Below are 72,089 nucleotides of genomic sequence, written 5' to 3'. Positions count from 1 at the left end.
AGTTGGTTGTCCCCGAGGACTCTCCTCTCAAAGATGAAAACCGACTTCTGCTGTCATTCCCTCCCGCTTCAAGCCAATCTAAGGCTAAGGCTGGGGGGGAATAAAAAGAAGAAGATGAAGAGGAAGACGAAGATGAAGAGGCCGAGGTGGAAACTGATGCTGAAGTTCCTGCTGGGGCCAATTTCTCAACTTTGAATGAGCAAGTCCTAGACTTGACTCAAGATGAGGAGAACGAAGTTTCAAAAGGTGCCTCCCCCAAGAAGACTACATCCGAGGTGCCTATCGTCGAGAAGAGCCTCGATCAGACTTTACAAGAGATCGACGCCGAGCTCGAGGATGAAAAGGCTACCCAGAAGATTTCCCAGTTGTCTTCTGGGGCCGAGACATAGCCTGCCACCGACGCCGAGTAGTCTGACTATAAGCTTTTTATTTGTATTTAGTACTTTTTACATTCTGAACAATGTTTTAGTTTTCATATTTGTATAAAATATTAACTCTCATTCAAATAACAAATGAAACATTAATTCAGTTTCCCATTCAAATACTTGTAATAAATATAAAATAACTAACATATAAAATAATAACTCCCATTGAAATAACAAATGAAGCATTAATTCAATTTCTCATTCAATTAATATCCAACTCCCATTCAAATACCTGTAATAAAACTAAGATATAAAATAATAACTCCCATTCAAATAACAAATGTAGCATTAATTCAGTTTCTCATTCAATTAATATCCAATCATCATTACCCACAAAATAACATATCCAAAATCCAAGAATCATGTTTTAACATTAACCACAAACTAACATATATCCAAAAATCATGTTTTAGCATAGAAGCTGTAGTCATCACCGGTCTACATGCCTGCATCAAAACATAAACTGTAATCAGATTCATCAAAATAAACACAAATTGAAGAATTTACACCCAATACAAATGAACTTGATATAGATTGCAATTTGGTACAACAGTTATTAAAGCGCAAGTCAAGCCAATCTTAAAGCTTCCATTAATCTTGTCTTGGTTTCTCACGCTCTTTGTCTTCACATATTTCTTCCTGATTCATAATTATTCTGAAAATACATCTTCAAAGAAGGGATGTATCCTCCAACTGATATATTTTATAAAAAAAAATTTGGTAGATAAAGATATCATCAAATTCAGCACTCTTAAGTTTCTGGCTGATTATAATATCCATACAAATACCATAATTTAACATTTCCTTGAAGTTCTGCAAGATTGAAATCCTCTCAAGCTTTTAGATTGAAGCACCTGGGTTCAACTAATTGTACCCACATAAGCTTCCCATATGAGCACTCTTTTTACACACAAGTTTTTCAAGGAAGTTGTCATCTTAAAGCAGCCATTCAGATACTATGGTACTGCCCTATAGTTTGCATAAATCTAAAACTACTAGTAATTTCTCAACTAATTGTACCCACATAATTTATCTAGTTCTTTATAGCATTGAGTATGTTTTCCACCTAGGAAAATTTAGTATATAATTATCTAGCAAATTGAGGACTACATAGATAAACTAAGATGCAATAAGTACCATGTTTGCTAACGTGTGTTGGACATTCTCACAACACTGTTTCTTTTTCCTAGACACTTTCCAAACACAGTGTAGGAGAAGAAGAATAAACCGTACTTGTGAAAGCCACTTGATACTTAAAAACAATGTATATGAACAAGTGTTATATAAATTCAAACACCCCCCCCCCCCCGGGTTCCCAAAAAAATATATATAAAAAAATTAATTTAACCATTATAGAGTTAAAGAATCCAAGATTTTCTTCTACTTTAAGTTATAGATCAACTCTCTCTCTCACAGTGTCCTGGAGAACAGTATTCAGTTTCAACTTTAAGCACAAAGAGATGAGAAAGCAAGAAGGACTAATTGTCATAATAAAATTTATAATTTAAGGCATAAAACTCTTATATTGACAGCATACCTCTTCACAACCTGATTCCATCATCACTTTAATAGATCTGGTCATAAGGGATAAAAATGACAAGTAATTTACATATAATTTAAGAAATGAGTAGTCCTACTATAATTAGAATATGCACCAAACACACAGATTTCCAAAATAAATGAAAAACTTAAAAAAAAAAAAAAAAGGACTATTAGAACATAACATTGAAAGATCTATTGTGCTCCCATGTCATCCCTAAAACAGTGCACTTGAACTTCTTTAATTTAACTAAGCATATATTCTTTAATAGAGTAGAATGGCAGAAAAAAGATTCATGCAGGTGCAGTTGACCCCACTTAATTAGTACACAAGGTTTAGTTTGGTTTGGTTAGTTCTGGATTTCCTGATTCTGTTCTTAGAATTCAATTTACTGTTTTAGAGCCATAAAATTACAGAAGTACTTGTATAACATCATTCTCAACTCAAAAAAGCATTTGCCTAACATGTCTTTAACATGTCTTTAAAGAAAAAGGGGGGTAAGGGGAAATCAGCCATAAAAATATTGAAGACTTACAGAAAAGGTAGTTAAAGACTAAATATACCAAGTACCTGCTTGTGTTTGACCAAAGTTGCCAAACCCAAAAGAACCTGTTGTCTGAGTAGGTTGATCAGACTGGAAAGGTGTTGAAGTGAGGGCTGAAGAAGAGAAAAAATTAAATCCATATTGACAAAAGAATATAGAGGTCTCAAAAACTAAAACACGAAGAAATCAGATTCTTAAGAACAAACAACAATAAGATGCCTATAAATTATAATGTAACAATATCAGACATGTTCAGGCAAGTGTCACTCTACAGCTTCATGTAAGAAGTTTCCTTTGCATGGAGATTAACAATTTTCATCTATGAAGTACACGGTACAATTTCTAAGAAATTTTTAAATAAAAATCAATGAAGATGAAAAGCCATTTTTCCCACATGGTGCATATTGGCATCTGTGGAGTGCAAAAATATGCGCTAAAACATTTTATAGATACTATACTTAGACACTACATTAGTTGGAAATACCAACATGTCCACATATCAAAACTTATCAATTTTCTGAATCCAATACATCATACGTCATGCCCATGCAGGCAACCTAGGTTCCAACTATCACCCCTAAAATATCAACTACTTATACATTGCCACACAGAGAACCTTAATTATGAGTTTTAAGAGTGACTTACAGTTGTTTGACCAAATCCTATAGGATTGCTTGTAGATAGCAGTGATGGAGTGTTTGAGAACAAGTTGCCAAACAAATTTGAGTGCAATTTTTACAGCTTGCAGTTGAGAGATCAAGTCTCAAAACTTCATTCTCAAATTTACCATCAGAAAACCATAAGGAGATATTTTTCTATTATCTAGAGGGGTTAATTATACGGACACCGTCTCAATTATCATTCAACATCACTTGACCCTCAACTGAAAAACCCTAAACTTGGATCCTTCAATCATAAAAATTGTATAAATGCCCCTTTTTTGGGCAGCACAAGTGATTTGATTTTATAGTGTTTTTTTTTTGGAGGGGGTCAATCGGGAAGAGAATATTACATTTTATAAATATCAAAACAGTTATGACAAATTGGACAATCAACTATCTAAGAAAGTCTAACAATACATACTTGCAAGCCCAACACCAACAACCACTACATCATAGGATTCTACAGGTTCAGTGGCAAAGAAAAAATAAAATTATTAGTGACTAACATCATACTAACTTATAATCAAGATAAACACGGGCACGAGTCATATCAAAAAGGCTCCTTAATTGTTGTCCTTCCCACAGCTTTGTTTAGGCTTCAAACTTATTGTACTTGTTTACTCAATCAATAGAAACATCATCAATTAGACAATTACCCTACATCTTAATGCATATAAGTCTACAACTAAAACATACTATTTTTCCTCCATTCTTTTTCCCCTTTGAAATAGCGAGGGGAAAAAAAAAATATACCTAACAAGTTCAACAATGCATATTCAATTAAGATATAGTTGCAACAAAGCCAAACAAATTTATTATATTATCAATATCCAGAGGGAGAAAATAGCTAAAGATATGAATCAAGAAAATGCCTTTCTTTTCTTGGCTATCTGCACAAGTAGTCAATAACAGGACCACCCATGTGTAGCAGCTTGAAAAAAAAGGAAACTCGGAGAACATAACAAGATGAAAGTTTATCAATTTACATGGGAACTACACCGAAATGATTATTAGGAGAGTTAGAAAGCAAGAAATGCCAAAATGAGATTCCAAAAAAAGGAAAAATAATGGACTAAAGAGAGACAAAGCAGATATGATATTACCATGTTAGCAGATCGGAGAGAGAGAGAGAGAGAACAAATATGATCTTAGAGAAAGCAGATCTGCATCTCTTCATCGTTGAGCTTCTACTCATTGTCACCAACGATCCACATCCAACGCCACCTGCTTGTCCCGTACATGATTAGAGACACTAACACCGCACTCGAAACCCTAGATAAATCGATTCACCATTGCTGCTGCTCAATCTGATGAAAGAGAAGAGCTTTCCACACAAGGACTAGAAATAAAGGAACAAAAACGAAAGGAGAAAACAAAACAAAAGCAAAAAAAAAGAAGCTGAAAATCAACTAAATCGAGAGAAAGCAATTCCAAATCGTTAGTTTTAGCCATGAAATTTTATAGATCTTGTGTGAATGTAGCAAATCTATATCAGAAAACCCTAACCTTGAGCCCTAAATCGATTTAGATCATAGGGATTCGAACAGTCACGGAGATATACGCTCAAATCATGAGCATAACAAGATTTTTCAGATCAAACGACTGAAGAATTGATGGAGATCGAAGATCCAACGCCTCGAAGATTCGATGCCTTGATTTCTCTCTCTTCTTGAAGTCACGCCTCTGTTCAATCTGAATAGAAGAATGTCATAGCCTTGAGTTGAGCCACTGTTTAAAAGAAATAACCAGGGCACAAAACGAGAGATGGTTTAGTTTAATTTTTTTGGAATTTGAAAAATCTGGACAGATTTCACTACGTTTTTGAAAAACGTCATAGAAAAAAATGTCACTATATGTCCTTTTTCTTGTAGTGTGTGTCATCAACACATCATCACAATTCTCATCTCACATACCATAACCAATTAGTCTCTTCAATATTACAAGTGACATATTTCAAATAAAAACCCCCCAATGTTTACAACTTTTCCACCATCCTACGGTTTTTAACAATTAGTCACACCACAACCTTGTTTATTCATGTATTAGCAAAATATTAATTTAACACCTCATTCTCGCATATCAAGTAAATTTTCCATTTTGTAAAACATTGATGAAACTCACTCTCATTCATCCTTTTAACATGAGAAAATATAGAATTTCAAAGACATTTTTCCATTTTACTAAAACCCCCAAATTTCTAGGGTTTTCTTTTTAAAAAAACAAGTTTTTCTCATCCCGTAAGAGAAGCCCCATCAAATCATCTTTCACAAGTTTAATAGAGGGAAAAACTCTCAAGAAGTTGTAAAATAGTTTAGATACAAACCCACATTCAAAAAAATTCTACATTTGGACAAAAACTATAATCAACGCAAAACTTCAAGAGCACTTTTAAAATCAACACCCAAATAGCACAACTAGTATATATAACTCAAGAAATCCCTACCTCAAGCTTGTTGATGAAAGTTCAAATGAAGCCCTTGCTTTGAAAGATAAGAGAGAGCTTTGATTTCTTCCACCCAGGTGAAGCCCCCACCTAGATCTTCAAGATTTGAGGGAAAATGTTGATGATCTTGCTCTAAGAATCACAAAAATCAAAGAGTTTTGGGTGATTGAGGTGTTTTCTAGAGAGAATGAGAAGAGAAATTAGGTTTAAAATGAGAGAAAAATGAGTTAGAGGTGATATATATTCGGACCAAAACATTATAAGAAAACAGGGTATGGACTGCCCAGTTGGCCACTCGTGGGCCTTCTCCACCGCTCGTGCGGCCACCTTGACCGCTCGTGCGGCCCACTTATCCGCTCGTGCGCCCTTAGACATTATGCAAATTCTGGGTGTCAAGCTTCACCGTTCGACCGGCCCTCCTCTGCACATGCGGCCTTGGGCCCCGCACGTGCGGCCCTGGTCCAGCCACCCAAGTTTTTAACTTCGCTTTCGGGCACCTCGGATTCACCGCGCACCCTCCGGAATGACCGAAATTCAACACCGAAGAAAATAAGAATTAGGAAACCATTTTCCAGACGCTTCAATCCAATGAAAATTAAAAGAAGATGAAGCGAAGAAAGGGAAAGAAAATGAGAAAAGGTACCGGTCGTCACAATTACCGGCGATCGAGATGATTCTATAAAGTCCCTCCCAATTTGAGCCAAACTTTCCCTCTCTGGGATCCTTCTTGTTGCCGACGAATTTTCTTAGGATAAGGTCCCCAACTTGAAACTCTCGTTGGTTGACCTTCTTATTGTCAACCCTAGCAAGCTGTTGCTGGTATGTCCCCAACTAAATGGCTGTTTTCTCCCTTCTTTCTTCCTATAGGTCTAGATCTCGGGCCAAAAATGCCTCATTAGTCCCATTCTCCGCTCCCTGGGTTCTAATCTCTGGGATGCCAACTTCTAATGGGATTACTACCTCTGTGCCATAAGCCATGGCAAATGGGGATTCTCCAGTTGATCTTATTGGCGTAGTCCGATATGGCAAAAGTACATTGGGCAATTCTTCCACCCACTTCCCCTTTGCTGCTTCCAAACTCTTCTTAATCTCATCTAAGATAGTTTTGTTAGATGCTTTTGCTTGACCATTGCTATGAGGGAAGCTTGGAGTAGAGTAGTAGTTCTTGATTTTGTACTTTGCACAGAAGCCCTTGATTAGCTTACTGTCAAACTGTGTATCATTGTCTGCTATTATTTCCCTTGGAATCCCAAACCTGATGATGATGTTCTTCCATATGAAGTTCTTTACATCAATGTCCTGAATCTTTGCAAGGGGTTCGGCTTCTACCCACTTGGTGAAGTAATCTGTTGCCACCAGTAGGAACTTCTTTTGTCCAGTCGCTTGAGGTAGTTGTCCAACAAGATCTATGCCCCACTGGGCAAATGGCCAAGGGCTGAACACTGGGTTTAAATCTGCTGCTGGTTAATGTATCAAAGATGCAAACCTCTAACATTTCTCACATTTTCTGACATAAGCTTCAGCATCTTTCTGCATATAGGGCCACCAGTACCCGTGAGTAATTGCCCTATGAGCAAGTGACCTGTCCCTTACGTGGCTTCCATATACTCCTTCATGTATTTCATACAAGAAGTCTTCAACTTGTGAAGGATGCACATATCTCAAAAGGGGACCAGTAAAAGACCTTCTGTAGATATGTCCTTCTGCTGTCAGTTTGAACCTTGCTGACTTCAATCTGGTTTTGTGTGCTTCTTTGTGATCATCTGGCAACTTTCCATCTCTAAGGAACACTATTATCACATCCATCTAACTTGGTCCTATCTCCACACACATTGCTTCATACTCTGTGTTCAGTGGTTCTATGCTTGGGCCTGATAAATTGTCAACCATTATTGTCCTTGCCTCTCTTGATTTCATTGCACTGGCCAGGTTTGCCTAGGCATCAGCATGGCTGTTGTCATCTCGGCTAACTTGCTATAGTTGGCAATCTTTGAATAAGGTTTCTAGTCTGACAACCACTTTTACATAGGTTATCATTTTTTCATCTTGGGCTACGTATTCGCCTGTTGTCTGGTTGACGATAAGCTGGGAGTCACTGAAGACCACCACCTCGTTGGCTTCACGTAATAACCCTCACCACTGATTTCTGATAACCCTATTGATCACTGCTAAACTGTGACTGATTATGATGAGTAATTGAATCGATTGAAACACTGAACTGACTAATTGAATGTACTAATTTAAATTCATGTCTATCTGTTTGACTGTTTAATTATCTGTTCATGTTTTATGTTGAAATTGCGAATCGAAAGCCTTATCGGCGGCCGAATCTGAAATTGATTAGTGTTTTATGATCATTAGAATTTATGTGATTTTATGGCATATTTAATTAAAAAGTGATTTGGTATGGTTAAATTAGATTAAATTGAGTTAAATTACATATATTGGCCTTAATCACCAAATTGCCATCCTAGTGGATTAATCTAGGACCCCCTTTGTTGATTCATTTATGTTAGACACAAAACATTTCCTCAGCCATTACCTTACACTCAAACCAACTATAGAGAGGGAGAGAGAGGGAGAAGAGAGGTTTTGGCTCCATCTTGTGAATTGCTTGGTGAACTTGAAGAAATTGTAGGAGATTGCAAGAATAGAACTTCCATACCTTAAATTGAAGACTTAGGTAAGGAATTCAACCTCTTAATTGTGTCTTTAAGTTGGTTCTTACATGGCTCATGTCATATTGAAGAGTTGAGTCTGGAATTGGTTCTATATGTTGAATTGTAGCATATATCATGCATGCATGTCTACGTTGTTGCATTTTGAGGTTGATTACATGGAATTTGGTACATGCAAGTTCATATTGTTGTTATAGTCCGTGCTTTCATCTTGTTTTTGGAAGTTGAGGCTCATTAGAGCATGTAATTGTCACGACCCAAACCCGGCCCTATGGGTTTAGTACCGTAACCGGCCAGTAATCCGAGATTACCGAAGGCCTGCTTAACAGTAATACAGTAAAACAGAGTACAGGGCCTGGCGGAAGCCAATACAGTAAATAAACAATGTCCAATGAGCCGTGACAGTCTGTATGCCAAAAAGATTTTTCATGCATTCATACATAAACAGTACAGAAAGCATTCCGTCTGTACAACACAGTACGGTCTATACAAAATTTACAATCACACAGTACAGGGACCTAATCCCTTGATAACAGTACGGTAACAGTCAGTCTATACAGAACAGTCAGACAGTATGGAGACAGGCGGGGGAAAAACAAACAAAACACCCCCAAGCCATAGCATGGCAACTCGGAACCTCGCAGTGAGGCACAAAGGCTGGCTTGACAAAACTGGAGTTACCCTGACGCTCCTAGCTCCGATCTGGTGCCTGTACACCTACATATATATATGAGCAGTGAGCTAAAGCCCAGTGAATAACATAATGCGTAAAGGGGTTTAGAATGAATGTCCTTACAGTAATGAAAGCAGTTCAATTCAACCAGTATTTCAGTTGTTCAGTACAATAAACAGTCATATGTGGTACATCCATTAGCATAACAGTAACAGTAGGTCTTAAAAGACCGAACAGTAATGATGGCCATCAGTCAGTAAACAGTAGTGGTTCCACGAGGGAACCGACAGAGAATTCTGTCGCAGTAACAGTAACAGTAAACAGTAGGTACTAAGGATGCCACAGTACAGTTCAGAAATAAAGGACATACATTCATTCAGTAAATAACACCAGTTCAGTAAACAGTTCAGTTCAGTATTCAAAAGATAATCAGTTGAACATATCTTTACACAATTGTTACTCACAGAGTTCTGGGCTACAGTATGCTAGAGCGTGTCTCCCCAGTTGCCAACCCTACACAGTTCACAGGTTGAACACACACTAAGCTACATAGTTGGGCAATATCATAACTTAATCTCTAATTTGCCTTGGTGTGTTCTACAACGATATCCTCATCTAAATGCCTTAAACTAGGCCTAAGAATGCCTAGGATGGGATGAGGATGCAAAAATGCACATTTAAAAGCATTTTCAGGATTTTCAGAAAAACAGAGTCCCGCTCGAGCTCAGGTTTCCCCGCTCGAGCGTACAGGCAAACAAAGGTACACGCTCGAGCGCAAACTTTCCCGCTCGAGCGTACTGTAAAAGTACTGGATGGGTGAAATCCCCGCTCGACGCCCGCTCGAGCTTGAGACATGACTCCGCTCGAGCGCCCAATACTCCGCTCGAGCGGACTGTAAAACAGTGCAAGATGCTGGAAGCTCGATTTTCCCGCTCGAGCGGCACTTCCCCCGCTCGAGCGGACGACTGAAATCTGGAAATCCCAGATTCGATCTCCAGGTCTAAAACCAAGCTCAAAAGCATCAAAACCGATCCTCTTGGGCCCATTTTCTGGAAGACACTTAAAAACACATAGGATATCATGTTTCAAAGCTCAATTTTTAAGAAATCAAAGCCCAAGGGTGTTTAATTCAAACCCAATTTCAAATCATTTTCAAGAACAATCTTCAAACATGACATGCATGATCTTAAATCATTTTCAAAGCTTTAATGCTGTTTCAAAAGAGCTCAAACCTTCAAAGATAGGATGAACTCATGGAGTATGACCAAAAGATGGACATGCATGTGAGGTATGATGAACCACAACCTCAAAACTTCAATATATGTACATGCATGCAACACTTAAGCTTCAATTCACCATTAATGACCCAAATCATGACTTAGCTCTACCATCTAACATGGACCATGCAACAATCAACTCAAAACATGGACAAGAAGACAATGGAGCTACCTTTAGTCTTGTAGTTCAAGAAGGGAGCTCAATATGCAATCACTTCAACAATTTCTTCAATTACCAAGCAATTCTACAAGCAAAATTGAGATGAAATCAACTCCTCAAGTCTCCCTCTCTCTAAGGTCGGCTAGGCACAATGAGAAATGGCTGATGAAATGTTCTTGGCTCAAGTATAATGAGCTCAAGGTATAGAGGTAGTGGCCCACTCAAGGTCAAAACGGTAACTAAGTCCAACTCTTTAATTAGCTTAATTTAATCTAATTTAATCATACCTAATCAGTTTTCAGATAATTATACTATAAAATCACATTAATTCTAAGGATCATTAAACATCAATCGATTTCGGATTCGGCCGCCGATAAGGCCTTCAATTAGCAGTCTAAACATATAAGCATGAACAGATAATCATACAGTCAAACAGATAGAATGCAATTCAAACAGATGTATTCATTTAATTCAGTTTAAAGTTCGGTCAGTCAGTTCAGTAATTTAATCAGTTCAATTATCAGTCAGTTATCAGTCCCGTTTAGCAGTAATCGGTAATCAATCAGTCATTAATCAGTAATCAGTATGAGGGTTGTTACAGTAATTGAAGCTTTGAATTGATTTAAACTCATGCATGTCATGTTTGAGTTATGTTCGTAAAAATTGGTTTGAAATGGGATTAAATTGAACTACCTTTGGGCTTTGATTTTACAAATTGATCTTTGAAACATGTTATATTATGGGTTTTGAAGTGTTTTCCAGAAAATTAGCCCAAAAGGATCGAATTTGGTACATTAAAACTTGGTTTTGAGCTTGAGGTTCGAATCTGGAATTTCCAGAATTTGGACTTCCGCTCGAGCGGGGTTATTGGCGCTCGAGCGGGAAAATCGTGTTCCTAGTACTTTCATCTGTTTTACAGTCCACTCGAACGGGGTATTGGACGCTCGAGTGAGGACTTCTTTCACACGCTCGAGCGGGTATCGAGCGCCCAATCGTGCGTGATTTTCACACATCCAGTACTTTTTCAGTACGCTCGAGTGGGAAAGTTTACGCTCGAGCGGAGTCTTTTGTTTGCATGTCCGCTCGAGCGGGGAATCCCACGCTCGAGCGAGACCCCTGTTTTATGAAAATTCTGAAAATGTTTTCTAAGTGCATCCTTGCATCCTCATTTCATTCTAGGCATTCTTAGACCTAGTTTAAGGCATCTTAATGAGGATATTATTATAGAACTACACCGAGTCAAGATAGGGATTAAGTTACTATTTTCTCAACTGTGTAGCTTAGTGTGTGTTCACTCTGTAATTGTATAGGGTTGGCATCCAGAGACACGCTCTAGCTTATCTGTAGCCCAGAACTCTATGAGTAACAATGTCGTAAAGATATGTTCGAAAATGAATATTTTCTGAATGATCAATTGAACTGTTTTCTGAACTGTTTACTGTTAACTGAATGAATGTTGTCCTCTATTCTGAACTGTATTGTGGCGTCCTTAGCAACTACCGTTACTGTTACTGCTACTGTTACAGAGATCTCTGTCGGTTCCCATGTTTGGAACCATTACTGATGGCCATCATTGACTGCTCGGTCTTTTAAGACCTACTGTTTACTGTACTACTATGCTAAGGGATGTACCACATATGACTGTTATGACTGAATGACTGATATACTTAATCAATTGACTATTTTCAATACTGAAATGACATTCATTCTTAACCTCTTTACGCATTATGTTATTCACTGGGCTTTAGCTCACTACTCATATATATATGTAGGTGTACAGGCACCAGACCGGAGCTAAGAGCGGGTTAGGCTCCCTTTTGTCAAAGCCAACCATTGTGCCTCACTGCGAGGTTCCGAGCCTGTCAAGCCAGGGCTTTGGGGGTGCTTTAGTTTTTCTCTTTTTGTATCTGTTATGTAACTACTGTTTAGACCGAATGTTTTTGTACTGTACTGTTTAATAGGGATTAAGTCCCTGTCCTGAATGTTTGTATACATTGTACATACTGTCTTGGTACTGATTGCATATATATATATATATATGAAAATTCTTTTTGCGTACAGACTGTCACAGCTCATTGGACATTGTCTATTTACTGTTTTGGCTTCCGCCATGCCCCTGTACTCTGTATTACTGTATTACTGTTAAGCAGGCCTTCGGCAATCTCGGATTACTGGCCGGTTACGGTACAAAACCCATAGAGGCGGGTTTGGGTCGTGACAGAGCGGTATCAGAGCGGTATCAGAGCGATACTTAACCACGAGTTATACCGCACACACGTGTCCAAATGAGCTATAGGGTGTCCTAGAAAAACAATTAGGGCATCACATGAGCATGAAAAGTGTGTGTGGACATGACATGAATATGTGTTAATGTGTTGAAACATATAACTGCTTATGTTTAAATGTTTAAAGTATGCAACTTTCCATGTTTATTATTACTATGTTGCATATAGTGAAATGGATAATGCAAGCATTGCTAATGAAACTGAATCCTCTGAGTCTAGAATGGCAAGGTTGGAGAGAATGGTGGAATTACTAACTCAGAGACTAGAGCAACAACAGAACCCACAGCCCCCACCTCCTCCAGTACAACCAGAGCCACTTGTTAATGATGATATCGTAGCTCTGACACAGAAATTTAGCAAGATGAAACCGCCATCCTTTCAGGGAGGCCTTGAACCCTTAAAGGCTGAAGCTTGGGTTCTTGAAATAGAAAAATTGTTTGAAGTGTTTCCGTGCTCTGAAGCACAAAAAGTGTTGCTAGCTACCTTCACCTTACAAGAGGAAGCTAGAAGGTGGTGGATGCTGGTCCGTGACACCAATACTGCTATGGATTGGGCTCAGATTAAGGGAGCCTTCTTCGAGAAATACTTTCCACAGTGTGTCAGGGACAGAAAAGTGACTGAGTTTGAACAACTGAAACAAGGTACCATGTCGGTAGCAGAGTATAAATCTAAATTTACAGAACTTTCCCGTTATGCACCACACATGGTTGATACAGATTACAAAAAGGCCATGAAGTTTGAAAGCGGCCTTAACGTTGAAATCCTTGATAGGATCAATGTTTCAAAACTATTGAAGTATGTGGATGTCCTTGACCGAGCCATTATAGCCGAAGCAAATATCGAAGCTTTGAAACAGATTGAAACACTCGCAATTGAGTGGCGCGGGAAGAAACGGGGTTTTAAATTCGAGAAAGACAGAAACAACCCACTGAACAAAAAGCAAAACTCGGGGTCAACAACCAATTCCGGTCAGGGAAGTGGTTCCATACCGCCCTGTTTTGAATGTGGTAAAAAACATAAGGGGGTTTGTTATAAATTATCTGGTGCTTGTTATAGGTGTACTTTCCTGATGGCCTTAATTTGATCTAGGCTCGCCTCAATGCCCCTTCTGGTAACCAAGTATCCCAGGAACGTTCCTGATCCAACTCCAAATGCGTACTTTGACGCATTGAGTCAGAGCCAAAATGTCCTCAGGATATCAAAGGTTGCTTTCAGGTCGGTCAAATGATCTTTAGGTTATTTGGTCTTCACGACCATGTCATCAATGTATACCTCCACTGTTTTGCCTATTAGATGTCTGAACATCTTAGTCACCAATCTCTGGTAAGTTGCTCCTACATTTTTCAACCTGAAAGAAATCACTTTGTAGCAATACAACCCTTTTGGGGTGATAAATACAGTCTTTTCCTCATCGGGGGATATATGGCTATCTGATGGTACCCCCTGTAGGTGTCCAGGAAGCTCATCCTTCTATATCCTGATGTGGCATCCACTAATTAGTTAATCTTGGGGAGTGGAAAACTGTCTTTGAGACAAGCCTTGTTCAAGCTGGTGAAGTCCATACAGACCCTCCACTTCTCATTCTTCTTCTTCACAACAACCGTGTTTGATAACCATGTTGGGTAGTTTACCTCTCGAATGGCTTTGGCCTCCAGAGGTTTATCCACTTCCTCTTCTACTGTTTCAACATGCATCAACGTAGGCCTCATTGCTCGTTGGATGACAGGTTTGGCCGACCTATCCACATTCAGTCTATGGCAAGTGACCTCGGGGTCAATGCCAAGCATCTCGTATGGTGTCTAAGCAAACACCTCAATGTTTGCTCTTAAGAATGCCTCTAATTCCTTTTCCTCTTCCTCGGCCAAGTCTGAGCCGAGAAGGGAGAAGCGCTCTTCATCTCCTTGCTGGACTAGGATCTTCTTCAGGGCTTCCTCACTTTTCTCGGCTGGTTCTTTGCCGACGTCCTGAAGGACCTCCATGTCCTCATCCTCAATCTCTACTATTTCTGCTTCTCGTATGTTGTAGGTGGATTTCATTGCTGCTATGGAGTAATTCTTTGCCTGCACCGGATCCCCTTTAACCTGCTCAATTCCGTGTTCTGTTGGAAACCGCAACAACTGGTTCAGTGTTGAAGGAACAACCCCCATTGTATGCAGCCATAGCCTTTCCAGGATAACATTGTAAGAGGATGGGGTGTCAATTATTGTGAACTCTGTGTTTATCTTCTTGGTGCCAGCCTGCACCTCTAAACTTATTGCTCCCAGGGTCCACGTTAACATTCCGTTGAACCCAACCATTGGACCATTGGACTACTCTAGATCATTTTGGTGAAAGCCAAGCTCCTTATAACATCTGATGTACATGATGTCACAAGAGCTGCCCTGGTCAATTAGAATGCGCTTTACCTGGCACTCTCCAACCTTGAGGGATATTACCAGGGCATCATTGTGTGGATGCTGCACCATCTCTAGGTTGTCTTCAGTGAAGGAGACGATTGGTCCCTGGCACTCGTCTGCCCTAGGTCTCTTCTATCGGACTTGATACATATGTTGTAAGTGTTTCACCTTCTAAGTTTCCCCACGTATCTCGTTCTCATTGACCTTCGAGTGAATCACATTGATCACTTGAGGTCCGCCTACTTGTGGTTGTGGTGCTAGTAGAGATGGCGCTGCTGGTGCTTGAGGCAGTCTCGCTTGTTCTTCCCTTGTCCTAGCCTCATCTACTAGGTCCCTTAAATGACCTTGTCTTACCAGGTCTTCCAGATGTGCCTTTAGGGCTCTTCACCCTTGAGTCAGATGTCCATCCTCATTGTGGAAGGCACAACGCTTCCCCAAACTTTTTCCCATGAATTCGTCAAGAATCTTCTCTGGTGCTCAATAATAGGGCTGATTCCAGATTCTTTGCAAGACTTTGTAAACCGGAATTCAGAATACGGTAGTGAATGCCTGTGTAGTCCTCAATCCTGTTTCTTGCTTGTTGTATCCAGTATTACCTCGACCTTGTTTCGGCGAGCCATTTCTCTTTTCTTGTTTCGACGCCTTTGTCCCTAGCGTGTCTTCCTCGGTTCTCGCATACTTCTCGATCCTGGCCATGAGTTCCTCCATACTTTTTGGTAGTGTCTTTGCCAGTGATTTTCAAAGCAGACAGTCATCATTCAGGCTATTCTTAAAAGACACGATCGCTACCTCTTGGTTGCACCCTGGTATTCGGTTAAACACCTCATAATACCTTTTGGAATATGCCCTGAGACTTTTATCCTCGCCAATTCTCAGAGCCATCAGGGAGTCCACCCTCAATGGCTGTAGTTTGTTTGTCACAAACCTGGTCACGAACATCTCGGCTAGGCCTTCCCAGCTTTTCACAGCTCCTTTCGGTAACTTGTGAAACCAGTCTGATGTGATTTCCCTAAAGGATGAGGGAAACACTTTGCAGAGCAACGGCTCGTTCCTGGTGTGCAACGCCATTGAGTTTAGGTACAAGCCCACGTGAAAGTTAAGGTCAGACTTTCCATCGTATATCTGGAATCTCGGCATGTAGAACCTTTTCGGGGCCTCAAATTTGTCCAATTCTACCGAAAACGGCGTTCTCGGCTTGACCGGAGAGGTCACCTCGACATCTTGTCGCTTCCTCTGGAGGTAATCTCTCAAATCCTCCTTGGTACGTCCAGGAGTTCGGCTGTTAACGGATTTTAGTCTTTTGGTGCGCTACTCCTAGTGTCGTTATGAGTCCTCTTGAACCTCCCTCTATTAGTCGTATCGAAACAGAGCTTCTTCTCTTGAACATGCCAATGTTCTTTGGTGTAAGCTTCTTTGGTACAATGTGTCTTCCGAGACTCTCCCTTCATCGACTCTCCTCGTCCGACCTCCCGTGAAGGCCGGTAAGAGTGTTCCTTGGTCCTGGTGTGTTGAAGGACTGCAGGAACTGTTTTCTGCTCCCCTTTCTAGGCATCATTCTTGGCCGCTGGAATCAGCGTGTCTTGTAACAGAAACAGTGGCTGCATGACGTTGTTGTGTATCATGAAATTAACAACCGATTGCAGGTCCGCCAATTTGTTCGCCATTCCCTTTATCTCTGCGTCCTTCCGCAGGCATCTATCTTTTCACACCTGGACATTGTTCTCGTTATAATACCCGCCTCGGTCTGCCTTCTTTGGTATGTCTCCCTCTTGGCCGACGTCTTTCTCTCTAGGATTCTTATCTTAAGTTTCTTTGTTATAGTTATCTTCCTCTACGTTAGGGTCAATGTGTTTACCACTTCTAGTAGAGATGTCGTCCCTAATTTTCTCTTTCTATCCGTCGTTGGCCATCTATTCTCCTTTCTTTTCCACCGACGGTGCCAAATTGTGGGTGCTGATTTCCGACCACACTGCCAAACAGGTACTCAGCTGGAGAACGCCGGTAGAATAGATGGCGCCCGAACGACCTGTTACAGAAAGATAAGACTCCGATGGTGGTTCGTCCACATGGGGGCACTCCGACGATCAAGTCAATACTTAATTATCTATTAAATATAGCAAACAATGCTTTAACTCACTAGTCAGAATACAAAAAAGCGTACCTTAGACCCACGATAATGCCTTACTTTTATAGTATGCACTAACCTGATCCCTATAGAAGCCTAACTTCAATGGACTCTGGCTCAATGCCTAGACTCTCAAACAGATAGAGATAAACTCCTTAAGAGTTCTATCCTTATCCGGGCTGAGGTCCTCCTCCATCTAGAACTCTTATAGCCTATCCACTCACCTCGGATTCCGGTATCTCTACAGATAACCTCGGCCTAGCCGAGATTGCCTCGGCACCATGACCAGGACACGTGGCACCTCGGCTGGCACTTCGGTGCCACCTTGGTCACGTGCTGTCACTCACAAAAATATGCCCCCACACTCGGTATATTAGTTTCCTAACGTTTTCTTTTTTTTTTTAATTTTTTGTTTTTATTTATTTATTTATTTTTATTTTTATTTGGAGATTGAAATAGTATATTATTTTTGTTTTCAAAGAAACCGATTTGACTCTAAATTTTTCAAAACAAGTTTTCATTTTCTTCTTACCTACCACTTCTAGCCAACACCACTCGCAAGTGTCGGCGAATGACTGATCACTGTTAACCACATTTTGGTGTCCTTTCGACCACCTCATGACTTCCAGCAACATCGACCACTTACTCTAGATACACCTCCAACCACCCTTTACCACCGGTCACCATATCTATCCGCACTTCACCGACAGTCAGTATCTCCGACAACTCATCAAATATATTTTTCTATTTTATTTTCATTCATTTTAGAACATTTTCGTACGCTAAACAAGTTTTTTGTGTTTGTTTCTTATAAAAATAAACAAAAATCTATTTCTTATTTTTTTATAAACAGAAATTAATTTTTTTGAGCATAAGTGACTTTTAAATAATTATCATATAAAATGATAGCTGTATTAGTTTGAAATAAAAATAATTTAAAAAAAATCACTCTGTTTGGTTTGAAATTTTTAAAAACAGTTTTATAAATTTTTAATTTGTATTTTTTAAAATATTTTAATCTTTTTTTTTTTCTTTTTAGATCCACTTAATCTTGATAAACTTAAAAAGTATAAAATTTGTACAAAAATATTTAAAAAATTCATTGAATACAACAAAATATAAAAATGTACTGAATTTTCGTAATTTTTTTATTAAAAAATATAAATATTATATTTTGTAAGTGTATCGAAAAAATAAAATAATTGCATAAAATATTTTAAAAATTCAATAAAAGTACAAAAAATATAAAAAAATAAAAAATTCAATTTTGAAAAAAAAAAAGTGTATAAAAAATATTTATATAACATTATTTTACTAAAAAAGAAAATTGGTAATATCACTTGCTTCCTCCTTGCTTTCTCTTGCATAGCGTTGATATATTGACAGGAACAACATGTCTTGTGTTAAATAAGGCAACAGTTGACACATCAGCAATAGTCATAGATAAGGTTGGGAAGATTCAATCCTTCTACCCATGTTTATAATTTTAGTTTGGAGGAGGGTTCTTTCAGTCCACCCATATTTTTTAATTTTAATTTTAATTTGGAAGAGGATCTATGTTTTTAATTTTAGTTTGGAAGGTGATCCTTTCAGTCCACCCATGTTTTTAATTTTAATTTGGAACAGAATACATGTTTTTAATTTTCGTTTGGAAGATGATTCTTTCAGTCCACCCATATTTTTAATTTTAGTTTGGAAAAAGATTCTTTCAATCCAAATTAATTCAATCCTTATAACCATGTTTTTAATTTTATTAGTTCGGAAGATGATCCTTTCAGTTCAAATTTTAGATTAAAGGATGTTATTTGAGCTTGTAAAATTCATCACAGGTTTTGTTTAATTGATTCAAATTGCTATTTTATCAGACATTTAGTATATTTTATTCACACAAAAAATTAGGTAGATTCAATAATTATAACTTATTCAATTTTTCACTAAAAAATATATAGCAATTGTGTTTTTAAAAACAAATCATATGTTTTTTAGCGACAAATATAATAAATTAAATAAGTTACAGTTATCGAATTAATCTAATTTTTTGTGTGAATAAAACATATAAACTGTCCGATAAAATAAATAATTTAAATTATTGAAATAAAATCTATAATAAATCCTACAAACCCAAACAACGTCCTCTAATTTGGACCCGAGGAAATCCTCTTTTCAGTTTTTTTGATCTAACCACGAACCCATTGGACTTGCTAAGTAACTAATTCAATTTTATTTACACATTTTTTAAATATGTGAATAATAAATATATTTTCATCAGCTAGAATAATATGAACAATTATTTTGAGTAGAGTCACTATATTTTTTTAGTATAAAATTCATATAATTGATTAAAATTCATACAAACTGTGAACAAATATTTTTTCAACAACCCAAAACAACCAGTCGTTTGTTGACAAATGGTCAACCTAGAAATGCACCAATCCAATTTTGTTCGCTTCTCTTGCCTGGGTTTCACTCACATTTCTGTTCCAGATGGGTTTCCCTCCGGTCATAATCAGACTAGGGAGATGTTGTGCCTGTTTGGCAAAATTTAAAAGCAGCTTATTTCAGTTTTTAACTTAATTTAAGTTATTTTGATGTATTTGGTTTAACTTATACCTTATAGCTTATAGCTTTTTGGAAGTCAGAAATCAGCTTATTCTTTGAGTGGGGCTGGAGATGCTTAATTTATAAGTCAGAAATCAGCTTATGTTCATAGTTATAAGCTATAAGCTGTTTAGGCATAAGCTATAAGCACTTTCCCACAACTCTACCAAACAAGGTCGTTTTTGGGTTTAATTGGCTTATTTTTAGATTTTAGCTTGATAATTTTTTTATTTATATTTTAAAATTTGTTAAGTATATCATTATTATAAAAAATTAAATTAATTGAAAATGACAATTACGAGTTCAAATTAGCTTTTGTATAAATCACTTATTTTTTCACCGTTCATTTTTACATAAAAAATTGATCCAAACACCTAATTGCTGTTATCCTATCAACTTAATCGCCATTGACTTTCGTTAACTAAAAAACAACCTTTTTCTCTAGTGAGTTATAATTATTATGTGAATGACATATATGAAGTATTTGACAAAATAAACATTTTAAATTATCAAATCTAAGACTCGTGATAATTCCCGTGAACCCGAACATCACCCTCTAATCGAGAGGGGGGAAATCCACCCCCAATTTGAAAATTGTGAGTATGGATTTAAAAAGTGACATTTTAATAGATTATTTTAGTAAATTTTTAGATTTTTACGTAAATATATATAAAAGAGTAAAAAAAAATGATGTGACAACTTATAATATTTTTTTTTTGACTTTTTAACTAAAATGTTTACTCCCCAATCAAATGATTTTTTAATTTTGGATAAATTATTCTGTCTTTCATTGAGATTTATAGAAAATATAATAAATTTTACAATTTTGATATAATTGCATTAAATTTGCTAAAATTTTTAATTCATATAACACTTAACTCATTTTCATCAACCATTCATTAGTCATATTGATAAAAAAAAATAATAATACTATCATTTCTTTTATACTGAAATTTATATTTTACTTTAGTTATTTTTAAATTGTCACACTATATTACTGAAAGGGTGATCAGTGTAATTATTTTAAAACTATAGGACATATTGTATTTTTTTTTTAAATTCAGGAGAAGTCAGTGTAATTTATGTTTTAATTTTTTGGTTAAAATATGAGATAAAAAAATTAATATATCTCGAAAAAATATTTTTGCATTTTACAAAAGAAAAAATACAAAAAATAGGGTACATGAAAATGAATTTTGATTTTTTTGTATGAATTGAAAACTTTTAAATTTTTTTCAATATGTTTTTAAATTTTTAGCTAAAATAGAATCTCCCAGACGGGACTTAAATTTTTGACTAATTTAGAAAAAGAAATTAGTAAAACTCAATTTGCTACAAGTTCAAGTCAAGGAATGAAGGGATTTGGATCAACAGTGTAAGAAGTGATTTGGAGAGAAAAATTGAAAAAATTTAACGTATATATATATATATATTTTTCATCTTTCATTTTCAATATATATATATATATATTTTCCTATTCATAATCTCACTTTAAATCTTCCATCCAAACACAATTCATAGATACATACACCAATTGTTTCCCGCCAAATTACCACCATAGTACAAATTAACCAAATCCCATCATAGATTGCAGAAAGAAGGGGGTTTGCGTAGCGAAGATTTCGAGAATATTATGTTGGAATTGGTTATAAAATTTTGGATAAAATCAGAATTTTTTCTTAAGTTTGGTCTATTTTTTAGGTGGGCCTCGAGTGTCGATTTACTCGGGTCAAAGTGGTTACGCGTTCTATGCCGCGTTGTGATTCACGTGGTATATTTGGTTGCTCAAAACCATTACCGAGTGAATGGGAAATTGAAGCCAAAGTGTGCTCTATGGAAATGGAGTTATGGTGGAAATTCCTTAAAGTTGTAAATTGGCTTGTCCCACATTGATTTGGTCGGAAGTTTTGAAAGGGTTTATAAGGCTTAGGGTGAGATACTTGGCTCAAGGGGTACCCAAGTGTTTTAGAGGGAGAGGTTATGGGCAAAATGAGCTAGACCCAATGGACCCAAAAAATCACCACACATGCGCACGCATCGCTGTCCGGTCGGGCGGGCTGGGCCTGGGCTTGGGCGCGGGTGCGTGGTGTGTGGTTGGGTTGGGCTTCTAATCTTTTTGGGCAAAAAACATTTGAATTTAATTTTATTTTTTATTAAAATAAAATCTAGAATTCAAATTAAACTGGTTTGGATTTATTGTTCATCCAAACAGAGCCCTTCCCGTTTTCAAACAGAATTAAACTGTTTTGGATTTATTGCTCATCCAAACAGAGCTCTTTCCGTTTCTATTTGTTTGAATAAACAGATTCAAATCTGTTTAAATTTGAATCTAACAGGTTTTATACCTGTTCAATTCAAAACCAAAAGCCACCTTTACATCTATAAATAGACTAGCCTCCCGTTTGGATTTTACTCAAATTTTTCGTACTCCATCCTCTGCAAATTATATTCTTCATCTTGCTGCATTTTATTTCCGAAAGAAAGAGTGTAAACACTTAGTGTGTTCGTAAGGCAAACAATTTGTAGTGTTGCTATTGTTTGTGGTAAGATCATTTCATCCTGGGAGATAGACGTCCAAATTCTGAAAGCACCGTGGAGAGGACGAATCTGTCTTAAGGACACAGTGTTAAACACTGGACTTGATCAGAAAAGTTATTCAAATAAATTAACCAAGTAAGTTGTTTAATTTTATTCTGTTTTTATTTGTTTATTTAATCAGATTTTAATTTTGTTTTTGTAACAAAATAAATCTGTGGTTTTATTTATTTATTTTTATCTCGAGTTTGATTTTTGTAATCAAACAAATTCTCTCATTTTCTCTATTTCTTTTATTCTTGTTGTTGTTTTGTACACAACAGAATTTAATCTTTTCAAATACAGTGAAGATTGTCCAACATATTACACAGATGGAATAGAATAGAAGATTGTTATTCAATTATTTTTATTTAACTATTTGGTTGTCAATATAAAATGGTGTAAAAATAAAATTACACAAATACAACGCGGGTGGGTGTAGTTTGAAATATGACATATTTGTAGATTGCGGGTTTAACAAGCACCCGCAAGAACCCGCCCGCACTTTCTTTTTTCTTTTTTATATATATATATTTTTATTTTTTTTTTCTTAACCATTGATTTTATTCCTATATCCCACCTAGATATTTTTGTCCAAAACAAAACGCCATTTATTCTTTGAACTTACTCTAGCATTACATTTGCTAATAATATTATATCAACTGAAATTGAATAAATACTGATCACATTATTATTGTTAAATAACTGAACTTGTCCCAAATGAAGTGTGATTTAGAATTTTAAATTCTTTAATGAATATGAAGTTCTAGTTTAGAATTTTGAAATATGTGCTTGTATTAGTTTATGATTTGATTTAAGATTTTGAATAATTTGTTTGCGTTACGAATTTATCTTGTTGTGTTTTTAATTTTATAAGTTTTAATTCATTAATTATTAATATTGGAACATTTTTGAAAATGGGGAGAAAATTACTCAAAATTAATATTTACAAAATGGAAAAAAAATAAGGCTCAACAATAAATTTTTAAAGAAAAAAATCCAATCCGCAAACCGTCTGCAATCGCCCGTACATTCGCGAATCCTATCCGCACAAATTGCAAACCACAATGCAAGCGGTTGCGGATTGTCTTTTTTCCAAACTGTATAAATACATGAAGATCCAAATCAATCCACAAGCCGTCCAATTCCGAATTACGAACACCCCTAATAACAATGGTAAACTCTAACGATAATAATAATGACCACAATAGTAGTAAAATAATAATAGCTACAATTAAATTTTGATAAGAAATCAATGGTCCTTGATGACAAAAACATCAATATATCAATGATTCAATTTTGGTCAATTACAGGTGATAATATAGCGTGTTTCAGATGGAACAGGTCGGACTAATCTACGCTTTCCAAACTGGTATCCGAGGTACCAAGCCCACAGAGGAAACTGCACAAGAGTTCAAAGGGGAACGGGGAATCCCCTAGCGAACCCTCCAACGAACAAGTTAAAAAGAGAGATGGAATGTAGAGATAGATTAGAGATAGAAAGCTTAATCTTCTCCTTGTCTTCGGCGTCTGCTTATATCCTCTGGTAATCATTTCGTTGTCCTTTCCGACCTGTCATCTTTGCCGAAAGTCTATGCTCTAGTTTGCCTTATGCATGGTGAGGCCGTTCTGTCTTGACGGGGAGGGGTTATCGCAATAAATGCTGTAAGGGGCTTTATTAGTAGCTGATGTGCAGTGCAATAACTTTGCAGGATCTTTGTCTGCTTATGTGGGTTATTCTTCTCTTGCCACATGTTTAGATGTCATTGGTTCTTAATGCCATGTTGAGTTCTAGCAACGTTGGGCTTTAGTGGTTGAATTATGTATTGGGCCCTAAATGGTGAGTTATAACCTTTATGGGTTTACCCATGTCAACAAGTACTAGTGGATTTTTTGGGTGATTATGCTAAGGTGGCAATGACGGGAGTACACATCCGCTATTTGTTTTTAGTATCCTTTCCACGTCCATTAATTCTAGAAAAATTTATTTATAAATCTTATTTTAAGAAATGATAATTTATTTAGTTTTAATTTTTTTTTTATAGATCAATTAGTCTCAAATTAATTTTGAAAAGGTAGATTTAATATATTATTTAAAAATTAAATTTACAATTATACCCTTTTATGTTTCTTTTTTTTTTTTCTTTTCTTTTGTGCTAGAAAGGTAATGTACACAATTTATGATAATTAAATTTTTGATGAATTTTTATATGAGTATTTTTTATTTAGAAAACATTTTAAAGGAGTACAAAAATCATTTAGTAAATTTTGGACAGATATATAATTTCAAACTGTAACACTCTCATATAACACTCAAACGTAACAATCCAAAGCAACACTCAAAAAAAAATTCTTAGTGTACTTTTTTTAAACGTAGCACTCCAAATTTTTTTTTAGTGTAACATTCTAATATAACACACAAAAAAACTCCTTGGTGTACATTTTTCCAAATGTAACACTCCAGTGTAACACTCCAAAAAAAGGATATGTGATTCTTCAAATCATTTCAAAATGAGTACAAAAATTCTTTAGCAAGTTTTAAGCAAATGTATAATTTCAAAGTGTGAGTGTTACGTTTAGAAAAATTACATTAAGGAATTTTTTAATATTTTTGTGTGTGTTACATTGAAATGTTACGTTTGGGATTACATTAATTGGAATGTTACGTTTAGAAAAAATACACGAAGGAGTTTTTTGTGTGTATTACATTGATTGGAGTGTTAAATTTGGGAAAAAAAAATACACTAAGGAGTTTTTTTTATGTGTTACATTGGAGTGTTATTGTAACAACTTTGATCCGTAATTAACCCATAATCCATGATTAAGAATGCTACCCCTTATTTGCTTCCGCTAGCCACTTATTTTGCTAACTTATTTTAGAGGCCTTCGGTAATCTTAAGATTACTAACCGGTTACGATGCTAAACCTATAGGGGCAGGTTTGAGTCATGATAGTTACGTTTAGAAAAAATACACTAATGAATTGTTTTTGGAATATTACATTGTTACGTTTGGAAAAAAATGCACCAAAGAATTTTTTAATGTTTTACATTAGATGTTACGATAGTGTTACATTAGAGTATTATATTATTAGAGTGTTACATTTTTTTCTCGTAATGTCGGATTTGTTCTAGGACGGAAAATCCAAAGCCTCTATAATGTAAATTGTCCAAATGTGTAATTTTATATTTAGAGAAATATCACGACCCAAACCCGCCCCTATGGGTTTAGCACCGTAACTGGCCAGTAATCGGTGATTACCGAAGGTCTGCTTAACAGTAATAACAGTAATATAGAGTACAGGGGCTGGCGAAAGCCAAAACAGTAATAAAAGATGTCCAATGAGCTGTGACAATCTGTATGCAAAAAAAGACTTTTCCGAACATATTCATATTCATAAGCAAAATAGTATATACATACATATATAATCATCCAGGACAGGGACCTAATCCCTATTAGAACAGTACAGTACAGGTAGAGTCAGTCTATACAAAAATAGAGACAGAAATGATGAATCTAAAACACCCCAAAAACCGTAGCTTGAAGGACTTGGAACCTCTTAGTGAGACATAATGGTTGGCTTGACAAAAAGGGAGTTAAACCCAACGCTCCTAGCTTCGATCCGGTGCCTGGACACCCACATATATATATAAACAGTGAGCTAAAGCTCAGTGAATAACATATGCGTAAAGAGGTTAAGAATGAATGTCCTTTCAGTATTTAAAACAGTCAGTTATAACAGTATATCAGTCATTCAGTCATAACAGTCATAACAGTCATATGTGGTACATCCCATAGCAAAACAGTACAGTAGGTCTTAACAGACCGAACAGTCAGTTGATGGCCATCATATCAGTAAACAGTAGTGGTTCCAATATGGGAACCGACAGAGATCTCTGTGACAGTAGCAGTACAGTACAGTAACAGTAAATTGCTATGGATGCCACGAATACAGTTCGCAAATAGGACAAGCATTCGTTCAATAAGAAATATCATTTCAAAAAGCAGTACAGTTGATCATTCAGAAAATATTCATGATTGAATATATCTTTACAATATTGTTACTCACAGAGTTCTGGGCTACAGATAGGCTAGTGAGCATCCTCGGATGCCAACCCTACACAGTTATAGGATGAACACACACTTTGGGAAATAATAACTTAGTCCCTATCTTGACTCGGTGTGGTTCTACATCAATATCCTCATTAAGATGTCTTAAACTAGGCCTAGGAATGCCTAGGATGAAATGAGGATGCAAAGTTATACTTTAAAACACTTTTTAAAATTTTCAGAAAACAGGGGTCTCGCTCGAGCGTGGATTTCTATGTTCGAGCGGACATGCAGACAAAAGATCTCCACTCGAGCGTAACTTTCCCCGCTCGAGCGGACTGCAAACTCAGGCAAAAGTACTGGATGTATGCAATTCACGCTCGATGGGCGCTCGACCTCCTCCTCGCTCGAGCGTGAGACACAAAGTCCTCGCTCGAGCGGACTGTAAACATATGAAAAGTATTGGATACACGCACTTCATGCTCAAGCGTTACTTTCCCCGCTCGAGCGGGATGCATGTACTCAGAGTGTACGCTCGAGCATGGAGTTCCCCGCTCGAGCGTAGATCCAAAATCTGGAATTTCCAAATTTGTCTCTAAGCACAAAACTCAACATTTAAAGCATCAAATTCGATCCTTTTGGGCTAATTTTCTGGAAAACACTTTAAAACTCATAATATGACATGTTTTAAAGATCAATTTGCAAAATCAAAGCTCAAAGGTGAGTCAATTAAACACAACTTCAAATAAACTTCAAGAACATAAAGTGTATGTAACATGCATGTGTTCAATTGAAATCAAAGCTTCCAATACGTAATCAAATGAGTCAAAACTTCCAAAAACATGATGAATTCGTGAACTATAATCAAGATATGGACATGCATGTAGCAATTTCCATGAAAACAACCTCAAGATGCTAGAACATGTAAATGCATACATGATTTAAGCTTCAATTCAACATTTTGAACCAATTCTAGATTCTAATCACCAAACTTCCATGAAACATGCAAGATACAACTTAAATACAAGTTCAAGAAGATGATTCTCCTACCTTAGGTCATCAATTTCAAGAATGAAAGCTCAAAATGCAATTTACTCTTCAATTTTTTTAATTCTCCAAGCAATTCTTTGATGAACTCAAGTTCTCTCCTAACTCTCTCTCTCTAGTTGGTTTTGGTCTCAAGAATGAACAAAATGATGCAACACATAAGCTCTAACAAGACTTAACAAAGTGGCCCACTTCTATGGCATTTTGGTAAATAAGCCAACTAATATAATTTAACATTATTTAATCCAATTTAATCATACCAAATCAAATTTCAATTAAACATACCATAAAATCACATAAATGATAATTAACATGAAACACTAATCAATTTCAGATTTGGCCGCCGATAAGACCTTCAATTCACAGTTCGACACTTAAAACATGAACAGATCAATTAATAGTCAAATAGATTAAAATGCGTTTAAATTAATATACTCAATCAATCAGTTCAGAATGGCAGTCAAATCAGTTACTTAACATGTTTAATCATAGATTAGCACTAATCAGTGGTGAAAGTTGTCACAAGAAATCCACTTTTATCCTTAGAAAATTAAATCCGAACATGTAAGTGACTACCTTTTTGTGTAATTTTCACTTTAATGGACCTTTGTTTCATAAGAAAAAATAGAAAACTAAATAGTTCACAAAATTACAATTTGAGATTATTGATACTTCACCCTTAATTATATCGGTTCATAACAATATTAGTATTAATATTTTTTTAAAGATTAATAATTCATCTACACAAATTTTCTTCCCGGAATGTGTTGCTAATTGGTAAGAAAAAGACTTTGACCGGTAAAAAATCATTTTCTTACCTGTCAAAACATATTCGAGGAGAATTTAGAGGAGAAAATTGTATAGATGCAGTATTACTGTTTTTTTAAATATTAATTTTTTGGATAAATTACCTTGGTAGTCTTAATTTAGCCCAATTGATTCAACAGTTAGCGTATTTGTTTAGAGACAAAAATTGTAAATCAATAAGTTAGTCTCGACACTCGGTGATAAATTTTGTTAAAAAATTCTAACGGGGTTATTAATTGGACGAAATTGACACAAAATCTAAAATTAAATGTCAAAATTGAGTCAATTAAAATTATAGAAATTAAAGTGGCACAAAATATAAAATATAATTTGTTCTTAATTTTTTTAATATAATAGTCAATATCTATAATAGGTTACAAACTCAATTACGAAATAAAAAATAAGATTTTAAAATAAAGATTCGATCTCTCTAATTTAATATTGGTAACCCTAATTATCTACCATTACCTCGATTAAACAATCTGCATAATTAAAAAGTTTTGAATATGAAGATGTAATACAAAAATTGTCAATGCTTGATTTTTAAGAATACCAAACTTCAAAATTATCGCAATCATTGATCTCTTGTCCAAGGAATGCATGATCTTTAAATTCAAAACTTTTTGAAAATCAAGCGTTCACAATGGTCATTGGTTGAGGAATAGATTTCATCTTCATATTAAATACTTTTTAATTAGGCTGACTATTCAATGGAGATAGTGATTAAGATGACTAGTTTTGTTTTTTCATAACTCGGTGTATTAGTTTCCTAACGCATTCGTTTTATTTTTTTATTTGTTTATTTGTTTATATTTTTTTTATGGAGATTGAAATAGTATATTATTTTTGTTTTTAAACCGAATTGATTCTCAATTTTTCAAAACAAGTTTTCATTTTCTTCTTACCCACCACTTCTAGCCACCAACTACACCACCTGGAGGCGTCGGCGAATGACTAATCACTGTTAACCACATTTTGGTGCCCTTCTGACCACCTCAACCACCAACTCTAGATATCACCTCCAGCCACCTCTTACCGCCGGTCACCACATCTGTCCGCACTTCACTGTCGGTCACTATGTCCAACAACTCATCAAATACATTTTTCTATTTTATTTTCATTTGTTTCAGAACATTTTCGTACGCTAAACAAGTTTTTTGTGTTTGTTTCTTATAAAAATAAACAAAAATCTATTTCCTATTTTTTTTTATAAACAGAATTTAATTTTTTTAAGTATAAGTGACTTTTAAATAATTATCATATAAAATGATAACTGTATTAGTTTGAAATAAAAATAATTTAAAAACAATCACTCTGTTTGGTTTGAAATTTTTAAAAACAGTTTTCTAAGTTTTTAATTTGTATTTTTTTGTATTTTTAAAAATATTTTAATCAATTTTTTTTTTCTTTTTAGATCTACTTAATCTTGATATACTTAAAAAGTATAAAATTTGTACAAAAATATTTTAAAAATTAATTGAATACAACAAAATACAAAAACGTACTGAATTTTCATTTTTTTTTTTGTATTTTTCGTATTTGATAATTTTTTTATTAAAAAATATAAATATTACATTTTGTACGTGTATCTAAAAAATAAAATAATTGTGTAAAATATTTTAAAAATTCAATAAAAATACAAAAAGTATAAAAAAAATAAAAAATTCAATTTTGAACCAAAAAAAAAAAACAGTGTATAAAAAATATTTATATAACATTATTTTACTAAAAAAGAAAATTGGTAATATCACTCGTTTCCTCCTTGCTTTCTCTTGCATAGCGTTGATATTGACAGGAACAACATGTCTTGTGTTAAATAAAGCAACGGTTGACACATCAGCAATGCACAGTCATAGATAAGGTTGGGAAGATTCACAATCCTTCTACCCATGTTTTTAATTTTAGTTTGTAGGAGGATTCTTTCAGTCCACCCATGTTTTTAATTTTAATTTGGAAGGGGATCCATGTTTTTAATTTTAGTTTGGAAGACGATCCATTCAGTCCACTCATGTTTTTAATTTTAATTTGAAAGAAGATTTATGTTTTTAATTTTCATTTGAAAGAGGATTTATGTTTTTAATTTTAGCTTGGAAGACGGTCCTTTCAGTCCACCCATGTTTTTAATTTTAATTTGGAGGATTTATGTTTTTAATTTAATTTGGAAGACGATCCTTGCAGTCCACTCATGTTTTTAATTTTAGTTTAGAAGAAGATTCTTTCGGTCCAAATTAATTCAATCCTTATACCCATGTTTTTAATTTTAGTTCGTAAGATGATTCTTTCAGTTTAGAGTTTAGATTAAAGAATGTTATTTGAGCTTGTAAAATTCATCGTAGGTTCTGTTTAATTGATCCAAATTATTATTTTATCTGACATTTCGTGTATTTTATTCATACAAAAAATAAGTCGATTCAATAATTAAAACTTATTCAATTTTTCACTAAAAAATAGATAACAATTGTGTTTTTAAAAACAAATCATATGTTTTTTTAGCGGCAAACATAATAAAATGAATAAGTTACAGTTATCACCTAATTTTTTGTGTGAATGAAATATATGAAATATCCGACTAAATAAACGATTTGAATTATCGAAATAGAATCCATAATAATTTCTACAAACCCAAACAACATCCTCTAATTTAGACCGGAGAAAATCCTCCTTTTTTTAGTTTTTTGATCTAACTAACCACCAACCCATTGGACTTGCTAAGTAACTAATTCAATTTTATTTTCACATTTTTTAATTATGTAAATAATTAATATATTTTCGCCAGCTAGAATGATAAGAACAATTATTTTGAGTAGAGTCTACTACGCTAAAACAGGGCATTAACGGCCGTTTTTTTAACGGCGGTAACGAAAATCGCCGTTAAAGGTACTATTAATGGCGGTAACGAAAATCGCCGTTAATACCGCCGTTAATTTATCATTAACGGCGGTTTCGTTACCGCCGTTAAAAAAACCGTCACTAAAGTGTCTTTAACGACGGTAATGAAACCCTCTATTAACGGCGGTAACAAAACCGCCACTAATGCCCCAATCATTACCGCCGTTGATGACGGCGGTCTTTGCCGGCAAAGCTCCAGCGAAACTTCGACGTGCTCCGGCAAAACTCCGGCGAGCTCCGACGAAACCATCTATAATAAAGTAAAAGTAATGTTTAAATATTTATTTAGGGAATATATTTTATGAAGAGTGGCTATGGCAGAGTGGTTGGTGTGGGTGGATGAGATGTCTTGGGTTCAAAACTTGGGGAGTGCAAGAAGAAAGAATTACTTTTTGAAAAAATCTGAACCTATTTACGGCGGTAAAAAATCGCCGTTTTTGGTCCTATATTACCGCCGTTTTTGGTCGACTTTTAACGACGGTAAAAAACCGCCGCTAAAGCCCAATTTTGGCGTAGTGGTCATTATATTTTTTTAAGTATAAAATTCATATAATTGAATTAATTATATTTTTTGTATTATTATTTTATTATTTTTTTGTTACAGGAAAATCCTTCCACTCTCCCGCAGGTCCAGGGCAGCGCCCATTGCAGAGATCACTAAGGTGTCCTATTGTCCGTTCCGAGTTAGGAGACTATAACCTGAGAACTTGTCTCGACCTCCCAAGACAAGGTGTCCTGTTGTCCGTTCCGAGTTAGGAGACTATAACCTGAGAACTTGCCTCGGCCTCCCAAGACAAGCTCCACTTAAGTCAGGACTCGAGCAGCGAGGGAGCATTGGGCCCACACCAAGTGTTGTGGTAACAACAACTTGAGGTTAACCTCCTAACCAACTACCCTACGCCCAAAAGATTGGCCCAAAAAATTTTGAACTTAAAACCTAAGATCTTAACCCTTAAGCCTTTATCAAGTTGCCAAACACCCTTATGTATTATTTATACACCTAAAAACTGTGAACATATTAGTTTTTTCAACTACCCAAACCAACCAGTCATTTGTTGACAAATGGTCAACCTAGAAATGCACCAATCCAATTTTGATCACTTCTCTTACCTGGGTTTCACTCACATTTCTGCTCTCTCCGGTCATAATCGGACTAGGAAGATGTTGTTGGCCTTGATTGGCTTATTTTTAGATCTTGTTTTGGTAATTTTTTATTTATATTTTAAATTTTATTGGGTATATTATTTTTATAACAAATTAAATCGGTCGAATAATTACAATTATGTATTCGAATCAGTTTTGTATGAACCGTTTATTTTTTTTCATAAAAAATTAATCCGAACACCTAGTTGTTATTATCCGATCAACTTAATTTTTTATAAAATTAATATACTCGACGAATTATAAAATATGAACAATTTAAATTATCAAAACAAATCCAATAAGTGAGCCAAAGAATATCTCTTCCTTCTAATTATAGACCGGAGAGATGTCCACCTCTTTCTCTTCCGGCTTGGAATGTTGGAACATCCAATCAAATGAAACACCACTACATATAAAAATTATATGTTGACGTAATTCATTTCAAAATTAAAATTACGATAAATTATACTAATTTATTTTTCACCTTTAAGAAAATACAATTAGTTTCATAATTTTATCATAATTATATAAGGTTCTCTTTACGTTTTAATTCATTTAATATTTAGCTTTTTTTTTCTTAATAATTAGTTAGTCAATAGATCAAAATTGATATTGCTATCTCTTTTATACTAAATTATATTTTTTTTGTTTATATTTTGTCTTCATAATATTTGCATTAGTTTTGATATGTTTAATCTTACTAAAAAATAAATTAATATAATTATATCAAAATTATAGAGCTACTTATAGAAATGTTTTGAAAAGATGGTTAAAATGTGACTTTTTTAACTTTTTTATGTAAAAAGTAATGTGATTCAAAGTAAGTTAAAAACTGACTTTTAATTTTTTATTCATTTTCCCAAATGGCCCATAATTGATTTTAAAACTCGTTTAATATTTGTATTATCAAATTATGTCAAATTCATATTTTTGTCAAAAAAAATTCTTAATCTTAAAATTTTAATTTCATATATAATTCAATTTATATTATTATATAACTACGAAAATTCTCAACCTTGAATGGTAGACAATTTCGAATGATCCAACTACTTTTAAACGACCTCGTTATGGAGAGCACACCACTGTATATAAATTTTGACAAACGTCTCAAAACAGTCTTCTTTTTGAGCTCATCTAAAAGAGCCTGGAAGCATATAAATGCTAGGGAGAGGCTCCCCCAGTTTATTGGGTGGATTTTTAGGGTCATGAGATCCTTTACGGATTTTATTTTAATAATTTCAACTGTGTAAGATTCATCAAGTATTTTATATCTGTAAAAATTACTTTGATTGGATATCAGTAACTCCTTGATCGGACCATATTTTTGTTAATAATTTATTTTTAAAATCATATTTACCATTAATAAAAATATATTTTGATCAAAGGACTACCGATATCTGATTAACGTGATTTGTTGCAAGCATAAAATATTCGATAAATTCTACACATTAAACGATTCGAATTATCAAAATAAAACCCATAATAAAATGATTTAAATTATCAAAATAAGACCCATAATAAATCTCATAAATTCAATAATCCATTCCAATTCACAGAATAGATTGGGGAAAAGTGTCTCCTTAAAACTGAATCAGTTTTATGATAAAGACGCCCTACCACCATCATGCTGACCCTCCATACTTATCTCTTAAAATTTTGAAAATTAGACACCTCTCTCTCTCTCTCCCTCTTCTATAAAAACCCATGTTGTTGGAGAAAAGAATTTGTTGTTTAGCTTTAAGGATCATCATCATATTGCTAATTAGGAAGCTCAATTTTTGGGACTCTTTGGTCTTCTCAATTTTTGCAGGTTAGCTCTTTCTCTTCTACTATTACTTTCCAGTTTGAATTTCTTATCTTCATATGTTTTTTTTTTTTTTTTGTTTAATTTAGAAACTGAATGAAACTATACTATAATTGCTAGATCAATTAAATAGAGAGCCTGTTTGGACTGAACCATATAGTTATGCTTATGGGCTCATTATGCTTTTACTTTTGATAATTTTAATTGTTATTTTTTGTAATTACATTGTAACCAATTGCACTATCTAGTTGGAAACTGACCAAATCCTCAATTACACTATTAAATTGGTGAATGCCTATGTTATAATTGGTTGTTAATTTTTTTTGTCAACATAATTAATTATTAATAAAATTGAATAAAATAACATGCTACGTTTCTTTTATAGATTTGTCATTATAATTATTTGAAACTTTCTTTTTGTCCTTTTTTTTCCACCCAATAATAAGACAATAAAATTGATAACCAGTCACGCATTGCTTATCATATCACATTAGCGAGCCTGTTTTAAATAGTCAAAAAAATTAAGTTACAAAAGTTCATTTCAAACAAAGGCTAACGTCCATTATTTTGTTTTATAATATCCTTACAAATTTTAACATATGAACTAACAAATCTAACATTTATTCATTTATTTGAATCACATAATGAGTAAAAAGGTTAACGTCTAACTTTTTCTGCATGTCTTTTAAATAGGGTTTGTTTAGGATGATGATTGATTTTTTGACTTTTTAATTATTTTAGTCTAGGGTTTAAAAGTTTTATTTGAGATAGATTTTTTTTTTATTTTTTTGACTTTTGTGAAAGAAAAGATAAAATGATTATGAGCGAGATGTGATGTTTTGTCTTATTAAGTTAAAAAACCTATTTTGTGTTTTTGTAACTAAAATAACCAAAAAAACCTTGTATGCCAAACAAAAGCTAAGTAAAAAAAAAAAAAAAATCATACAAAATAACTATAATTAGACAATTTAAATCATACGCGAAATTAGCGAGTTCAAATTAATTATTTTTTTACAAGGACATAAAATATGACATAATTTGATAAAATAAAAGAAAATGAGTGGTGTGGATTACTGTATGAGTGGAGTGGATCGTTTTAGGAGTTGTAGGGATCCAAAAAAAAGGTCTCTATCATTGTTGTAAAATAAAATATTAAATCCTTCAGATTACTATGGCATTTGTATGAAGTAAATTTATCTAAATTTAAGTGTTGTTCATAATTTATTTTTGTGATAATTTTTCAGCACGTTACACTTTTATTTTATTTTTTAAAACATAAATAAATCAAAAATAAAAATAAAATAACAAATCAATACATAGGCCTTGTTTGGTAAATGTTTTGTTGGTTAAAATTCACAAAAAGATAAAATAGGTTAAAATAATTAATAAGATAAAATGTCACATTAAATCTATAATTATTTAATTTTTTTTCATAAATATCACATCTAATTATAAAAAAATTAATTGTCTTCTTAAATATAAATATTTTAACTTATTAAAATAAAGATAAATTATAAATATACCCTTTGAAATTTGCTTAAAGTAGAAGTTGCCTCATGTGATTCGAAAAATTACAAATATTCTTTTCAAAAAATTTTTTTTAACAAAATTAACTAAAAAAATAAAATTCATAATTATTTTCTTATACAATAATAAAATTATTTAAATTATTAATTGAAATATATTTTTAACATTATTAAAAATTATTAATTGATTTTATGATTTATTAATAAAAATGACCCTTTGTTATGAAATTAAAAATCATAAAATGTGAAATGCAATTTTTAAAATTACAAAAATAATTTATATTTTAATCAAACTTTAAGAAATGTATTTGTAATTTACTTTTAAAATAACTTGGTATTAAAGGTCACGCTTAAAGCACCATACATGTTTGTTTCACCGGCATTTAATCTCAGCCGTCCAAATAGAATAAGATAGAGCATCATATGGTCCTGGGGTCATGAGTGGGTCCAGAGAGTGTGCATCCTATAGGAAGACTGGTGTCCACAGCACTGACTCTTTTAAAGATCCGACGGTACGGATGAAATGGAGTGTCGTGTTGTCACAATCTAAGTGACTTCGACAAGAGTGTATACGCTGTATATCGAAATGATAGCTTGCGATGCATGTTATTGAAATTTTGCTGTGTGTACTAGTTTTGGGAGCTGTGATATGGTGTGACTGATTACCATATACCCAATATAGCATCCTCATCAAAACCGTTCAGAGTCGTTGAAATCATTTTTACACCGTTTAGGATCCTCTCTCTCCTCGAGGGTGTATTTATTTGAGAACGTAGGCAAAAGATGGGCTGAGATGTTGCCACGTGGTGATATTGGGGTTTGGGAAATGGACCCCACTAATGATAAGTCTAATCTTGTCCAATCATCATAGTGATGTCTTGTCTTTATCTGTTTTCCCATCAAAGTTTCAAACTAAAACGTGTGAGATTATTTGGGGGTTATTTATCAGTTTAATTTCTTAAATTATGGAAAGGAGTGTGTAAATAAATCCAGCAATTATTGAGAAATATTATTTTATTTTTAAAATTATTAAAGTATATAAATAATTTTTTTAAAATTATTGGTGTATTATATTTTTATTCTTTTTATTAAAAACTAAAATGATACTTTTCAATAATTTAAAATATTTATTTTTATGTTTTTACAAGTTTAAAGAATAAAGTGATATTTCTCAATTTAAGAAAACAAATTCAATATATTCGATTTTAAGTTTTTAAAAATATTTTTATATTTTCATGTTTTTTTAATGAATTGGTAATAAAATATTTGTAAGAAAATTTAAAAATAATATATTACATAAAAATGTATTTTTGTTTTGTATTTAGTGAACCTTTTTTAAAACATTTATACATTTTCTACTTTTTAAATGTATTTGAATTAAGTAGATCTAAAAATAAATAAACAAATTGATTAAGATATTAAAATAATAATACATTTTAAAAAATGCAAATTAAATTAAGAACTCTATTTTTAAAAATTGCAAAACTAAATAGAGTAATTGCATTTAAAATTTTTACAGTATGTTATGTGACATATATATAAGATAAAAAGGGAGATCGAAACATGGATTCTTCTTAGGTAAATCTTATACTTTTGTCTCACATTTGCATATAATTCTATAAAGAAATTTTATATTCCTAACATAACTCGTCACAAAATTCATTGATTTATTTATTTACACATAAATTTTTTACGTCAATTGAAAACACTTGGTCTTTTATTTTTCATTCTCTTCTCCATTCACCCACCACCTTCGCCCACCATCACCACTAACCTTCAACAATGTCAGTTGAGTGCAAGCTCTAAATACCTTTCAATGATTGATCGATCACGACTTGTGACCTTCAGTGACACTATCCATTTATCCTGGATTAATGCTTGGGAGCACTAAGAGAGCACTAATGAGGTGGCTCTCCCTTTGATGTGATGATTGTCTCTTATATTTTTTTTTTCTTTTATTTTTTATATTTTTCAATTTATTAGAGCTATTAGTGATGGGATTTTTTAGTGGTCTCTATCATAGCTGTTTATCCTGACAGTCATCTTTGCCCATCCCATCATCGACCACCACATACGTCCACCCTCCCTCTACTAGTACGCACCACCTTTGACAACTCACCAAACAAGTTCTCTTTTTTCTTTTTTCTTTTTCTTTTTTACAAAAATAAATAAATAATTTTTTTATTTCCTTTTTTGTATTAAAAAATAATAAAACTGACAACCTTATTACACGTTTATTTTTTAATTATTTTTTTGGTGCAAACGATATCTTTTTGTTTGCCTGAAAATGTTAAATCTTTTTATCAGCAGCGAACTTGGGCTAATGAATAAGAGGCCCCCATGGTGTAGCTCGTGAGAGTGGAATCGAACCCCATCATCTCCTGGGCTTCCTCTTGGGCTATGCTCTATATAGGTTCACATCAGAAGTTTATATGAAACATATGAAACAAGTTTTGAAAGAGGGTAATATCGGCCCGTGGGCCGGGCTCATTGATTTCCATATGAATGCTAAAATTCTACAATTTAGAACCTATGATTCAACAACAATGGCTCGAGTTGAGTTCTATATAATTAAGTTTGAGACAAATCAAAAATTGATGTATAACTTATCATATCATTGTTAATAAATTATGAATTTTTTAGAGGTTTTAATATATTTTCCATATATTTTTCCCCTTTTTGTTCTGCTTCTATCTACTAATAAAAGTGTAGATAAATTATAGTCAACTACTCTAGAGTTTAATAAATTTATAATAAATTTCAAAATTTTAAAGATAATTACATTAATTTTTTAATAAGGACAAAATGTAAGCTTCTAATGGTCGAATTTATTGAATATCATATGCTAATGTTTTTTAGAAATGTTATAGACTATGAAAATATGTGTTGAATTTTATCTCGAAATGAGATATATGGTATAAATTTAAAATTAGTGAAATATAGATTCTATTTAGAATGATTGTAATTTATAAATATATTTTCCTGAATGCTTTTTTTTTGAGAATATAACATTATTAAGTATTTTTGTTGGAGAATAGAAATATACAAGTCTTATCTAAGGGTCATTTTCTTGCAAGTTTTGCTTTTCCTACTTTCATTGCTTTCAAAGGCACACGTGAAAAATAATGTTAAAGTTGTCTTAAAACTATGATTTTTGACAAATGAGATCTAGACAATGATTTGCCCATTGGTCGAGCTCCAAATGAGAAATTTCATTGTTTTTTTTATATTTTTAAATGGTCACTTTTTGACTATTTTAGCAAACCGTAATGATTAATTGTTTGATTTAGGTTTTATTTGCAAGTGTAAAAGGAAACAAAGTCATTGGATGTGGATAGGTTTTTTGGTTATTTTATTTTGGGGTTAAAAAGTTTGGTTTGTGACAATTTTTTTTTTTTTTAATTTTTGTAAGAGAAAAAAGAAATGATTATTGATTGAATGTGACATTTTATTTTATTTGGCTAAAATAACATATTTTGTCCTATATAATTATTTTGGCCTCAACTTTTATCCCAAACGAGGCCTAAAGAATTCATCTTGTTTGCCAAGTGTTTTTATATATTTTTTCTTTAATTTTAGTGATTTTTTTTAAAAAAATTATTACAAAAAAGTTCATTTTTATTTATTTTTAATTTAAATCATTTATCTATTTTCATTAAAGAAAATTGATAATTTTAGTGAAAGTATTTTTAATTTTTATTACAAAAAAGTTTATTTTTCTTGTCTTCCTAATCTATAAGAACCTAAAAGGTTAAAGACAAAATAATAATAATAATAATAATAATAATAATAATAATAATAATAATAATAATTCAAAACCCATATGAACTTTTCCACAAAAAAAAAAAAAAAAAAAATTAGATGGTAAAAAATAAAAAATAAAAAATACGAAATAAACTAGAAAATATTACCAAACTAGTCCAGTGGGTTTACCAAAATGACATTGGTTCAAAAAGATTTGTATTCATATTGCAGGTCATAGAACATAGAAAGAATTAGGGACAATTAAAAAATAAAAAATAAAATACCCAGGGTTTGCGTTCTATAACAAATTAAACCTAGAGTTTTCAATTTTATCAATTTAAGTCATAATATTTTTTATTTGTTTTCAATTTAAAGTATTTGCGTAGTTTTGTTAAATAATACTAATGAAAAAATATATATCTTGAAAAATTTAGAAATCCCCTAAATATTGATTTGTAATTATGTATCAATTTTAACCAGTAAATAACAATCTCAATCAAACAATCAAAACAAATCAATATAATGATTTTAATATGAAAAAATCACAATTGAAGCGCTTCCAATTATGATAAAAAAAAAATCACAGGTAAAAATCACAAAACAATCCACTAAGTGCTCATTTGGCTAAGATTTTGGGACTAAAAAAGCACAAAAAGACAAAATAAACAATATAAGTCAATAAGACAAAATACTACTTTTTATCTATAATCATTACATTTTTTCTCTCACAAAAGTCAAAAAAGTTTCAAAACAAAAACCAAACGAGGCTAAAAAAGTCTCAGGCTAAAAAAGTTGGCTATATTAGCCAATGCCAAACGACCCCTAAGAAGACATAAATCTCAATTACCTAGCGAATTCACGCTTGAATTGACCGACTCCTATGTGCCTTTTCCAACCCTGTCTTTCACCTCGGAATTATCTTATCCAACGTTGAATCTACAATGCCGATGTCGAATCCACGACGATGAGCCACTCCAGAATCCACCAAAACTTCAGGGCCAACTTCCACGGAATCCATCAAAGAACAACTCTCTTTTTTTTTAATAAACCAAACTAAACAAACCCTTTGATATAATCCACCCAATTCATGGTTAAACTCTTACAGATATCAAAGGAAACAAGCAAAGAAACTCCAGATAAAAACCCTAATACCAAAAGAGAAGATCTGAAAGCTATACCCTAAAATCAGACTGAAATACATGTTTATAGAAAGCAGGTCCGCGATCTCTGCTCGAGCGCAAGAATGGCCGTTCAAGCGGATCTACGTTCGAGCTCAAGAATGGCCGCTCTAGTTGAAAAAAACAACTCCCAATACTTTTGCAAAGGAGTGAAACTTCTAAAAGATCATGATCTCCACTTGAGCGCAAGAATGGCTGCTCGAGTGGAAAAACAATTTCGACTGTAATTTTACTTTTTGCTCCGGAGGCGCTGCCCCTCAACCACGCCTAGGCGCTGCCCCGAACTCACCAAAGGGCGCTGCCCCTTGGACTCTCGCGAGATGACCAAGCTGCTCGATCCCCGACATAGTCAGCGAAGTGGCAAACATGAAAGAATAGACATCACAAAGTTCTTTGCAACTTGCAAGGCACAATTCGAGTTAAATTCGCACATAAAACTCATCACCTCACTGAAATAAAAGAACGAAAAAAATTACAACTGAAAGGAGTTTAATCAAACATGATTGCCAAGAATAAAAACCTAACATATCTTAGTCATTAAATTCAATGTCTGTATGCATAAAATATCATTTTTCATTGAATTTAATGATTAAAATATTCATTTTCATCGATTTTACTTAACAGAAGTAGGAAAATGGTTTAGATCAAAAATAAATTAAAAATTTAGAGTGTAAATTAATAAAATAAAAAATTTAAATTTTATTTTGTTACAAAGACCACACCCTGAATTTTTTTATAATTTGTCCAAAAAATTATTAATAAATCATAACTTTTCATAAACATGGATATTGATTCCTATCAATTTTAATGCGATTTTGGTCTTTGCCTTTTTAAAAAAAAAGTTCAAATGTTCGAAATTGAATGTTTTATTCCATTTTACACCTTCTCATTAAAATATGAATTACACTGCTACAATTAGTTTTAATTTACTTAATAATTATATTTTATTGTAAAAACAAAGCATAAACAATCAGATTTAAAAAATAGGGCATAGTAATTTTTTTTTAATCACCTTAGGTTATATTTGATTCATAAATTTCGTAAGGGATTTGATAATGTAAAGGAAAAATGTAGATGAAAGTGAATAAAATATTATTATATTTCACACATATTTTTTCTTTTTGTTCTAAATCCTTTCATAAATTCATGAACTAAATTCATGAACTAAACACAACCTTAAAGCATAGAGAATATGTGAATTTTATATAGGATTTGATAATGTAAAGGAAAAATGTAGATGAAAGTGAATAAAATATTATTATATTTCACACATATTTTTTCTTTTTGTTCTAAATCCTTTCATAAATTCATGAACTAAATTCATGAACTAAACACAACCTTAAAGCATAGAGAATATGTGGATTAACATTACACAAAATTTCATAGTTCTTTTAATGAAATGTTAATACAATTAATTTTTGTTGGATTGTTTACCAAATAGATTTTTCATACTGTGAGATAAAAAAATGATAAATCTTATGACGTATTTTTTAAATCTGATTAATTATGCTTTTGTTTGTTAGAATTTCCTTGATTTTTACAATTAAAAGATGATTTTTAAATATATTAAAATTGGTTATAAAGTTTAAATTTATATTAGAATGAGAAAATGTAAAATTGGAATAGAACATGCCATTATAGATAATTGGAATTTTATGAAATGAGTTACAAAAAATAATTTTAATTGTCTGCGTTAAAATTTGGCAAGATTCAATAATACTTGGTAATTTAAGACAAAAAATAGTACTTAAAAGGGCATATTTGATTGGTAAGATTATAATATAAGATTGAAATTGTTAGTTTATGAATCCATAATCTTATGTTTGATTGCAAATTTTACTAATTGGATTATATGTATATCGGGACATTCAATCCGACGATATTGGGGAATTTTTAATATTAAAAAGGGTTGGGGATCATAATTCAAACATGAAAGGAAAAAATTAAAATGAATACATAATAAATATTGATTCCACTAATTTAATTGAATAAGTAATCCTATACTAATTTGTGATATTATTACTCATTTCACTATTAACTCCTTTAATCAAACAACCAAACAAGTTTGAGTTAACAGGCTTGCCCTTGTCTTTACGCAATTAATTTTTGGATAAATTATAAATACACCATCTAAAATTTAATTAAAATACGAATCGTCCTTTGTAGTTTTGGAAATTACATTCCACCCCTTGAGATTTATAATTTCATAACAAATCGTCATTTTATTAATAAATTATCAAGTCAATTAACAGTTTTTAATAATCTTAGAAATATGTTTCAATTAATAATTTATATAATTTTATTATTGTATAGGAGAGTAATTATGAATTTCATTCTTTAAGTTAAATTCCATTAAATAAAAAATTCTAATAAAGGAATATTTATAATTTTCTAAACCATAAGCGATAATTTATATTTTAAACAAATCTCAAGAAATGTATTTGTAACTTACCCTTATTTTTTTGGTTTGCTTGTTCTCTGCTCCTCTCCAAACAAGCCAAAAAATAAATAAAGTAGTATATCTTAACAATAAATTATCAATTAAACAACAATATAAAAAGACATTTAAACCCAACAAGTAATACCAAATGCCAATAATGAGAAAGGTTTTCCTTTCATTTTCCTAACAAAATGAAGTAATGATTTTTTAGGGAGAAATGATTTGGTCATATAACAAAGACTAACAGAAACAATAGTGAATAGATGTGATACGACAATGATAGAGGAAAGGGTTAGGAGAAGGGACATGCCTAAATAAACATGGACTAGTGTAATAAATAAAAATATAAATCTCTTTAATTTTACTGACCAAATTACCTTTAATACAGTCTATTGGAGAAGAAGAATTCAGGTAACTATAAGATTAAGGCTTGATTTAGTCGGAATTTTCAATCTTGTTAGTGGTTCAAGTCTTTCTATACTATGCGTGTAAATAAATTATTATTTTTTATATATTTTATGGAGTTTTCTCTCTAACTTTAAAATTTTATTTGTATCATTTGTGTTATATATAATCTTTAGTATTATTATTATTATTATGGGATAATTAGAAAAATCTCAAAATTTGAGCATCTTAACAAAATAAATTCTGAATTTTTAATTTTATCAATTTAAATTATAATCTTTTGATATGTTTTTAATTTAAACTATTCGTCTATTTATATTAAGTAAAATAGATGGAAAAAGAGTATTTTAGTTATTAAATTCAACATAGACATACATAAAATGTCTAAAATAATTTTTTAAATTATTTTACTTGATAAAAAATAGACAGATGGTTTAAATTGAAAATAAATCAAAAGTTTAGATTTTAAATTAATAAAATTTAAAATTTATTTTATTATAAGAGTTAAACTTTAAATTTTTTTTTTAATTGTCCCTTATTATTATCATTCATTAAATTTCATTTATAATATCATATATAAATCAATAAAAAATAATCCATGATTGAACTCCATCCAAAGAGGATATTTTATTGTAACCTAATTTTATGGGGGAAAATAACTATTTGAACCACTCGTCAATGAGTAGATCTTATCTTATCTAATAACACTCGCATGCACAAGTGGTAGCTAGTGGTTATTGTCATTTAGAATCGCAATTCAAATTTTCTTCCCCATTTAATTCTTAGAACTGTCAAATTTCGTACAATAAGTTTAGGAGTAGAGAAGTTGAACACAAAATCAAATAGAGAAAATAAATTTTAAAAAGTAACTTTTATTAATAAATCTTGTAAATGTGTATTCTGTATTTATGTTATGTGTTCCTAACATTGTTATTTGGCGTATGACTTCAATATAAGACTTTCTCATGCCAAAAAAAAAAAAAAGTTAACCGAAAAAACAAAAAAACAAAACAAAACAAACGAACGTAGAAAAACTATTGAGATTAACCTAGTAGCGACAATTGATGATTGTCCCTTTGTTATTCTCATCTCTCCTCTTATATATATAAAAATACAAAAATAAAAGGGCAAATTACATATACACCCCTCCAGGTTTGGTTAAATTACAGATACCCCTGAGGTTTCGGAAATTACATCCCGCCCCCTGAGGTTTGTATTTTCATAACAATTTACCCCCTGAGGTTTATATTTCATAACAAATTACCCCCTAATTTCTTATGCAAATATAACATTCAGGGGGGAATTCGTAATTTCTCAAACCTCAGGGGATATCTGTAATTTTGTCAAACCTGGAGAGGTGTATATGTAATTTGCCCAAAATAAAATAATTTTGTGCGCCTCTTGTGTACGCGTAGCGAATTTTTTTAAGGATTTCTTCAATTCTCATGATGTTGAAAAATAATGGAAAATTTTGTTAATAATTCATGTAATATTATTTAAAATCACATTGTACTTGAAAAAAGTAAGGTGTTTAATTAATAGTATTTAATTAATTTATTTTTTTAATTCAAAAGTACGTACCATTGATTTTTTTTTATTATTATTTAAGTTGTTCTGCCTATGTTTGGGAAGAAGGTTTTGTGGTTTTTTTTTTTTTTTTTGGCTAAAATAGTCAAAAAAATAAAATAGACTTTTTAGTTCAATAAAACAAAGCATCATATCCAATCCAAAATCATTATATCTTTTTTCTCACAAAAAAATTAAAAAAATCAAAAAAGCCAAAAGTCATTCCCAAATCAGGCTTTTTAACCCCACGTTAAAATAGTCAAAAAGTCAAAAAGCCAACCCACTTCCCAAACGAAGCCTCTAGAATACTACTAAGTTTTTTAAAATTGAAAATAAAATAAAAAAACTCACTAAAACGATATTTGTCAACCATAATAAACTGTTTTGACTTATTTGAGTCACATCGGACTAGTTTGGTTTGTATCTCAAGATACAAATTTTTAAAAATATTTTAAAATTTTGTTTGGTTCAAAATTTTTAATTTTTTTTTTTCAAAATCACTTTATATCTCCTACACATTAATCAATTACTTTTTCTCTTTCCTTCTCAATCACTTTTCCTAGGGCAAATTACAAACACCCCTCTCGAGGTTTGGTAAAAATATAGATTTCCCCCTGAGGTTTGAGAAATTATAAATTGTCCCCTGAGGGTCAAATTTTCATAACAAATTAGAAAAATTTAGGGGGAAATCTGTATGAAAATAAAAACCTCAGGGGGCAATTTGTTATGAAAATATAAACTTTAGGGGGCGGGATGTAATTTCTCAAACCTCATGGAAGAATTTGTATTTTCACCAAACCTCGAGGTGAGTGTTTGTAATTTGTCCTTTTCAAAATATACAACCAAACAAACTAAAAAAATTTATAAGTTTATCTTAAAACACAAATCAAACACACCCATTATTTCTCTATTTTTTGTACGTCTTTTTATAATAAGTAAAAAAATCAATTTATAAGTCATATCTAAAACAACATAGACACTATTAATTGATTGAAAATGTTAGACGTGTTAAAATTTTTATTATATATATATATATATATATATGTGTGTGTGGATCTCACACTTATACGAGTATTTAGTTGAAAATTTAATAATTTTTTTTTGTATTCCTAATAAAACAATTTCATGGAATTTATTTTATCATAAAAGAAAAAGAAAAAAAACAGGAAAGAAAAATAAAAGTTATGTCGCTTTTGCATAAGACGCGTGGAGAGGTGCCAACCACACCCAAAGTAAAACAAATTTCAACAAACTGGGAGTATTTGGGAAGTGACTATTTTAGAAGTTTTTTATTTTTTTGTTATTTTAATAAGTTATTTTAATTTTTATGTTTGAAAAGTTGGGTTGAATTTTTATTTGAGTTATTGTATTGAAAAATATATTTGAAATGATGTTTAGATTTTAAAAAAAAAGATGGCAATAGTGTCTCAATGATGGCAATTCTGTCCACGTCAATTTCTGATTTAAAAAAAAAAAAGACACAAACTCGACTACAGTACAATTTTTTAACTATTTGTTTAAAATGAGGCTAAAATAACCTTTTAGCCTCCTTCTCAAACACCGCTAGTGATTAGTTGATTTTAGATAGCGATAGTGTCTCAATGATATTGTAATTAATAGAAAAAATGATATTTAAAAATTGCTACTAAATAATGATTAACAAAAAAATAAAAAGATCAATAATGTTTGATAGTCTAAAATTCATAGTTCGAATGATTTAAGGGTTGGTTTGGGGTGTCCTAAAAAAGTGCACTTTTTGTCTTTTTACGAAAAGATGTGCAGAAAAGTAGAGAGGTGATGTGATGAAAAAAAGATAAAAAGATAAAAAGATGGATTATATAGGTTATGCCAAACAAAACTTAAATATGTAAAAATAACATTATTTTAAAAATAAAACAATGCCGTTTTAATATATTCAAATTATTTAAACTATATAAATTTAAACTATCAAATATTTTTCTAGAAAATTATAATAAATTGTGATCCATAAATGACACGGTCGCGTGGCACCTTCTAACAAACAATAATTTTTCCGCACCATCTTCCTCTCAGATTGCTTGCATCTTGTATTGCGTGCATCCTATGTACCCATTTCACATGGATCTTGTCTGCCCCTTTTCTCATGATTTTCTCTCTCTAACTCTAAAATTTTCTCTGTCTATTCGGTATCGTTGGATAACATTTACGTTTTTAATTTTTTGTTTATATTTATAAAAATTTTAAAAATTCAAATAAAAACTTGATTAGTAAAATTTTTGATTTATAAATCAGTGGTCTCAGTTTATAAATTTGGCCAAAAAATGAAAACACAAAAAATATGTTTCCGTTTGAGTTTTCAAATTTTTTTTTTACCACCCAACACTAGGTCACCATCCGCCACCATTTTCCACCACCGTCTTCCGCCACGATCACCCACCCCCCCACCACCACTTACCACCCACCACCACCCACTACCCGCCACCACCACTAGCCACCAGCAACGACCCACCTGCCACCCACTCGCCACCACCACTCACTCCTCGCCACTGCCACTACCATCACCTACCACCCACCTACCATCCACCCGCTACCACTCATCACCCGCCATTACCATCCACCGCTCGCCACTACTGCCCGCCACCTACTTGCCACCACTACTCACCAGCCACCTGCCACCACCAGCCACCTGTCGCCACCAGCCACCTGCCACCCACCCGCCAACAGCACCACCACCATCACCCACCACCCACCTACTATCATTACCCACCACCACCACCACCCACTCGCTACCACCTACGACCCGCCACCATCACCTACCACCACTACCACCACCACCTGTCACCTACCCGCCACCACTACTCGCCACCCACCCATCACCTGCCACCACCACCACCCACTCGCTACCACCTACGACCCGCCACCATCACCCACTACCACTACCACCACCACCTGTCACCTACCCGCCACCACTACTCGCCACCCACCCATCACCTGCCGCCACCACCACCCACTCGCTACCACCCGCCACCCACCACCCGCTACCGTCACCCACCCACCCACTCACCCAGGGATGGAACTAGGAGAAGACTATGGGGGCCCATGGCCCCCCTGTTTCTGTGAAAAATACTGTTTGTCATAACACTTTAAAAATATACATAACATTTTATACATAAAATGGCCCTCTAGTATAAGAAAATGCATATCTTATTATTTTCCCATCTTACCTTCTTTTTCTATTTTGCACTAAAAAAAAAATTCTTCATCCTATTAGAAATTGCTTCTATGGTATTTAATTTTTTTTTCTATGTATATATAATTTATATATCATATTGTGCATACATACGTGTTTGTGTATTTGGTGATTTTTTTTTTCCGGCCCCTCCAATAATAAAATCCTAGTTTCGTCCATGTGACCCACCCACCCGTCACCACCCACCACCACCTGCCATCCGCCACCCACTTGTCACCACCTGCCACCACCTGCCACCACCACCACCACCACCACCACTAATCGCTACCACCCACCACCCGCCACTGTCACCCACCCACCCACCCCCCATCCGCCACCACCTGACACCCGCTAGCACCACCACCCGTTTGCTACCACCCACCACCCGCCACTGTCACCCACCCACCCACCACTACTACCCGCCACCTACCCGCCGCCACTACCACCTACCGGCCACCACCCACCACTACCTGCCATCTGCCACCCACCTACCACCACCACCCACCACTCACCACCGCCACCGCCACCACCATCCACCACCCGCCACCGTCACCCACACACCCACCACCACCACTACCCACCCGCCACCACCAGCTACCTACCGCCCACCGTCACCACTTTTCACCACCGTCTTTTGCCACCACTTGTCATTTTTCACTCTTTTTTATATTTTTAATTTTTTTAAAAATATTTTGTCAATTACCAAACGCGTTTATAGTTTATGTTTTTCTAAAAATAAACAAAAACCAGTTTATAAAATTTTTGTAAATATAAACTGAAAACGTAAACTTTACCAAACACACCCTCCACAATTTGGTTTCCAAAAATTTTAAGTTTTATATATTTTTTATCTTTATAATTTTATCTAAATTTTATTTTAATTTTTATTATTTCAATTTAAATAATTTAATTCACACTTTTTAAGTTCAACACGACAAAAGTGTCGTATGAGATGAATCCCACCAAATTTGTAGTCAATAATGACATATGCCTGCCCTCAATTTCTTAAAATTTACATTTTAAGTTATAGTGTTTAAAATATTTTCAATTCAATTTAAATAGTTTAATTCATACTTTTTAAGTTCAACACAACGAAAGTGTCACCAAATTTGTAGTCAATAATGGCACATGCCTGTTCTCAATTTTTAAAAATTTACGTTTTAAGTTATAGTGTTGAAAATATTTTCAACTTTCCTTCTAAAAATAATACATACCATTTAAGATTTTCTCAATTTTTTTTTTTCAATAAATTTGTTACAATTAATTAAAAGGAAAATTTACCCATAAGTCCTAGTTTCTGAAAAGTTGAACCATTTAGTCCTAAAAGTTTTCTTATGCACTATTTAGTCCCATTTGCACATCAATCTAATGTTTGAAACATTAATCTGATGTTCGAAATCTAATGTTCGAAACATTAATCTGATGTTCAAAATCTAATGTTCGAAACATTAATCTGATGTTTGAAACATTGTAATGGGACCTTTCAGTCTATAAGAAAACTTTTAGGACTAAACAGTGTATAAGTTATTAATTTGAGATTTATCGGTGCATCCCCCTAATTAAAATCTCCTTTATTTCATAAAAATATTTAAGAAAACATTTTATTATTACTTTTTTTTATATCAATTAAAAATTTTAGAAATTTAACTGTTAAAGACAGTTTTTCAATATTTTCACTTTTCAAAAAACACTTTTCAGAAAATTTTACTTTCTTGTTTTCTGTATTTTTTTGTTTTTACTGAATTTTTTTACTTTTTAGACACACCTAACATAAATACATCTAAAAAGTAAAAAAAAATGTAAAAAAAATCTTTTAAAAATTCACTAAATACCAAAAATACAAAAAAAATATATAAGAATTCAGTACATTTTTTGTATTTTTATGTATTTAATAATTTTTTAAAATTTTTTTCACAAATTTTTTACTTTTTAGATACATCTAAGTAAAGGTGCATCTAAAAACGTAAAAAAAATATTTAAAATTTTAAAAATATTCACTAAAAACAAAAAAACACGAAAACTAAAAAAGTCAATTTTTAAAAAACTTAATTCAAAAAACTCAAACCAAACACATTTTAATCAAATTAACTTTTGTGTTTTAAGCCAACTTTATCCAACAATTTATCTTAGTATTTGTCTTCTCAATTAAAATATGAACTCCATCACAGATTTATATGAGAAAAATGTTTCTAAATCTGTAATATATTTTGTTTTCAATGACCATATTTTACATATTGTATTGAGTTTATCATCTCACTTATCATAATTATATGAGTAAAAACACCATAACCTTTAAAAAAAAATTCCCTCAAAATTTACTTAGAATTGAGTTGTAACGTGTAGGTTTAAAATTACTATGATGTAGGTCCCATTACAATTATTGTAATTCATAAACGTATTTTTTAAATATTTTTTCTTTATTTGTAATATTGCTATACATGAATGAAAGTCATTCATATCTAAATTAAGGAAAAATATCAAATTAGTTGCATTTTGAAAAATTATTACAGATTTATAATAAAATTTAATAATTAAAATCATAATTTTTTTAATATGTAGTTGTTTTGGGAAAGAACCACTTTGGTTTCGTTTTGACAAAAAAATAATAATAAATTATTACATCATTTTCCTTACTTTCTACATAGTTCTTTACAAAAAATCTAAACAAGGTAGGCTACATTTCACACACCTTTTCATTATCTTTTAAATCATTTTTCAGATTTATGAACCAAAAACAATCTAACTAAAATAGCAATCCATCTAAAAATTAAATAAATTAAAATAGCAAATTCCTCGTTGTTACTTGTAAAAAAAATTAACATCGTATTTGGTTCATCAATTTGGGAAAAAATTTAAAAAGAGAAAGGAAAAGTAAAAGATAAGTAAAATATATGTAAAATATAACTACATTTCACATACAATATCCAGATTAATTCACCCAGAACATTATGGGTAAGTGATTATATAGTGGAGATTAATTTATGTAGTATAAGATTTATGCATAGAATAAACTTAAATCAGAAGATAAAATTCTGAATAATTTATAGATTGATAAAAGTAGGTTCGTAATGTTATTATTTCAAGACGTTTTTCATTTTCTTTTAAAATCCCTTCCTTACTCATAAACCGAACACATAAAATGAAGGAAAATGAGTGAGAACACTAATTAGTGCTACCACTAATGATATGACAGTGGACCCCACCATGAATGATTTAATGTTTTGACCTTGGTGTTATATTTTTTTTGAAAAATGCTTGGGAGCACTAACAGTGGGTCCTATCATTAATGATGTGATGTTTTGGTCTTGGAGTTGTATTTTTTTTTAATTTTTTTTTTACTTTTTTAATGTATTAGTGCTATTAGTGGTGATATTTTTAGTGGGATGAATCATTGTTGATTTTTTTTTATTTTTTAATTGAGTGCCATGTCATTAGTGATTTTTTTAGAGCTCCAAAATTAATGGTCTCTATCATTGTTGTAAAATGAAAATGTAATATTACAAATCCACCTCTATCAAATCAAAAATTACACAAAACCTTCATCCTAGGCTATGATTTATTCTGAATCCCATATCACAAAAATTCAATAACAACCACACAAAGATGGGTGCCTAGAATTATTCAAAATAGAAACACACCATACAAATATAATGACAATCATAGAATTCGGAAAAATTAAGGGTGATTACCAAGAATTATTCAAAATGGAAACACATCACTGTTTTGTTGCCATGCAGAGTGCAGGAGTACCTGTAAACTCGGAAGAGTGGACGCTCTTTCTATCCCGTACTCAACTTCTTCTACTTATTATTTATAGTAAATAATTTACACTCTCTCTCTTCCTATACCAGACCATACCATACCAGAGCTACACGGAACAGTGAGATACAGAGACAGAGAAATGGAAAATGGAGGGAAGAAATTGAATAATGGAAGTAGCCAACAATTCGAAACGCCGACGAACATCACAATCAAAGGCATTCTGGGTCTGTTGATGGCCAACATCGATTCCAACGACGAGAGGCGAATTATTTCTCTGGGTATGGGAGACCCATCTGCCTACTCTTGCTTCCACACCACTGTTGTTGCTGAAGAAGCTGTGGTCGATTCTCTTCGCTCTGAGAAGTTCAATGGCTACTCTCCCACAGTCGGTCTTCCTCAAACCAGAACGTAATTTTTAACCATTTTTATAAATTATATTGCTTGTTCTATAATAATTTTTTTGTGAAATTCGTTGTTGTTTGTCTTAATTTTGAACTGGGTTTTGATGTTTTCGTAGTTTAGGAAACCTAATTTGGGTTTTTCCCTTCTTTCGTTCTCAACTTCATTTGGGGGCTGCATGCTCTGTTTTCTGATTATTTTTGTTTATGCAGGACTTCCTCAGACTAGAACCTACTTTAATTTGAAATTGTTGTTTGTTTTAGCCTTGAACTAGATTTTTACATGTTTGATGTTTTTATAGTTAGATTTGTAAGTGATTTACTAGAACTAATTTGGGTTTTGCCTTTCTCTCGCTCTTAGCTTCAATTGGGGATTGCACACTCTGTTTTTTGTTAGCTTTAGTTTTTAGATTGTCTTTGAATTTTGAATTTATAAAGAAATTTGTGGCAGAAAAATGAAAAAGAGATTGATAAAGTAGCAAATTTTGGGGTTTTTTTTTTGTTGTTTGTCAGTTAGTCTTGAACTTGATTTTTACATTTCTAATTTTTTGTAGTTGGATTTGAAAGTTATTTAGGAGTACTAATTTGGGTATTGCCTTCCTCTCGCTCTCAGCTTCAATTGGGGGTTCCATGCTCTGTTTTGTTGTTTACTTTAGTTTTTCTTCCGTGTTTAGATTCTGAACTTACAGAGAATGAAAAAGTGGCAAAAAAAGAAGCAATTTTTTTGTGCTTTTTTCTGTTCATTTTTCTTTCCCTCTATAAATACTTACTCAAATCTAAAATTCAAACACGCATTTCATTTTTTGTCCCTCCATAAATACCTACTCAAATCCAAAATCTAAACAATGGATTAATTTTCTGATTTTTTGACTAACCCAATAACAGTAGTAAACTGGTTTGTTTAGTATGTTCTTAATTGTGTCAAGGATTCTTTCTCCCCAAATTTCCTTGCATATTTGTTTCAAAATACTCACAACTGTTGAGTCATGAAAATCTCAAATTACGAGAACCTTGAGACATGATTCAGTTGTTGTGAGTATTTTGAGACAAGAGGGCAGCGGATCTTATGCCTTAATTGCTTTGAGTAGCAGTAGTTGTGAGTATTTTGAGACAGGAGATCTCGTGCCGTAATTGCTTAGTGTAGTAGTTGCTAGGATAAAAATACAGATTAGAATATATGCTATTCCCCTCTCTATAATACTTGCTGTTGAATTGCTAGACTGGGATTTCTTAATCTAGCCTTGTGATAGAAAGGGAAGGGAAGGTTTCCTCCATATGATAGAAAGGATTAAGGAGGGAAGTAGGGAAAGGAAAGGAGAGAGCTCTTTCCTCCTTCACCCAAAAAAATCAATCTGCTGAAATGTGGTTCGTGAGGAAAGAGACAGAAGATGTTTGAAATTTTGGGCTTGTTCTGTATTACTGTTGGAAAATTTTGTATTGTGACTGAATTTTTTCTTACAATAAACCTTGTTAAGCTTTTCATTTCTGCTCTCTCATGGTGGCTTTCTTCATTAATTATACTTAACATAAGACTCTTCTAGACTCAGACCTTGATATATTCTTCATGCATCATAACATATCTTTCACATAATTCTAGAGTCCTTAGATATTTAGTAAATTTCAAATTACTTCTTTTCTATAGAAGAAGCTGACTTGGGTATTAAAATACATGAAACTAGCTTGCATTCATTAACAAGTTGTTTGGAATGGTGGAATTGGTATTTGAAAATGGGATTTTTTTATGTTCATTTTGTTTGTTTTTTCTTTAAACAGTGCAATTGCCGAATATTTGTCACGTGATCTCCCTTACAAGTTATCACCCGACGATGCTTTTGTCACATCTGGTTGCACTCAAGCTATTGATGTAGCATTGTCAATGTTAGCTCGCCCGGGAGTGAATATTTTGCTTCCAAGGCCAGGGTTCCCAATCTACGAACTTTGTGCTGCTTTTAGACATCTTGAAGTTCGGCATTTTGATCTTCTTCCCGAAAAGGGTTGGGAAGTTGATCTTGATGCTGTCGAAGCTCTTGCAGACCATAACACTGCTGCAATGGTAATCATAAATCCTGGGAATCCATGTGGCAATGTCTATACTTATCAACATTTGAAGAAGGTATTCTTCACTTCATAATTGGTTTTATGGTTACAATAAGCATTGGGTTTTCTATTAACTGATTTATTGCAATTAGATTGCTGAAACTGCTAAAAGGCTGAAAATTCCTGTAATTGCTGATGAAGTTTATGGCCACCTTGCTTTTGGGGCTAATCCTTTTGTGCCGATGGGAGTTTTTGGTTCAGTTGTTCCAGTTCTCACGCTTGGCTCTTTATCAAAGCGATGGATAGTCCCCGGTTGGCGACTTGGTTGGTTTGTGATAAATGATCCAAATGACATCTTCAGAAACCCAAAGGTTTGCTCTGTGTACTTTCTCTTCTGATAATGTTGGTTACCATTCTCGGTATTGAATTATGTTGTCGATCAATGTGTTGAAAGTAAATGCAAGATGATTTGTTTTAATAATTATCATTCAGACATGGATTTGTTTTCATTGTATTTGGTTTTTTATGGTGTACTCACTTTAAACATTTTTATTTCATGCGGGCACAAATTTATTTTTTTATTAACCAAACATTAAAGTTCTTGTGGATGATGTCATGGCTAAAAAAAAGTTGATTTTTGTCACCAAATTTACTTGCCCCAATGCTAATGATTTATTTTTCCTTTAAACAGATTGTTGAGCGGCTTAAGAAGTATTTTGATATTCTTGGGGGTCCTTCGACATTTATACAGGTTAGTACCTTATTCCTTTATACAGTTTAGTACCTTATTCCTTGGGTGCTTGTTTTGAAACATTGAAGTCAGGATTTGTTCTGTTTTCTTAAATGAAATAATTTATGCATTTGGTTGATGCATTTCCCAGATTGGTCAAGTTAAAAATTGTAACTTGTGGCCATTTTCTAACCCTTCCCAAAAGAATGGAAAAGGAAAAGAAAAAAAAAATATATCCACTTTCCTAAATCAATGTCAATGAGACCATGAATCTGCACCAAGGATCCTCTAGAATGTTTTTTTCCTAAAGTTTCCTAAAGTGGTGTATTGTGTGATTGAGATTTAATGTTGAAAAATTGATGTGACTTATTATTAAATCTCAACCACATAATGCACCACTCTAAGAAACTTTAAGAAAAAAAAACTCTAGAGGATCCTTGCTCATGAATTTGTGTTTGGATCTTGGATTTTTGGAGGGATTTGAATGCTAAGGAAAAGGGAAGGGAGAAGTAGATGAAGTAGAAGCTAAGTTATTCATTGACTTTTCCCTTTCCATATACAAATCCAACTTTTCCCTTCCCTTTACAAATCCCTTGGCTAAATTTCATTCGCTTTTCCCTTCCCTTTTTCTTTCTCCCCACAAAAGCATGGATGCTTGACCTTAAAACGTCTGAAGTTCTGACTTCATCCGGAAAAGTGTGAATTTCACTACCAAATTTTGTTCATTTCAAAAGACCATCGACTTAAATCACTCATTTCTCTTTCTTAACAATATTTTCCGTGGTTCTAGGCAGCAGTCCCGCGCATTCTTCAGCAAACTGAAGACGTATTCTTTACAAAGACCATTAATATACTAAAGCAGACCTCTGATATTTGTTGTGAAAGAATAAAGGAGATTCCTTGCATTTCATGCCCATATAAACCAGTGGGATCCATGGCTGTTATGGTAAGGAATTCATAGAATTTTTCGGTTCTCTGCAATGTGGAAGTAAACTGCAGTCCTCGAAGTCCTATTTATGTACTTATTTATTATTGCATGATGTAGATGAAACTGAATGTTTCCCTCCTCAAAGACATTAGCGATGACATTGACTTTTGCTTCAAACTGGCCAAGGAGGAATCTGTGATCATTCTTCCAGGTGAGATACGAATCATCAATCGATCGCCTAATTAGAACTATGGATGTCCATTAATTTGCCCTGTATGTGTTATACTCTAAGAAGCACATATACTTCTAAGGAAATGATGTGTTTGGGTTTGACATTGGCACTCGTTGGACTCTTCTTGACACGTGGGCATCCAAACTTGTTCTATGATTTTTAAATTTTTTAAAGATCCGGACACACTTTGGACACTTGGAATACACACGTGTTCATCGCTTTGACACACATAAACATATTACAAGTTTACATTTGGAATCCAATAATAAAAGAAAAAATATTGTAGCGTGTTACATCATATGTTGTGTTCTGCATAATTTGAAAATTTTCGTGTCAACATATCTATGTTTGTGCTTCTTAGGTTACACTCCTTATAGTTATGCACAACAGAACCAGACCAAATAGGCCAAGTGATAATCAAGATGTTGGGAAGGGTTTGGGTTTTGCTTTTGGCTTCTGAAATTGAAATTTTTTTTTATATATATTTTGGCAGGACTTGCTGTGGGTATGAAAGATTGGATTCGCATCACTTTCGCGGTTGAACCATCTTCACTTGAAGAAGCTTTCGGGAGGGTGAAGTCTTTCTATCACCGACACTCCAATCAGCAAATAGAATACTAAATAATTCAGGCCGATACTGGCTATATAAGCCATCGCCATTGAATTTTTACCCAGTAGTATCTTATTTGTAAAATTGTGGTGGTGCATAGATGTACTCATTTATTTTAATATTAAATATTTTATATAATAATTTATTTAATTTATGATAGATGGTGGTTACTTGTATTAATATGTGTTTCAAGAGTTTGGAACTCTTTTTATTAAGACATGCATTATTATCATTGGAAGCTTGAGAGTGTAACATACATGTTGGTTGAGTTGTCCATACATCATGGTCATTGTGCACACAACGCATCAGCTACTACATGTGAATTAAAACTACGAGTTACATACATTCAGGTCATGTTTGTTTGGGTAGACATGAGCTTGGGATTGGACTAATAGTCCAATAAAATTATCAATCCGATGTTTGGTTAAACAATTGAAGTACGGATTAATTATTTTAAACTTGACTATTAGTTAAGATAGGATACATAATCCAACGGATTCGTAATCTTAGGACTATTAGTCATGGAAATGTTAATCCAGTCCGCCCAAACAAACATGGCCTCACAGTATTGAATTGTCCAATAATGATGGTGATTTATAATTGATTCATTATTGTATTAACTATGACTCTTCATGTTTTGGTAGATGTGTATATATACAAGGAAGTGTACATAAAGAATATGAGTGTGCATATATCTATATATATATTTTATATTGTATTTATACAGAAACGGTTAGGCAATTTATAAAGGTGTTTTTATGGTGGAGCTTTGAACTCACCTACTTGTGCAGGATTGATTGAGTCAACACGACTAAAACTCGGATTGTTGTATCCTGGGAGAGGCAGGTTAATACGTGATATTCTACTATATCGATTAGTAGTTTTACCAACCGAGAATGGCTTGAATCTTCTTAAAGATAGCAAGATTATCGCGCCTCAGTCTGATTTATTGTATTTTCATATATCTAGAGATATGACATGTAATACATATTTAATATAGTGGACAAGGGGCAATATTTGTGGTTATAGGCAAAATTTTCAAATCATGTAAATCTAGTGTCTTCCTATGGTGATGATTCTTGTCCATATTTATTTGGACTCTTTAATTCTTTATTTATTTTGGTAAAGATGGAGTCAAAACCATTAGGAACCCCCCTCCAAAAAAAAAAAAAAATGGAGAAATAAAAAGTGGTTCTTGGTAGATGATAGAGTACTGGCCACATGAGATTAAATAATGAAGATTTCAGCTAGCCTTTCCAACGAAGCATGAGAGAATTTGTGATCATTTGCTTCCAAATATATGGAGGTATCCATCACTAACTCTAAGGTATGAATTTATTTTTGTATTTATCTCATTTACCCAAAAATTATTTTTGATCTATTAAAGCCATAAAAATTTGAGAATTGTTTTGTGATAAGTATCACAATAAGGGAAACTCGAGTTAAACGAGTTATAGAACCAATAACTTCCATATATTATTTGTGGCAAGAGTAGACATATTACTCGAATTTGTAAATATTGAAAGCGTGAGTCTTTTATCAAGATTAACGTTACCGATGAGTCTTTTTAAGACTATAATTTTTAGACATTTATTAGAAGGGTGGCATGTGGAAATTGATGGTTTTAAGCATATTTGCTACATTAAAATTGGTTTAAAATATTATACTCCTATAAAATTTGAGAACACTTTTATACTTGGTGACTTTTGATGTTATCAAAATTTGTTGGGTATTGTGAGGTTAAATTGATATGAATCTCTAGATGGGATTAGGGGTGAAAGAATAACCAGAAGGACCAACCGAACTGACCGAACCGAACGGTTTTCAGTCGGTATTTTAAGTTTTCAATTGTTCGGTTCGGTTTACGGTTTTTGATTTTTTGAACCGAGCTGCACCGAACCGAACCGACTTATATAATATTAATAGGCCCAAAATGTGAGGCCCCAAACCTATGTAGGAATTACATGGCCTAAGCCCAAATTTTATGCAAAATGGATGGAAATATAGGCCCAAAATGTGAGGCCCAACTGGGAAAAAAAGGCCAAAAAATCGAAAAAATCACACCTCACCGTAATAAACCGAACCACACCAGTTTATGTCATTTTTCTGGGCGGTTCGGTTCACAAATATGAAAAACCGAAATGATCGGTTTGGTGCAAAACTAGTGAAAAAACCGACCGTACCAAACCGAACCGATTTCACCCCTATATGGGATATATTTTTCAAAACATTTACAAGCTCCATCCAAAAGAATTTATTTGAGTTTGAGTTTTTACTCAATAAAAATTTGGCTTCAAATAGAATTGTGGGTATGAGATGTGTAAGTTATGGAATGCAACAATTTTTTTATTTTTATTTTGAAATCAGATGATGTTGTGAAAAAACTATTTTTAAATTTGAAAATAGTGGGGGAAATTAATTGTTATTTTTAAATTTAAAAATTATTTCTCTCCTGATCAAAAAATATTTTCAACAATGATTCATAATTATATAGCCTCGTGAGAAATCAATTTTAAGTCATGAATTTCTTGTAGGTTTTTCGAATAACGAAATTGAGACTTTTGAAATTCAGATTTATGGGCTATTTAGTTAAAGTATTCGATTTTTCGACTCATGAATTTTATATGAAATTCAATGACTTTTAAGCTATCGGAATTTTAAAAAGGCTATATGCTTTTTGGATTAGTGGAGGTTTTCAAGTTTTTGTGATAGCTTTTGCTATATATATATATATATATATATTTAGCATGACTTTTGTTGTGGAGAATTGAGTATTTTGCAGAATTATAACCAACCAGATTATTTTTTTTGGCATATCTTGAAGTGGTATGGAATTTTTATTTGGATCAAATAGTTTATGCTATGAAAGTATCTGGTTGTACTTTAAATTTGTGATATTGTATTGGTATATTCTGTCAAGGTGATTTTTATCTACTGCTAATTATATTTTAGATAGTGCTATATTTAATTATTGCTAGTTGTAGCAATTGACAAGGTGAATGGTTAATTTTTTTTTTTCGACGAAATTAAATTTTTGAGAAACCATTTCACATTTGTGAATGATTGTGAGAGCACTTAAATTTTTGGTAGAGGTGATCGTTTTATAATGGTAGATTCGGACTTTTGTGATTGCGTACTTAAATATGTTATCTTTAAAAGATACTAATTTTGTGATCAATTTGCAAAATTATTTTAAAAAATTGTCTGAATATATTACATCGAGAGGGATTAGACTAAGCCAGTACAAATACAAGAACCATGTATGAGGATATCCAACCTAGGAAGTAGAGATCTTGTGACAAGGTTCAATGGGAAGAATAAATCATATGGTGGTTGTAAGAAATGCACTAAATAAATTTATTTATTTTTTGTCTATTCCTATGGTGTGAGTGCATTTATCCTGTAATGTTTGGAGGGTTGAGTTTTTAAACTTTTTGTGAAACTGTATCTCTTTATGAGTGAGGTGTTAGAATTACAAGAGCACCTTTAACGGATTTCACCTATGCGAGTGTGAAAGTGGGGTTGCTTTCTATGAGATCTAGGCTTATTTCTCAAATACAGTCATGAAATGACTGAGATCAGCACAAGGCTGTAACGTGTTAGCCATAGCCATTAAAGCTTATGTCAACACCTGGATTATTATGGGTAGATAGTAGTTACTTTATTTCCCCTAAATAGTTATAGTTCAAGTCTGAGATCACTACTAACTCTGGAGTAGAGATCACTATTTCACTAGTTGAGGTTCAATGCAGAATATACCTTCATGATACATAATATCCTTTTTGCCTGATAATTTATGTGCCTATTTTTAATATTAAAATTAGTGGGGACTTGTAGGTGCATAGATACACTCATGCTATTTTAATATTAAATATTTATATAATAATTTATGATAGATAGTGGTTACTTGTATTAATATGTGTATTTCAAGAGTTTGTAACTTTTTCTATTTAGGCCTCGTTTGGGAGCATTTTTTTTAGTAATTTTTTGACTTTTTGACTAAAATATGATGTAAAAAAAATTAGTATGCTTGGGATAACTTTTTGACTTTTTATTAAAAGATATGCAAAAAGTAGAGAGAAAAGTGAATCTTTCACTTTTTGGTATAAGTTGTTGGCTTTTTGACTTTTTTAGTAACTTTTTGACTTTTTGGCTAAAATAGTCACTTGTTAAACGAGGCCTTGTAAGACTTGCATTACTATCATTGTGTTGGGTAAACCTCTTTATTGGAGTATGAGACCCAATTAGTTTATTAAAATATTTGGTTTGATTTGGTATTGGTTATAATATATTTTTAACATATTATATCTAACTTTTGGAGGTCCTATGGATATTTAATAATTTATTTGGTAACAGTTATGGGTTGAATAAAAGCCCTAAAATCAACAATATATATATATATATATATATTTCCGAGAGGACTACGGCTGTATAGATTGGAAAATCAATTTGGTGGAATCAAAGAAAAGTTTGGGTCAGAGTGCTACTCTACTTTTCATGCCAATGTTTGAAGTATTTCTTTGATTTGTGTTTGGCTCTTTGAAGCACTGTTAGTGTGCTTATTTGGATGCTTTGGTGAAGTTGATTTGGGATATTATTTTGAGTCTTCTTCAATTCTATTTCGAAAACTTTTGTTCATCTATTTGGTGAGATCTTTCCTCTTATTTATTTGTGATTATTTGGAATTCACCTAAGGGTGGTTTGTGAGACCATTCGTGTCTTGTTTGTAATCGTTTAGAAACTCCTTGGTTGATAGTGAAATCGGATTTCGATCCCGTGGATGTACCTCACATTGAGGGAACCACATAAAAATTCTTGTGTTGCTGTTGATTTAATTTTTCTACATTAGTTTTTATTCTCATTGATTGATTTACTTGTGAGAAATCATCTATTTTTCCTAACAACTAGTATCAAAGCTTACGGTTTATTTGGGTTTATTTATTTGTGTAAATCAATGGAGGAGAATATGGGTCGCATATCTAGTTTCAATGGAAGCAATTGGGTAACTTGGAAAACTAAAATGTTCGGACCTATTATTTTGTAAATTTGTATAGGCCTATTGAGGGTGACAGTGGCAAATTCGATGATATGCAAGATGATGAATGAAAGAGGCTTAATCGAAAAGCCATTGGTGTTATCTGTCAATGGATTAATGACAGTGTGTTTCATCATGTTGCTACTGAAACTTCAGCACATGATTTATGAAAAAAATTAGAAGGCCTTTATGACAGGAAATCAGCCACAAATAAAGTTTTTCTGTTTCGTAAGTTGGTAAATTTACAATATAAAAAGGGCAGCCTTATTCCAGAACATCTAAATGAAATAAAGAGTATTGTTAACCAACTTGCATCTATGAAAATTATTTTTGATGATGAGTTGTAGGCTTTGATGCTACTTAGTTCTTTGCCTGAAAGTTAAGAGACTTTGGTAGTGACAGTTAGTAATTCGGCGCCCGATAGAGTTGTCAGAATGAGCCAAGTTACTAGTAGCTTGTTGAATGAAGAAACTAGAAGAAAATTGTTTTGTTCCTCTCATTCGGAGGCATTGTCGTGAGAGGCCGAAGCAAAACAAGGGGGGAAGAGTAACTCCTCATGGTCGTGATCAAAGCCGTGACAAACCAAGAAAATTGTTCTTTTTCAAAGAAAGACATTGAGTTCTATTACTGCCATAAGAAAGGGCACATAAAGCGGGAATGCTGAAAGCTCAAGAATAAGGAGAAAAGACGTGACAAAAGTGTGGATAAGAAGTAAGAAGACACAATGGCGGTTACTTCCAATGATCTCATGGTCGTTTGTGAAGATGATTATATCAATTTTATAGGCCAAGAGAGCAATTGGGTGATTGATTCTGGTGTCACTTCTCAAGTTGATTTCTTCACTACTTACACCAAAGGAGATTATGGTTGTGTTTGAATGGGTAATGAAGGTTTGTCTAAGATTATTGGCACGGGGTGATGTTTGCTTGGAAACAAATTTAGGCTGCAAGTTGTTGCTTAAAGATATCAAGGATGTTCCCGACATTCGTCTTAATTTGATCTCTACCGAGAAGCTAGATGATGAACGCTATAACAACAAATTTGGTAATGGAATATGAAAGCTCACAAAGGGTTCTTTGGTGGTGGCTAAGTGCAAGAAAACTCATACACTTTATTCGATGCAAGAAAAAATTTGTAAAGGTGTTATCAATACACTTGAAGATGATACTTCTACCAAATTGTGACACAAGCGGCTTAGGCACATAAGTGAAAAAGGGCTGTAAGTTTTGTTCAAGAAAGTGCTTCTACCTAGTTTGAGAGGTACACATTTTAAAACTTGTATTTATTGTTTGGCGGGTAAACAATATAGAGTTTCTTTTCATAAAAATGTTGCTTTTAGAAAAGAAAATGTTTTGGAGTTGATTCATTTGGATGTTTATGGTCCTTTAAAAGTTAGAACACATAGTGGTGCACTTTATTTTGTTATTTTCATTTATGATTATTGAAGGAAAATTTGGGCTTTTATACTAAAAATTAAAGATCAAGTTCTAGATGTATTTAAGCTTTTTCAGGCTATGGTTGAAAGAGAAACAAGACATAAATTGAAATGTATTCGAATAGACAATGGTGGTGAATACATTAGGCCATTTGATGAATATTGTCGCAGTCAAGGTATTCGGCATCAAAAGACAGTTAAAAAGACTCCTCAACAAAATGGTGTTGCCGAGAGGATGAACCTCACCATTGTGGAAAGAACAAGGTGTCTGCTTTCACATGCTAAATTGCCAAAATCCTTTTGGGGTGAGGCAATGAGGACAGCGGTTGACGTGATTAACTTGTCTCCTTCCTATCCTTTGAATAGTGATGTTCCTGAAGAATTTAGACCGACAAATATGTGTCTTATGAGCACTTGAGAGTGTTTGGTTGTCGAGCCTTTGTTCACATTCCAAAGGATGAAAGGTTCAAACTTGATAGTAAGTCAAGATAATGTATTTTTCTTGGCTATGGGTGTGATAAATTTGGTTATAGATTGTGAGATCCGGTTGACAAAAAAGTCATTCAAAGCCGTGATGTTATGTTTCTTGAAGACCAAACAATTAAAAACTTTGGCAAAGGTAATCAACCGGAGCCAAAAAGTAGTGATCTCATTAACATGGATCCATCTCCTTCATCTTTGGTGGATGATGAAAATGGGAGAGATGTACAGCCACCTATTGAAGATGTAGAGGATGATACTAATCCTACTGAACTTGAGTCAGAAATTAAAGAAAAGCATTCAACTCAAGAACCACTATGACAACTTGAGTTGAGAAAATTTACAAGGGACAGGCAACCTTCGAGAAAGTATCCTCCCAATGAATTTGTGTTGATTTCCAATCAAATGGAGCCCGAGAGCTACTAAGAAGCAATTGAGCATGCAAAGAAAGATGATTGGAAAAAGGCCATAGAAGAGGTGATGAATTCCTTACTTGAAAATCACACTTATGATTTACTAAAATTGCCTAAGGGGAGGAAAATTATGAAAAATAAGTGGGTTTTCAAATTGAAGGATGATGCCAAGAATCTGAGATACAAAGCACGTCTTGTTGTGAAAGGCTTTGAGCAAAAGAAAGGTATTGACTTTGATGAGATTTTCTCGTCAGTTGTGAAGATGTCTTCTATTCGGGTTGTACTTGGCATAGCTGCAAGTATGAACCTTGAAGTTGAGCAACTTGATGTGAAGACTGCATTTCTTCATGGTGACCTTAAAGAAGAAATTTACATGGAGTAACTAGAAGATTTTGTAGAGAAAGGGAAATAGAATATGTTTACAAATTGAAAAAAAGTTTGTATGGCCTCAAGCAAGCCCCGTGGCAATGGTACAAAAAAATTGACTCTTTCATGATAGATAATGGTTTTTCTAAAACCACTTCGGACCATTGTGTGTTTGTGAAAAAAAAATTGGATGGTAAATTTATTGTTCTTTTGCTTTATGTTGATGACATATTAATTGTGGGTCAAGATTACACTATGATTAACATGTTGAAATTGGAATTGAGCAAGTCTTTTGCTATGAAAGATTTGGGGCCGGCAAAGAGAATACTTGGCATGAAAATTGTTCATGATCGCAAAAAATGGTTAATTTGGTTGTTTAAAGAAAGCTACATTGAAAGTTCTTGAGAGGTTCAACATGGATAAAACAAAGTCGGTTGGTTGTCCACTTGCGAGTCACTTCAAGCTTAGTTTGAATCAATGTCCTACAAGTGAGAAAAACAAGGAAGAGATGCAGAAAATTCCTTATGCTTTAGCGATTGGTTCTCTGATGTATGCCATGGTTTGTACAATGCTAGATATTGCTCATGCTATTGGTGTGGTGAGTCGTTTTCTCTTTAATCCGAGTAAAGAACATTAGACAACGGTGAAATGGATTCTAAGGTATCTTCAAAGGACTTCGAAGGTGTGTTTGTATTTTGGTGATGATAAGCCGATTCTTGATGGGTTCACAAATTTTGACATGGTCGGTGATGTTAATTCTAGAAAATCTACTTCGGGGTATTTGATGACTTTTGCAGGGAAAGCTGTGGCATGGCAATCTAAATTACAAAAATGTGTTGCTCTCTCAACTACTGAAGCTGAATTTATCACCATTACGGAAGCTTGCAAAGAAAAGTTATGGTTGAAGAAATTTTTGCAAGAGTTGGGTTTGAAGCAAGAAAGGTATGTGCTTTATTGTGATAGTCAAAATGTTATTCATTTAACTAAAAATTTCTCTTTTCATTCGAGATCAAAACACATTGATATGAGATACCATTGGATTTGTGATGTGTTAGATTTAAAATTGTTACAACTCGAAAAGGTTCACATAGATGATAATATTTCGGATATGTTGACTAAGACTTTTTTGAGGGACAAACATTTAAAGTGTCAAACTTTGGCAAGTATGGTTAATGTCTCCACCTAAATCGGTAGGGGGAGAATTGTTGGGTATACCTCCTTATTGGAGTATATGACCCAATTGATTATTAAAATATATGGTTTGATTTGGTGTTGATCTAACTTTTGGAGGCCCAATGAATATTTAATAATTTGTTTGGTAACAATTAGGGGTTGAATAAAAGCCCTAAAATCAACAATATATATATATATATATATATTTTTCCAAGAGGGTTGCGGCGTTATAGATTGGAAAATCAATTTGGTGGAATCAAAGAAAAGTTTGGGTCAGAATGTTACTCTACTTTTCATGCTACTGTTTGAAGTATTTCTTTGATTCGGGTTTAGCACTGTCAGTGTGCTTATTTGGATGCTTTGGTGAAGTTGATTTTGGATATTATTTTGGGTCTTCTTCAACTTTGTTTCGAAGACTTTTGTTTATCTATTTGGTGAGGTCTTTCCTCTTATTTATTTGTGATTATTTGAAATTCACCTAAGAGTGGTTTGTGAGACCATTCTCGTCTAGTTTGTAATCGTTTAGAAATTCTTTGGTTGATAGTGAAATCAAATTTCGTTCCCGTAGACATACCTCACATTGAGAGAACTACGTAAAAATCCTTGTGTCGCTATTGATTTAATTTTTCCGCATTAGTTTTTATTCCTATTGATTGATTTACTTGTAAGAAATCATCTATTTTCCCTAACACATTGAAAGCTTAAAAGTGTAACATACATGTTGGTTGAGTTGTCCATACATCATGATCATTGTGTACCCAATGTGTCAGTTATTACATGTGGATTAAAGCTATGAGTCACATACATTCATGGTATTGAATTGTCATATAGTAATGGTGATTTATAGTAATTCATTGTTGTATTAACTATGAGTATTTTGGTGGATGTGTATATATACAAGGAAGTGTATATGAAAAATATGAGTGTTGTATATTTATTTTATATTGTATTTATATAGAAATGGTTAGGCAACTTGTAAAGGGGTTTTTATGGTGAAACTGTGGACTCACCTATTTGTGCAAGGTTGATTGAGTCAACATGACTAAAACTCGGGCTGTTGTTCTTGGAGAAGACAAGCTAATACGTGATATTATGCTGTATCAGGAAGTGGTAGTTTTACTAACCGAAAAGAGCTTGAATCTTCTTAAAGAGAGTGATATTACTACACTTCAGTCTGATTTATTATATTTTCATATATCGCGAGATATGATATGTAATTTATATTTAATATAGTGGATTATGGGTGATATCCGTATATGTAGGCAAATTTACCGAACCACGTAAATCTGGTGTCTTCTCATGGTGATAATTCTTATCCATATTTATTTTGATTCTATAATTCTTTATTTATTTATTTTGATAAATACATTAACAAATTGCGTTTTATAGTTTCTACAGATTCATTTGTACAACATTTGTTTTCCATTTGGTTGAACATGGAACAACATTATTATATGGACATCTCATTTAAAAAACAAGGGTGTTGCTTGGTAGCTTGAAACTTTTGTGGCTCCAATTGGCTCAAATGATGTGGCTTGATGATGTGGAAAATAATAATTATTTTTTTTTTTAGGATATTAAACCCAATTGTTCTTAATAATATACAATTTCTTGAGACATTTTATTAACTCTTTTTTTTGTAAATTCTATATCTTTAGCAGCACCAGCATTTAGTAGATTTTGTAAAACTTCACGATGTTGGTGACAATTTGCTATTAATATTAGTACTTAATTACAATCTAGCAACAGATCTTGGCTATAGAAATGGTGATATAAACTCATGAAAAGAAAAACGTATTTATAATTCTAAAATGTTTTGATTTTAGGCCTACTATGCTTCCAAAATAAGAACAGTATCTAAGGATTTTGACTGTTACCTAAACATAGTCGGCGTAGAGCTCGGGTATTAGCAAGCTTCCAGTTTACAGAGGTGGCTAATCTCAACCTTTTGTTTTCCTTAGATCAGGCTCAACACGGATCTATTTCGTTTCCTACCTCAAACCATAACTTTAGAAACCGCTTCTTTGGTTACCCAAGAGACCTAAGTTTAATAACTTGACATACAGTAGTAACACACTCTTTTCTGAAAATGAAAAATATATATATATATATATATATATTTATTGAACAAAAATTTACAAGGAAAGAGGTGTCTGTAGACTGTTAGATTGCTAGAGTATTGTTTGCTCTAAAAAGGCTCGAGAACTAAACTTCTTTCTTAGTTTTAAGTATACTAAGTAATCTCTCTCCTTTTGCTCTCCCTCAAGGCTTTTATATAGGCACCTTGTGGACTTCAAAGTCTAGATTTTAACCTATTCTATAAGCATAAAATATTTTATAGATTAAATTATTTTTTGTTACTTGAAGACAAATAAACAGGTGATGTGGCCACATGTTGATTTATTTATGAACAAGAGACACCTAGTGGTGCAGTTACATAGAAGTGTAATCTTCAAATTGCCCATGGTTTTGTCAATATATTGTATTGTCTATATTACATACATCCTCATCACCCATGATATCACTAAGATCATAATTTTCATCATGTGGAAGCCAGAAAAATATCGTAGATATATGGGTAAAATATCCTAAATAAATATCATCTATCCCCTATAAAAGGAGGAGACCCCATACACAAAAGGGGGGTCATCTCTCTCTATACTCCACCCACAACACTCTTTACTTTTCAAACTAAGTTTCTTAAATTTAGTATGTAATTTATCAAAAGCTGATTGTAATTCATCAAATGTAAAATATTAGTCACTTACCTCATCTTCGTTTCCAAGTGCCATTAAGCATAGGTTAGCAACCTCATTTTTGCAAACTTCGGTTTCTAAGTTACTTTAATCGCTATCTTCTCCTTATGCTGCAATCATGGCTTTCTTCTTGTCCTTCTTAAATTGTTTCTTAAGTTCTGGACATTCTGATTTGTAGTGTCCAGGTTTGTTATATTCGTAGCAGATAACTTCAGATTTTTTGTGATTTTCTCCCCTTTGAAAATCCTTATTGTTGAAGTCTTTTCTGAAAAATTTCCACACACCTTGTTTCTTTTTCACAAACCTTTTGAACTTCCTAGTAATAAATGACATTTCATCATCATCATCTGAGTTATCTTCCTTATCCTCTTGATGTTTCAAGGTAGATTTGAAGGCTATTCCTTTCTTCTTGTTGTTGTCCTCCTCTTCCTTTCCTTTTTGTATTATGAGCTCATGAGTTAAAAGAGATCTCATTAACTCATCTAAACTTAACTTTGATAAATCCTTGGCTTCGATAATGGCAATGACTTTTGTCTCCCAATTTTTTGGCAATGACCTAAGCATTTTTCTTATAATTTCAGCATTAGTATATATTTTTCTAAGAGAAGTTAGACCATTAATAATATCAGTAAAGCGAGTAAACATTTGAGGAATAGTTTCATCAGGCTTCATTTTAAAGAGTTCATAATTATGGACTAGCAAACTGACTCTAGATTCTTTAACTTGTTCGGTTATCTCACGAGTCACTATAAGCTTATCCAAAATTTCTTTTACGGTTTTACATATGGAGATTCTGTTGAACTCGTTGGCATCTAAGGCGTAATACAACATGTTTGTGGCTTTGACATTAATTTGTTAAGGCCATCTACAATTTTGGTAGGAATTTTGAAACCATTGCAAATAATTTTTCAGCATTCATAATCATTAGATTGAACATGTATGGCCATCATATTTTTCCAATAGCTAAAATTTGTGCCGCTAAACAGTGGTAGCCTATTGGATGCTTGTCCTTCAGGTAAAGAATAACTAGGGGTTGCCATGATTTACTTTAAGACGGTTAAGTCACACAAACTAGAGTCTAGGCTCTGATACCAATTGTTATCCCAGGTAGGCAACCCAAAAAGAGGGTGAATTGGGTTATTAAAAAATTTACAATATTAAAAAATAATAAATACAATATTTAAAATTTTAACAAATAAAAAAACATAATAATAATCATCAATATAAAAAGTAAGAAAGATAGGAAGAGAAAATCAAATACTGAGATTTATAGTAGTTCAGCACGCCGGGCCTACGTCCACTCTCCAAAGAACCTCCTTGAGAATTTCTTTACTATCAAAATGAATCAATACACCACCAAGGCTTCACCAAGCCTGTGGATTTTGCACAAGTCTTATTTTTATCTAATAAGCCTCATTCAACAATAAATTCCCCACTCTTACAAAATTTCTTCACAAAATAATAAATAAGGATAAGAGGTACTTCAACCCTCTTTTACAATAATTCTCTCACAAAGAGTAAATATGAAAGTGTAAGAACAAATACTATACTTAGATCTGAAAGTAAAAGGGTAGAATATACCCAAAATTTTGGAGTACAGAGATTTTTTTCTTTTCAAGTTCTTAATTTTTCTCTACACACATCACTTCTATTTACCAAAAAATCTACTTGTTGGAAAGACAGACGCTCCTTCGGATCATGAGAAATCAGCACAAAGCTCCATCATTATAGGTTCCTTGAAGTCAAAAGCATCATGAAAATTATGTCTATTTTGTAACTTTTTCTTTTTCTTTTTGCAAGCAAATTCAAACCAACTTGCAACTTTTTCTTTTTCATTCTGCAGACAAAACATCTTCAAGGATTTGTTTACAAAGAAAAATTAAATAAGTCTTCTCCTATAATCATTAAATTATATTACTTTCAAGACTTTGACTGTATATATGTATATATTTGATGCACCACACCGCCACCGGCTATTATAAATCTTTAATATATTCAAAAGATGTTCCATATAAATTAATTATGTTTCATAACCAATACATTCAGATATGATTGTAAAGTAAATTTGAATTTAGTGTAATATGTATCAAAATGATATTATACAAATTTACTCAAAAAAGACAATCACATCAAATTTGTCAAAGATGAATAGTGATTAAACATATTATTCAAAATATGAATAGTAAAATTTTCAAAATATTTTTATTTAAATAATATGTATAACAAATGTATCATACAATATATATTTTCAACAGATAATATTTTGTGTCAAATAATATAAAATATGTATATTATTTACAAATTTTCAATTAATATTTTAGACATCATCAAAATTAAATAACATGATTAACAATCTCCCCCTTTTTGATGATGACAATGTTTGTATGGATTTGACAGAAAATAAAAATCAACAAGTTATTTGATAATTTTGCAACATAAGATATTTGATAATTTAAAGCACACATGCATGCACAGCAATTCAAAATCATATTTTTTTCTCCCCCTTTGATATCATCAAAATAAAATATGGAGATAGGAAACAAACACATTTGATAAAATAATCTGAGATGCCAATATAATAATGGTCCTTAAGTCTTGTCAAGATCATTGTGGGGATTTTGGAGCATTTCTAGCGCACAAAATGTTGACAAACAAAAGATTTTAGCAGATATGCATTGAGTATTGGATCAGTGAAGTGTATAAAAAGTGACAAGGATGATAGGCAGAGATACGAAATTGTCAAGTGTTGGTAGAGAAAAATTTGGTTTACCTTCTTGTATAAGCATGTCATTCCTTACCTTAGCCATCAATGGTTCGGACATGCATGATGTGCCTGTAATGCAGGCAAATGAGAGGTTACCAATGGTGCAGTCACTGTAGACACCCCATTTTTGACAGTCCTCAAGACTTGGACGTCACCGTTTGAACACCCGGTGATCATCCATGTTTGTGTTCGTTTGGAGTTCCCGGAGGTCTCGGCTACGCGCCTTGCCTCAGGATCTCCGAACTTGACTGTTCAGTGTCTGATTTTACACCAAACACTTGCATTTTGCCTTGGAGGGGCAGGTAATGCCTTGTGAGGCATCCTCACACATCACCGGCCATGGCCAGAGGCCACCGGCTGGTGTTTTGTTGCTGTCGGCAATATATATTGCCGGTCGGCACTATTTGTTGCCGGTCGGCACTCATTTTTGTCAAAATGGCAATTTTGAGTAGCCGACTACTGCTCATCTACTTTATGTAGATATTTTGTGCCAGCTGTGATAGTTGGCACCAACTCTGCTTCCCTCCATACACGTGTATGGAGGGATTTCCCTCTAAGCAAACTTGTTTGGTAAGCTTTGAAATGGGGATTTCTATAAGAGGAGCCCTTCTCTCCCTTGCTTGGGGTTAGAGAATTTTGGAGAGAAAAACACAGAGAGAAGCTTTGGTTTTAGGGTTAGGGTTCATACATATCTCCTATCTCTCTTTTTCTCTCTTTGTGTTCTAGGTGTTTTAGTCCATACTATTGCACACAAACACCTAGTGTTTCACCTTCTCTTGGCTAC

At 33.0% G+C, this 72,089-nt stretch overlaps 1 protein-coding gene across 3 annotated transcripts; it reads left to right on the top strand.

The window, feature by feature from the left end:
- Positions 1-33,908: 33,908 nt before the first annotated feature.
- TAT7 (Tyrosine transaminase family protein) lies at positions 33,909-57,042 on the top strand. 3 transcript variants are annotated; one of them, XM_082879875.1, is made up of 9 exons: positions 33,949-34,125; positions 37,956-38,108; positions 52,038-52,356; positions 54,120-54,459; positions 54,536-54,754; positions 55,075-55,134; positions 55,904-56,059; positions 56,159-56,252; positions 56,767-57,042. In XM_082879875.1, exons 2-9 carry the CDS (start codon positions 38,078-38,080, stop codon positions 56,892-56,894), a joined length of 1,347 nt encoding a protein of 448 aa, XP_082736001.1. In that variant the 5' UTR covers positions 33,949-34,125; positions 37,956-38,077; the 3' UTR covers positions 56,895-57,042. The 3 variants fall into 3 exon arrangements, with proteins under 3 accessions (XP_082735999.1, XP_082736001.1, XP_082736000.1); XM_082879874.1 differs by having other exon boundaries at positions 33,957-34,125; positions 37,953-38,108; XM_082879873.1 differs by lacking the exon at positions 37,956-38,108 and having other exon boundaries at positions 33,909-34,125.
- Positions 57,043-72,089: the final 15,047 nt, after the last annotated feature.

The sequence above is a fragment of the Camellia sinensis genome, chromosome 7, assembly GCF_055761805.1.
Source record: "Camellia sinensis isolate YWXY chromosome 7, ASM5576180v1, whole genome shotgun sequence".
NCBI classification, from domain to species: domain Eukaryota; kingdom Viridiplantae; phylum Streptophyta; class Magnoliopsida; order Ericales; family Theaceae; genus Camellia; species Camellia sinensis.
This window is presented reverse-complemented; position numbering and strand designations above follow the sequence as displayed.

Excerpts from the sequence above, each read along its gene's own strand:
- TAT7 (XM_082879873.1), top strand. The coding sequence starts at position 34,020 with ATGTTGTTGGAGAAAAGAATTTGTTGTTTAGCTTTAAGGATCATCATC. Across the intron at positions 54,460-54,535 it reads CTTATCAACATTTGAAGAAG|ATTGCTGAAACTGCTAAAAG; the intron begins GTATTCTTCACT and ends TATTGCAATTAG. Across the intron at positions 54,755-55,074 it reads ACATCTTCAGAAACCCAAAG|ATTGTTGAGCGGCTTAAGAA; the intron begins GTTTGCTCTGTG and ends TCCTTTAAACAG.